Source organism: Denticeps clupeoides, chromosome 13, assembly GCF_900700375.1.
Source record: "Denticeps clupeoides chromosome 13, fDenClu1.1, whole genome shotgun sequence".
Taxonomy (NCBI): domain Eukaryota; kingdom Metazoa; phylum Chordata; class Actinopteri; order Clupeiformes; family Denticipitidae; genus Denticeps; species Denticeps clupeoides.
This window is the reverse complement of record NC_041719.1, coordinates 9,264,842-9,336,930: the sequence shown is the minus strand read 5'-3', so window position 1 is coordinate 9,336,930 and position 72,089 is coordinate 9,264,842. Positions and strand designations below refer to the sequence as shown.

General features: G+C 43.5%; 2 protein-coding genes and 1 non-coding gene across 7 annotated transcripts in view; 1 reads left to right on the top strand and 2 right to left on the bottom strand.

The window, feature by feature from the left end:
* Nucleotides 1-25,302, bottom strand: part of pde4ba (phosphodiesterase 4B, cAMP-specific a) — a 105,647-nt gene extending 80,345 nt beyond the window's left edge. The window contains exons 1-2 of one of the 2 annotated variants that reach the window (XM_029001863.1): nucleotides 24,815-25,302; nucleotides 2,862-2,954 (exon numbers count right to left, since the gene is read on the bottom strand). In XM_029001863.1, the coding sequence (XP_028857696.1) occupies nucleotides 2,862-2,903 (42 nt within the window). In that variant the 5' untranslated portion in view covers nucleotides 2,904-2,954; nucleotides 24,815-25,302. Of the gene's footprint in view, nucleotides 1-2,861; nucleotides 2,955-4,325; nucleotides 4,441-24,814 lie in introns of those variants that run through there. The other variant, XM_029001864.1, reaches the window with a different exon arrangement.
* Nucleotides 25,303-25,568: 266 nt separating this feature from the next.
* On the top strand, nucleotides 25,569-25,732 carry LOC114802751 (U1 spliceosomal RNA). The gene has a single exon (XR_003751776.1). It is a non-coding gene; the product is annotated as a U1 spliceosomal RNA (small nuclear RNA).
* A 14,839-nt stretch (nucleotides 25,733-40,571) lies between these two features.
* On the bottom strand, nucleotides 40,572-71,527 carry lepr (leptin receptor). Of its 4 annotated transcripts, none has more exons than XM_029001599.1 (20): nucleotides 71,409-71,527; nucleotides 61,740-61,884; nucleotides 59,583-59,635; nucleotides 57,250-57,441; nucleotides 56,160-56,277; nucleotides 55,326-55,516; nucleotides 49,742-49,875; nucleotides 49,504-49,648; nucleotides 48,386-48,658; nucleotides 48,201-48,303; nucleotides 47,810-48,012; nucleotides 47,460-47,611; nucleotides 47,143-47,296; nucleotides 46,225-46,307; nucleotides 45,858-46,071; nucleotides 45,044-45,250; nucleotides 44,198-44,281; nucleotides 43,986-44,079; nucleotides 43,309-43,384; nucleotides 40,572-41,989 (listed from the first exon to the last, which is right to left on the bottom strand). In XM_029001599.1, exons 3-20 carry the CDS (start codon nucleotides 59,620-59,622, stop codon nucleotides 41,168-41,170), a joined length of 3,285 nt encoding a protein of 1,094 aa, XP_028857432.1. In that variant the 5' UTR covers nucleotides 59,623-59,635; nucleotides 61,740-61,884; nucleotides 71,409-71,527; the 3' UTR covers nucleotides 40,572-41,167. The 4 variants fall into 4 exon arrangements, with proteins under 4 accessions (XP_028857432.1, XP_028857434.1, XP_028857433.1 ...); XM_029001601.1 differs by having other exon boundaries at nucleotides 44,198-44,227; XM_029001600.1 differs by having other exon boundaries at nucleotides 61,740-61,854; nucleotides 71,409-71,438.
* Nucleotides 71,528-72,089: the final 562 nt, after the last annotated feature.

Genomic DNA, 72,089 nt, shown 5'->3' with positions numbered 1-72,089 from the left:
ACGTAACTGTGAGACAGACAGAAGGAAGGGTGAGCTGCTTTTCCTGGCATTTTGCAGTCTGACATGAGTCAGAAAACACTGACTCGATGAGAGAAAAGCTTGACGGCACAGCTTTGTCACAGACGCGTGTTTCATCTGTCTTTCAGACTATTCAGATACTTCAAACAACGAAACATCATTGAACAAAATTGCAGGCAAATATTCATGCACAAAATGCTTATTCACCAAAGAACATCTGAATCAATGTTCAGCATCTCGTGCCTTCTTATACCGATCACAAGAAGAAAAAAAGCCACCTCAAAGCTGGAGACACACCAACGCACATCTGTGCCGTGTCATGAGGTTTTTATTTTACTGCCAGACACGTGGGCTCTAATGAGCAGCTCTAAAAGACCTGAAAAATGTTAAACAAAGAGCACAGATGTTACCCTCTCCAGGTCAGGATGGCAGGAAAGGTTTAGCTGATAGCAAATAAAATTCATATTGAATGAAACCAGGGTTGTGTCTGAGGCAGGTGACGGAACATTTAAAAATTGAACAACTGTGTGATCGGGGTCCTGTGCATATCCGGTGAGACAGATAAAGGACAGCACACTTGTTCACATACGTCAAGCCATGTTACCTCAATTAAAATAACGCTTCATTTGAATACACTTAAACAGATTTATTGGTTCCAATCCTGCAATTAACGCTTGTGTACAAGCCGTCTCTTTCATCTAGCACCTGCATCTACGGTATAGTTGGCAACAAAAACCAGCACTGAGCAACAGCATAATCACATTTGCACACTAGTGTACTTCAGTGATGAACGCCTTTCTCTAACCATTTAACCATTAACATCTAAAATTATTTACTTGTGGCTCCTTTATTTAAAGAAACAACCAGACTACAGTCAGTCGAACACATCCCACAACCCTCCAAAAGGTATTCTGTGAAAGGCATAAACATTATATTTGGATTGTAAATGGAATTGAGTATCTGTACAGTTCAGTGCTGTGTCAAATGTATAAAGCTGCCCTGTTCGTTTCTGTTCGCCATCAGGTCTTTGACGTTATTTTCCATGTTCACCAACGTCTCGGATGTCTCCCCTGTCCTGTGCTTCACAAATGAAACCCCGGTTTCATGATGTCATGCGATTGCGTGCTTCTTCTTTGTCTTCCTCGTTACCTTTTCTCATCGTCTCCGTTCATCTACCTTATCATGCCAGCATGGTTGTGACACAATTGGGTTCTAGTCAGTCACTCAGGTTCTTACACTTTCCAATTTCCAAAACATCAACTTCAAGAACATCAACATCAACTGTTCACTTGATCCCTAATATATCCACCTCTTGACCGGGGTTTGTTAAAATGGGGTATTTACTTCACCTGTTAGACGAGAATATGTGTGATGAGAAAACAGGTGAGGAGAAAACAGAGAGAAAACAGAGATTTACAGGTACAATTTCACCCAAATTAACGTAAAATGAGCCATGGTAATCATTAGGATGGAAAAAATTAATGGGATCATGACACAATCACTAGATATACATATCTAATACACAATGAAGTACATTAATTCTAAAGGAATATGGTTGTAGTAGCCAAGAGGGTAACACAACCAGGGGTACTGTCCCTGTAACTACTGAATAATAATGTCAGCAAATGCCATAAATGTAAATATAGAAGGTCCACTGATTAGGAACAACTTAATAGAAAGTATAGAATATATGTAGCTTTTTGACATGCTCTTAAGATCAAACATGTATCATGTCTGTCAGATTACCCTGTCTCAATCAATAATTGAGCAGCTTCAAAGTTTTTCTAATATTATATATATATAAAAACTTTTACAAGTTGCCAGTTGTGCCACAGAGCACAGATAACTAAGCTATGTAGCACAGGCATAATAACAAATGCAAGTCTTTTTTCAGGGTAATCATATTTCTGTCCCAGTAAAAGGCTTTTTTGAAAAGTCTCACTGTACAGCACCAACCTGGCTAGTATAAAAACCCCTCAATCAAACTGCACTTTTATTCCATGACCCATGTAAAAATGATACATGTGATCACACACCCCTCACTTAATTTAGTGGTGCACTTTCACAAGGGCTCTTAGTGTTCTGAGTGCCGTGCTCACAACAGGAACGCAATTGTTTTTCTTCTAAAAATCTGTAGTGTTTCTCCATCTGAGCAATATTTCAGAGAGATGTGGGGCGTCAGTCCTCAACAGTAAATAAGCAATAAGACCGGACCGAGTTGTGTTCCATGAGCCCACGCAAACTGTTCAGGACCAGCCTTGAATGCAAATGTTGCAGGCGAGATGACGGACATTATTATTATTATTATTATTATTTAATCCATCCCACACTGATGCAGCTGTGCCCCACTGCTCCATTTACAATTCAATTCAGTCACACACACACACACAAACACAGGTGAACACTGAACTCATAACCCAAAAGATAATCTCTAATCTTGCTGAAATACATAACCACACTCACACACTAACAGACAGCTGATGCAGAGAAATAATATGAAGTCAGCAAGCAGAGGAAGTGCAAACAGAATCAGACAAACATAGTGCTTTACAGAGCTAGGAGATGACAGGAGGGATGTTGGGTAGATAACTGGAAAGGGCTGGAAAAAAAAAAAGATACAGAATCGAGAGAAGAAAGAGGAAGGGAGAAATATGAGAAGTAGGAAGAAGAATTTTTTTCCATGGATGCCCTGTGAGGTCTGTACTCTCTGGTCCCTCCCGCATCGTGGAGCTCTTGCCAAGCTTTGCCTCTTTCCTGCACTTTAAGAAATGTGTTCTTTTATCCTCAGTTATCCAAAATTACCTATTTAGTGTTGAACTGGACACTTGTTTGACATCACTTACGTCATGAGGTGACACCGTCAGCACACTCCGGCTCTTCCTCATCTTCAGCAAAGTCCTCTCGCCTTCCTACACCAGCTACATCTGTTCATGAACCTGCAGAGGTAAAAGACGCACACCAAATGGGCATACATTTAACTCTCCATGTTTGGCAACCAATTTAATCCAAACAACTGTTTGCACCACATATATGGAACGCATATACTTTAAATTCCAGACTATAGACTATATAACATATAGGCATAAGGGAGAAATTAATTGTACATAAATAAGTTGCACTTGTCTATAAACTACAGGTGTCCCGGATGAAACATGAGATATTAATGGAGCAAGATTTTATCACGAAGCGTGAAATGGATGATCTGAAGAATTAAGTGCGAAACAGTTTCATTGGTCCACTGTGACCTCTTCGGTAATTTGTAAAAGCCACAGTTCTCAAAGTGCGTGAAAAAAGTAGCGGCTTATATGTCTGAATCTTTGGTATGTACATACAGTGTGCGAAATTTTGATAGCCTGCTGATTTTTTTTGATGAAGTTTGCCCACTAACAAAGAAATGATCAGTCTATAATTTCTATCATTGGTAGGTTTGTCTGAACAGTGAGAGACAGAACAATAAAAAAATAAAAATCCTAAATAATGCCTTTCAAAACAGTAAAAAAATAATTTGCATTTTCATGGGGCAGTGGTGGCCTAGTAGGAAAGAGAGCGGGAAACAGGCCCGTACTTGGAAGGTTGCAGGTTCGAAACCCAAAACTCCAATGGGCCACTGAGGTTCCACTGAGCAAAGCACTGTCCCCACACACTGCTCCCCGGGCGCCTTTCATGGCTGCCCACTGCTCACCAAGGGTGATGGGGTAAATGCAGAGGACGCATTTCGTTGTGTGCACCATGTGCTGTGCTGCAGTGTTTCACAACGACAATCACTTTCACTTTGTGAGAGCTGGACATATGCTGAAGTCTATTCAGCATAGATCTGTCATTTTCTGTTCTTACTGCCAATAACATAACCCCCAAAACCCATACAATTTACAAAAGTGTTTGTAGAAAAAACAAATAAAGCCAAACTCTACTCATCTTCTTTATTTATACTGAAAAAAATTGATGCATACCTGATTTTCAATTCTAATCAGTTTGGAAAATTACCTTATTTATGCTGCAAGAAGCAATTAAAACTGTGCTTCTCGCTTACATTTAAAGAGTGCACATTCATATTTCATCATAAATGGCTTCCTTTTAGCAAAAAAAACAAGCTGTTAGAAAAAGCAAGCAAACGACATTAATTCACAGCTGGCATTTCAGCGTTTCCCATCATCGCCTTTTAAGGGAAAACTCTCTGTTAGACCTTCGGTTACAACAGTGAAAACCACAGAAATTTCATGCATTAAAAGCTACTCTGCCCAACACTGGTAAATGACTTTTTCTCTTGGGGTCATCGTCTCATCAGCAGCGTGACAAACATCACTCACCCAACCACAATTATTCTCCTAACAAGGCATGGTCAGCAGGTAAGGACGACTAGGCATCAATCCTTTCTAAAGCCTGATGGTTCAGCATTCCAGAGACAAAAGGGAAGAATAGAGACCAGGAAACAGCCACTTCAGTCACACTTTCACGGTATGAGGTTTTATAGCCATGGTTTTCAGGACAGCCTAGACATCATAGGCATTCGGGCAGCCAAAACATGAACATGTGACTCTGTTCTCCTCAATGTGCCTTATTGTGCATTTCTCTTATTTTTTTTCACAGGTACAAATAATGGAGATCCTCTTTTCAGGAATCCTCACGTCCAAGGATGACGCACTACATCCACACACTGAAGCACACACAGGCTAGTGCATGACTGGGTCAAGCACATTATCCAGTCCAGATCCTTCCAGCCCAGCTACAGATCCTGGTATTGTTTAAAAGGTCACAGAAAATCATCACACAGGCAGCATGTGCTGTAACAGACTGATTGAAACAGGTCAGAGACCGATTCCGATCTGGAAAAGGCTTCACTCCTTACCTCCACTTGGAAAACTGGAGAATAAGCTCACCGTCCCGTTTTTTTTAAGCTTATAAAATCACACGTTCTGTTCACACTATAGTCACTGCAATAGTAAAACATAAAAAAAGACTTAATTTATGTATGATTTTTTTTAAAGCTGTCCAGGCCTAGAATTTATATGGCCAATAGTGCTCTGTGTTTTCATTTCTCTTGCTACTTCGAACCAAATTTCCCTTGCGTCTGTCTTAGACGCCGGATCTATAGCAGATGCCTGAAGTGAAAAGCAGAAAAGCAAAACAGTGCAGCGAGGTCCCAGGGGCAGCAGGTTTTAGATGCTGGAAAACCAGATCACAAATACTGTGATTTATCCAACGCCAAATTACCATCCGTGTACCTCCCTGCTCGATCGATAAGTGACCCGGCAGTAATTACATGTTCCCGTTTGCTGCTCTACAGCGCGTCTCATTTGCAATTCTCAGGCTAAAATCACTGTTTACCATCTTTTCTTTTCATCAGTTTCTTCCACACTGTGTACAGATCCAAGAATTGTCCTCACCTCAACTCCAACATCATTTTTCAGTAATGTCCTTTCCTGCCCCGTTCTCAGCTGAGGTCAGCCTGTTTCTTCCAATTCCGCGGCTGAGAGCACAATCAGATAACCGCTGAAAGAAAAGACCTCCAGCCGTCCTCACCTTCCCACAGTGAGTAACTCCTGAAGGTGACCACTCTGACATTGGTATTCTGACCAGAGACGCAGGCCAACAAAGCATCCATTTCACATTACTTCACATTACATAAAAGATTCCATCTATTCATTTTCTAACGCTGGTCAAGTCAAAGTCATTGGCTGAAGCTGAAGCCCATCCCAGAAATTTTTGGCCAGCAGTTATTCACAAGGTGAAAATATAAAAACACACGCACACACACAAAAGACAATCTCTTTGGACTGTAGAAGAAAATATGAGCCAGAAAAACCCCCACAGACAAAGGAAGAACATGCAAACAATATTTCACATTTCCATCGCATGCAGATACTGTTCTTTGTATCACTACTGCATTTGTACATTTAGCAGACTGTTCATTTAGTAAACTAACACAATCCATTTTTTAATTCCAATTGCTTTGGAGCATTTAGTGACCTGCTTTGTAATATTTAAACAATGATAGTTTGGGCTGAATTATATATATTTAGTTTATGTGAATTGCTCAAGCTTTCTAAGTTTAATTGACCACAACTGAATTAATATAATCTTCAAAATTCAATATGGACATTCATAATGCAAGGTGGAGCATGCCATCCATCCAACCTTCCACCTCTGCGTAGTACACAAATGCCAGTGATTAATCCTGGCACGCCCACCCACTGGCTGTAGTTCTCATAGGCACCCACCCACATCTCCAACCGCCAGGTCCCCATACAGGGTTAGAATCAATGGGTGAGAGTGTTCATTTCAAACCTACCCTACTGCTACTGTACCCTACTGCTACTCTAAAACAGAGATGAGGAAAACTGTTCAGTTAGATAAAGATAACAATCCACATCCCACTGTTTTCCAAGTATGCTGGGATGCGTCTACCATGCAGACCCATGGAACTAGTGTATTTACAGGAAAGTCACTAAAGACATTTTTCATTGTTTTATATGTATGAGCACATGTACATGGCCTTCGTCACTGTCACATGCGCAGCAATTCAAACAGCCCATGTTAATCCGTGTCACTGGGAGCATAAAGAACCTCTGCCCTTCATTTACGGAGTGACTCTACGGCCATCCTGCCTGACAGGGGAAAAATGTGCTCCCACTGACAGCGAGCTCATTCTGAGGGCTAGATGACAGAAATAGCACTCGCATCAAAACGACGCCCCCGCCCTCAACCAGCCCATTTAATGGGGGGATTTCTAGGAACCCGCTCAGAATTTATGGCTATAATTTTAAATGTGCATAAATGAGCAGCCACTGGGATTTTGCTCACAATGACAGTCAGCCCTCAGTGCCAACAACATAAAACACAAATGTAGGGTGTACTATTTGTTAAAAATAGCATGGTATCGACATTATGTACATAGTTGACATACTTTATATACTCAGAGAGACAATAGAAAAGAAACACAGCATTGCCCTGTGTAACACAGAGACATTACACATCCTATTACAAACGTATGGGATGTAAATGGTGTATGGTGTATGCAGAGGAGTATTTCACTTAGTATAACGTCACTTCAGAGACTCTCAGCAGCAATCTGAATAGGACATGACCATGGGCCACAAACACTCAGCTCAAAGAAGAAGAGTAGGTGTTCAAAAAACCTTGCAAAATTGACTCATTCTCTCTGAAACGCTAATCCTCTGCAGGCATGTCGCTAATTCTCTGCTTTGTTCGGGTCTTGGTGAATGCTCCCCTGAGCTCGGCGCCAACTTGGTAGCGTGGTAATGGCCGCCTGTGTCCAACACTGACAGTCAAATCGATCTGGAAAAGTGAGACGAGGTCATCATGTTTAATCATTTAAAAAGGGTGGGAAAATACTGTCTGTTTAGGCAATTCGGATTTCTTTTAATTACTTGCCTATAAGACGAGGGATTTCTTTTCCTCTAGTTGGTTCCTAATCTGCTGCCCCAGAGAGCACCGGGTTACATATCAGAGGGATTAGCACGGCTGCAGGATTTTACCAACGAGCAGAGGAGAAAGATGAGGAAGCAAGCAGAGAAGACGCAAGAAGAAGAGTCTGGAGGAGTGAGATGAATGGATTAAAAAATTGAGTTGAGGTTAACCAACGGACAGCGTATCTTTTGAATAGATGAGTCCGTCTCATCTGAAAAATCCAATTACTGCACACCTCAATGGAACACATCTGAATGGGTTGCAATATCCTCGTGCCAGTCAAGAGGAAAGTGCTCATGAAAACTCCTGTGCTGGACACAATCTTCGAAACCTGTACAACCACATGGTGAAACAACTATAACAATCCTAAGGAGCTGGATGTCTGTAGGAATATTACGCATAATCCAAATGTTTCGCGATACAGCACAGGTTCTAAACCTACGGTATCCATGTGCAGTTTCCTCAGCTAGGGAAGTCATAAAATATAACTGTAGTTATCTACTATTTAAATTACACAGCATACTAAAGAACTTGTCTATTTATTTAAATTATATATACTCAGAATCATCTGCACAGTTGATGTCAATACATTAAAAAGGCAATGATCTAAGGCGTACCTTCCATGAAGGTTGGCATGTGATACCACGCTCACCATCTTGATGAACCCAACACACAGAGCACTCAAGCAGCTAATGATCATTTTTCCCCTGGTTTTTATAAGCACTGGCACTGCAACCTCGTGTCTTCCAGAGTCGTGGCACTGTTTCTGCGTTCTAGCACGTACAAGCGAAATTTGCAGACTTGAGTGCACTGTCCTGTTACGAAGGCAGCTTAACATATTTTATCTACATTACTTTCACCAAGCACAAAGGGTACATCCCTTATATCCTCCTCAGCAAGGGCAATCCCAAAACAGTTCAACAGTTTTGGATTAGTCTTGTGTGTGAGGAGTGTGTTCGCAAATCTGTCTCGTTTTGGCACTCGTTTGTTTCAATGTGACTTTTATCATGTACACTTTTAATTTTTAATGTTTAATTTAAATAAATTTCACTACAATGATGTAATCAATCATTTTTTGATCATTGACACATCCCCAGTTGTGAACCAGTTTGTGAACACTTTTTTCACTATTCAAACGGTCTGCATTGACATTAAATGATCAGGAGGTGCCTGAGACCTTGAAACATGACCCTGCTAAGGCCACCCTGTGAGAGGATTACGCAACAATTTTCTTTAGATCCATATGCTCGTGTAAGATTACGCAATGAGAGGATTTCATCATTTGTAAACAGTAAACAGCAAACAGCATCTGGACATGCCTTCTGACTCCCAGCACTTCTGTGTGACTGAAGATGAGTCCCTGTCACCATTGTACCCCAATCATATAGCGGAATGATGAGGTTTTTTTTGTTTTTGCTTTTTTAATCATTGTCTTTCACTCATTTGCACACCTTCACCCTACCTTTTACACATTTTATGTTAAAGACGTAAAAGTGTAATATTTGGTTATGTTTGCAACATTTGCAATACTGTGGTCTGTAGCAGTCGCAAAAAGCATTTCACTGCATATCATACCGTGTATGACTATGTATGTGACAAATAAAATGAATTTGAGTTTTTGCATCTTCAGATTAGCAAAAAATGTGTGGGTCATATGTGTGCTTCACATGATTATAAATTCACCAATTATCATCAGTGTCCTGCCCAGAGGGACAGGTAGGAAAGCGACAGAGTGTGAATGCTCATTCGACCGCGTACAGTTAATTGGCATTATTTCTGCCTAATTGTGCTGTTAAGTCTGGAGGAGGTGTTGATGAGCGCACCGTGTCTCCCGGTACACCACTGCTTTGTTCCTCTCCAAACCATGTCCAAATAATTCTTCATTAACTAACATTAGCACAAACATGCAGCGTGCTGTTGAACTCAAGAGACTTGTCTTCCATGTGCAACTGCAGGCAGTAAAAAAGATCACATTAATATTCAGTGGCTCTGTGCCCTGAAGAACGAGGTAATTTATTCACTATAGACGCTCTGTAAGCACTTGCCTTGACACCAAAGGCTCAATGGTGGGGCATAGTGTTCACCGTCATGAGTGCCTGGCATCAGCTAAAGCGTGATCACACACACAAAAAAGGCACCGATGAGGAGAAAAGGAGAGAAGGAAACTAGGCGAACAATGGAATAAAGAAAAATACAATCCAATTCACATTCCCATTCACCATGAGAAAGTTCCCTCTGCAAATAAAAAAATACAAAGTGTCTGGAGAAACCACAGAAGTGGAGTATGGAAGGAGCAACTGAAATAGAGAGGAATGAGGAAGAGAATAAATGTGAATATAAAAGAAGGGGAGATCCGGAAAATGCACTGAATGAGGATGAGGATGTTGAGGATGTAGCTGAATTGACATGGATTATAAACACGCTACGAGCTTCAGACGACAGCTGCCAGCACAAGAGAGAAATCCGAGGGTCAGATAAGATGTTATTACCTTTTATAAACTATTAATAAGACTCTAAAAGCTATCCCAGATGGCTTTTATTAACTGCGTTAGTTTTGTGCTGACAAATTAACAGTGATTGATAAATCACAAGTGTTAATAACAAACATCATTATATGCGTAGAGATCATTATATGGTCAGTGATGTTGGTCTACAGTCACTATCAGAACCGTATTTATTTATTTAGCTTACATGCAAAGAGATATTGTACAGTATTTTAAAAACAGCTCCAGACTTGTACTTTTATTTGACAAACTTAAAAATGAGTACCCTGCTATTCTCCCATGACAAACAGCAGCTCCAGCAAATCTAAGTGGTCAGCAATGTACAGTGCTTAACTTAAATAAAAAATAGCCAATAAACAGTCATACACAGCATGCTTGTATGAGTGTTAATGAACACGAGGCTTCGATATTTTGTATTTCCAGCAGAACCGCCCAGTGCGCCGTAAAATTTCACTCAATGCTCAAGAGGCAGGGAGCTGCAGCGACACCCTCTCAATAATGACGCTCATTAGTTGATGGCTAAACACAAAAAGGGAAACCCCAATGGCAAAAGGCCTCTCGCCACCCCACTCACACTGATTGGCACTATGATTCATCTGCCACACTCACACAGTCAAGCAGTAAATTGCAAATTCAATACTGAGAGGCTTTTTTCATAATTAGACAGCAACCGTCGTCGGATGCGCTTCAACGCCACAGTGTTCCAGGGGTCATGACATTCAACACGGGCCATCAGGACAAGCCATGTCACCACTCCCCCACAACAGATGGGTCCAGCCATGTACAACAGCTTTCAAATATAGATTTTATAATTCTATGACAAAATTGCATGGGTAACATTATGCTTCCCACTTCATCCTCACAGGGGAGGTGGTAGTTTCCAACAGAAAAGAGAAAACACGAAGTACAGATGAGAGAATGCTCTGGGACTTCCTGTTTGTGCCCAGGGTATTCAATTCTCCAACTGACGTGGTGTTTTTCACAAAACATTCATTTGGCATTTAATTATTCCCATCTCACTTTCCAGTCACATGTTAAGAGCATAAGTGTCAAATCATGACTCATACGGCCACTGCAACGAGAATTCAATTACAAAGGAACCATGTATTCAGCAGATCAATATCCAGAAATCAGGTCATACACATAACCACAAATTCCAGAAGACCACACCTTTTAATGCATTTTATAGTGGATTCAGTTTATTTCTGCATCGTGGAAATTTTAGGGTTCTACATAAGCACCTTGAACAAACTGATACACAATTATTAAGTGACAAATGTTCCATTTAACTACATTTAACTACTACGAGTACAGTGGTACTCAGTAAAATACCAAGCCATTCAGTCCACCCTGCACAGTCCCTTATGGACCCTTATGGACTGTGGGATTTCTTTTTTGCAATTCATTTTAAAATTGATCCAAAAATGTACAGTGATCGCTGTGGAGGTCGCGTCTGCTTCTGCAGTCCCGAAACAGCGGACGCCACCGTTAAGATGTAAGTGCCAATGGGTGAAAGTACTAGCCGTGAGTTAATGTCCAATCACTGTTGTGCCCCACTCACCCTCTCACACTGTTGTAACTGGAGCTGAGCCTGAAGTGATGTGGAGAGAAGGAGTCAAACTGGGAAGAAAAACACACTCACGCAGACACTGGGATTTCCTCACCATTTATTAACTTCCAGTATTCCAGTAACCCCAGTCAGGCTAACAGCTCTGCCGCAACACATCAGCTTGGCATTTCACATCTGTTTCTAACCGCAGCAAAAGAAAATGCATTTCAACAGACCTACTGTGGCCCACGAGAAAATCGCCCGCCCATTGTTTTACTGTCACAGCTCCCGATCCACCGCCCTGCCCGCAGGGGGCGTGGCTTCCCATACCCGCCCTGCCTTGGATAACTCCTAACACTGAACCCTTCTTCGTCTGACTACTCTCCTGGATTCGCCCTTGCTGACCTGACGTTTTGACCTTGACGTTCCGCTCGCCTGCCCCCGATGCCAAAATGGCCGAAATGATTGTGTTTTGTGTGTGTGTGTGTCTTTTCGTTAGTTGCCACAACCACATATTCTACCACATATTGATGCCCACGAATTAAATAAAATATAAAGAAAACTAGAGCAAGCAAACAAAAGCATGCATGCGAGACATTAACGTTTGCATCACGCACTCACATGACAGAATGAGAGAGACACAGAGAGAGAGAGAGAGACAGAGAGAGTGTATGTGTGGATCACTGTGTGTGATCCACAGCATCCTGACTGATTTGCCTCGCAAAATAAGCCAATCAGACTTCAGTGTGGACAGGCTATAACAGGCTTAACTTCTTGTGGAGCTTATGATAACTTCAAAAACTGATAACTGTTATCAGTACAGTAGAGCATCATGAGCATGAACCTGAATCTCACAAGTTGAATTTGAGCAAGCTGAATAATATTATTATATTAATAGTTTTGTTGCTTATTGAAAAGGGTGGTAGTAGCCTAGTGGGTAACACACGCGCCTATGATCCAGAAGACCCAGGTTCAAAAAATACAGTACAGGTCAAAAGTTTGGACACATCTTCTCATTCAATGTGTTTTCTTTATTTACATGATGATTTACATTGGTAGATTCTCACTGAAGGCATCAAAACTATGAATGAACACATGTGGAGTTATGTACTAAACAAAAAGTGGAGACCTGACCTCCACAGTCACCGGACCTGAACCCAATCCAGATGGTTTGGGGTGAGCTGGACCGCAGAGTGAAGGCAAAGGGGCCAACAAGTGCTAAACACCTCTGGGAACTCCTTCAAGACTGTTGGAGAACCATTTCAGGTGACGACCTCTTGAAGCTCATCGAGAGAATGCCAAGAGTTTTCGGAGCAGTAATCAGAGCAAAGGGCGGCTATTTTGAAGAAACTAGAATATAAAACGTGTTTTCACTTACGTCACCTTTTTTAACCCCAAATGTTAAGTACATTTATTTGTGTGTATTGGCAAGGATCTCATGATACGATACATGGGTTATCAAACGGGTTAACCTATGTTTGTGAAGTTGTATTTCTTTTTTTCCTGTATATCATAAATGTTTCACAGAAAGGTTGATTAAATGGGCCTAGTTCTGGAGCCAGTAAGCCACAGGTTTTAAGCTTTGATCTAATGAAAGTGTTAGGTTTGAATAAAAACCTTTTTTTTTTGAGGAATAACAGCAAATTGTTGGTCATTTTAAGAGGCCTTTCATGTTGCATAACACACAATTGATACAGATGTTTAAAAACACAACAGTGTTATTTTGTCCGAGTACTCCGATAGCCCTAAAATATTAGATAATACTCTCTGCCCGCCTGCTCTCCTCCTCCTGCTGCAGCTCCACACACAGTTTTCTGTTGCTACAGACATGTCTGCTCATGCACCCCCCCGGCCCTTCCCCTAAAATTTTCTTTACGCACAGTACTGCCTGGTCTGTTTCCTGCTGCATGTTGCTGAAAGGAAGCCTGGAGAGGTGACACTGGACCAGCACATTTATGCACTGTCACTTTTGTCATTTTGCTCAAGCTCGCACGGTAAATTTTTACATTTTACAGCATTTACCAGACACCCTTATCCAGAGCGACTTACAATCAGTAGTTACAGGGACAGCCCCCCTGGAGCAACTCAGGGTTAGGTGTCTTGCTCAGGGACACAATGGTAGTAAGTGGGATTCGAACCCGGGTCTTCAGGTTCATAGGCGAGTGTGTTACCCACTAGGCTACTACCACCCACCCATGTGAGGCGCTAAATGGAAGCTGAGCAAAGTAAAGTCTGAGTTGTAGAAAAAACTTTGACCAGGAAAAAGCTGTACATATCAGGCTCAGGTCTAACTTTTAGGGCCATTAAAGTGCTAATCGGTGGCTAAATCCACTTATCCAGGCTCTCTGTCTGACTGGCCGACGTCCAGATAATCCTGTACAGTTGCTGCGATCAGAGGCGGGCCATGGCCTTCACAATCTCTGATTGGTGTAGAATACAAAATGTTCCTAATATGTGTCGGTAATATGTGCAACTGCCTTTTTCTTTTCTCATTGAGAAATTAGGTCACAAATTGGTCGCACTCTAGAGCTCACACCAATGGCCAATTCAGAGTCGCCAACTTGCCTGGTGTATAAGTCTTTGAACAGCATGGGGAAACCAGAGAACCCAGAAAAAACCTGTGCCGTGTAAGAGTGAGCATGTAAACTCAGCCCCCGGACATTAAATATAAAGGTCAAATCTCTGTGATCCCCAGATATACACATGAAAGGTCAATTGTCTTGTGTGCGAGGTTGTGGCTTCCTGAATGTTGAACTATGGTAACAGCAGCTTAGAATTATTGTAATTATTGCACACACGCATTCGACATTGCTCAGGAAATCTGCTTCAATGACAATGATCATAGACTGTGTATATTTTAGTGTATAATGCAACTTTTACCCATAGAACGCGTTCTGGATCACATTCGGCAAGACAACTGAAGCAGTGCATTATGGGTTTTTTGCCTATGTGTTACATTGTGCATTGATTGGCTGTAAAGGTATCCGCAGCCAGACAAAAACAGAAATCTGTGCCCTGTCGTGCTAGTGAAACAAAAATGAAGGGGTAAATTATCTTATATTATGGGATTATTGTACATCTGTCAACACTGATTGGTACGACCAGTACAGTATAAGTCAGAACCCAAGAGTATCGTTTTTTGGATATAAATATATCCCAAAAGGAAGTTATGTTGTTTAGGCTAAATTATTCATGGAATGTGATCCACACAGATTGTACACAGGGTTTTATATATATCAGCTCTGTTTATACATTTCCAGTGAACTGTAGAATATTGCAATATGTACAGTATCACAAAATATCATGATATAATCGTATCATGATACACACCAATAGTCTTGTTCATAGAAAGTCTGACCAAACAAAGATTTTGTGAGCCGTATAAGTACGTCTGTTAGACATTCGCAGGATCTCACAGCGAAGCAATTTCTGATCCATTATAAAATCAGCAGGGAAATCACAGCAGAAGGTTTATTGTAAGCTGCATATTGCTGTAAGCAATGTTTCCTTTCATATTGACACTGTGCAGCAATATTCCCGCACGGTGAATGATGCATACGGGACAGCAGTCGCCTCCTAAGTTAATGGGCAGCTTTTGTGCAGTTCATTTATTACATGCATCACATCTAGTGTACATTCTGACTTGTATGATTTAGAATAGAATTGATGGGCTGGATGACATTACCATGACCCTCAATGTTTATTATCTGCCTCACAATTAAAAACTTACACAAAGGCTATTGCACAGGCCAGACATTTTTTTGCTGCTTGTTGAACGGACTGAAATGTCACACAGGGCCACAGAGAGAACTGTTATGGACTCTGCAGACTCCTTTTTTTGGCATTAATGCAGAGCCTTATTTGGAACGAGCAACATTTGCCAATTCTCTAATGTCACTTTCACAAACAGGAAATAAACTAAAATAATTCTCTTAAAGACATAATTCACAGAACTTATCAGAATTAATAAGATACTAATAACAAGCCAACCCTTGACTTGGTATTATCATAAAACCCTTTACTTCAAATACAAAATTCTGGCAAATATGAGTTTGTGACATTAGCAAACAGTCACTACGTCTATATAAAATGCAGTAAACATATAAGACTAATATCTGTTGCTTAGACTGACAAAAGACCTGTGCTGCCCTGCTGATCCCTTAATGACACGAGACTTTTCCAGATTTCATCTAGATGTAATCACTGGCAAATTATTGCCTTTCTTGTCCATAGCCATTGATTCCACTGATTAGCTTCCTAATGAAGCCTGGGAAATTAAACATAATTGATTAGCGCGGTGTGGCCTTTCAGACTCAACAGGCTTGATCCTTTGTTAATAGCCAGGATTAAATCAATCTCTGCCCGTCATTAACAACCAACAGTCTAAATTTTGACATGCAAGACAAATGTGCAATCCGACAAACAGGTCCTCTTACAGTAATAAAAATAGTAAAACCAAAGATTAAAAGTTTTTTTTAAGAAGAAAGAAAGTGAAAGGATTGTCATTGTGATGCACTGCAGCACAGCACACACAACGAAATGTGTCCTCTGCTTTTAACCATCACCCTTGGTGAGCAGCGGGCAGCCATGACAGGCGCCCGGAGAGCAGCACCACTTGGCCCCAGCGGGACATAAATCTACGTACAGCACCCCTGAAAGATGTATCTGTCATACGGATCTGTAACCTCTTCTTGATGCAAGCGGTATCAAATGCACAGGAGACGGTATAAAACTGTCTTTTGATCCGATCCTCCATAAAGTTTTCAGGGAGTCTGCAACTCTCGGCAGGGCCAATCATCAACAATGCATCCTACAGTGACAGACGGCGCAGCACCGTTGTGCATCCTGTTGTCCCACTCCACAGCTCCACGAGCTCCACAAGCTCCACAAGCTCCACAAGCTCTAGTGCTACCGTATTGCGTTTCCTTGTGTTCTTTTTATTTTTGCTCATTTATTCCATTTCCCTGGGATTGGAAGGTGCAAGTAAGGTCCCCTGCCTGGTAGGCCTTTATGCCTTGTCTTATATCTCACATCCCTCACACAGCTGGTAATTTTTTGAGCAGGGAGGACTGATATTTATTCTGTCTCCAAAGGGAGGCACAATAGAACAGAGTGATCCACTGTTCCCTCTTCACGTATTTCCATTACTAATGTCTCGCTGTGTGCATTCAGCAAATCCTAAAACTAAGGCCTCATTCACTCGGATGTCTGAACCAGACGTTTTTCTGCCATTTGTGGTGTCAGGTGAACATGGACCGAGTGTAGGACGTTTTTTTTTTTTTTTGCTCATTGGAGCACATCAAAGCGTCCACACGGGCATTCAGCACCAGCATTCCAACAGTGTCAAATTAACACTACATGCGATGATTTCTTGCTGTCAATTTCCCAACAAACTTTAAATGGTAATAAGCATTAAACTGATAAAGTGATTGCCATTGTGATATACAGCAGCACAGCTGTCTACACAGTGAAATATGTCCTCTGCATTTAACCATCACCCTTAGTGAGCAGTGGGGAGCCATGACAGCCGGGGAGCAGTGTGTGGGGACGGTGCTTTGCTCAGTGGCACCTCAGTGGCACCTTGGCGGATCGGGATTCGAACCGGCAACCTTCTGGTTACGGGGGCGCTTTTAACCGCTAGGCCACCACTGCCCCATAAACATTAAACAGTGTCAACATAGCTACAAAAACATCTAATTCAGAGGGCATTCAAACTATCTCTCCCAACTTTCTCAGCAGGTTTTTTTATGCAAAATAATATTTTTACTATTATTATGCTAAATTGTTTTTCATTTATGGTAATTAGAGCATAACAATATTCTCAAGAGGTTACTACATTCTCAAGAGGTTACTATTTTTCTATACTAGATGACAGAGATTGATATCTAATGTAAAATGCAGGGAAATGCACTAAGATTTACCTTAAGAGATGTAAACCCAAGCAGACAGACATGAAAGGTCTGGTGGCCCATGAGGGACCACAGGTGCACGGTAACACCTGCTGAGACTCGTGTGATCTCTCACCATGACTTCCTATTCACATGTGGACCCACAGCTGAAGCCAGGTGTTGGCGTTGTCTGACAGATTTATGCTTTTCACCCCCATTTCCCTTTTCATCCCACATATCCTGTATTTATCCTTCATGGACTTGCCTCAGCATCGCACTCGCCGGGTTCTCCCCTGTCTCGTTTCTCTCTCTCTCCATCTGCTAGGCTCATTATGAGAAGGCCGGGGCGTTCAGGAGGGGCGAGCCAGTCTGGAGAACAGAGGGCCTGTGGAGCGTTGTTTGTGCAACAGAGAGAAGCCCAAGATAATTACAAAACGACACATCCGAGTGGCTGAACACAGTAGAACGGTGCCAGATTTCGCTGACCTCTGGACAAGGAAGGTGGACGCGCGCGCCGTGAATCATGCCCCTCTGAAAGAAGACTCCGCTATCTTCTCCCATCTCTCTCTTCCTCCCTCACCACGGGCTGCAGACCTGGTTGGTAATTTGCTCCTTTTGTCCTTCCTAAATGTAGAGGCACTACTTCTGCTGCTCTGCCTCTTGTATTCACGTTTTGATTACCTTGCCTGCATTAAAATGGAGGTAGCAGCGTCACTGGCATTCCAAATAAGCTTAATTGCCAATGTGCTTTAACAAAAGTAGTTCATTTTTTGGTCCTATTTCAGAGTGAAAACCCCACAGCAGATCATTACGAAGTGGTGTGAAAAAAACTCCACGTTAAGTGACAGGTTTATGACGGTTTGATGGGTATGTAATGCAGTGAACTCGGTGCATGACTTTAATTAGTTGCAGCTATTTAGCTCCAGTCACTGAAACACAAGCCTGTCAGGCAACACGGCACACAGCAGCTGGCCGCTCGGAACTGAAAGCATGGAGAGCAGCCGCTCTCGCAGCCTGGGCTCTGCAGGCACTTGAATAACAGACAAAGGCGTCCTTTGGTGGACTTTCAAGGCCAACGCCGATGCAACGACTCCCTGTCAATACAATGACCAGCGGGCTCATGCATTTTTAACGCACGGGCCTGCTTTCTGACAGCAAGCCACAGACCTTCAGTGTCATTCACCGCATAGATATAAAATGCAAAGATTCAAGAGTCTCACTCAGCTATTTAGCTACACTGACAAATGTGTAAACATGTCCACGTCCATTTCCTGAGAGTTGAACCCATCCCTTCAGAAAAACACCATATGTTTCAAGCAGTTTTTCTGCCTCTGCATCTCTCAGCTCCAACTGAGCAGTCAGCCCAATTGCAGCAGATCTACGAGCCTAATTAAGTGCAAACTTTACAAAAAGTGGAACATATAGCACATAGATCACAGTGTAGCCATCCCGTCACATTATCATTCATCGAGCGACACAGCACGGCTCGGCAAGGCTCGGCAGGACTAAGACTTTAATGAATTCCCCTTAAAAAAAAAAAATGTTTTAAATCGCTTTCGGTCTTCATAGCACCGACTCACATAATCATTCCACAACTCATTATTTAAACTAGATGGCGGGGATGGCCAGAAAAAAAGTGGCCAGACTTCCGGCCAGAGCACAAGACGTACCACAGCATCCAGACACCCTGGGGAGGAAGCAGACGACCTCTCCTCACACGTCCATCCCTCGCTCCGCTCTCCGTAGGCTCGCGCCGAGCCGGTTGGCCTCGTTTTCACACGGTCCCCACGCACCGAGCAGAGGCGCCGCCATCCTCTCGCCATAAAAACAAATTAGTGCTTCTATTTATAAAAAAAAACCCTCAGTTGAGCTTAACTCACTGTGCACAGGAGCACTAAACAAATACAAATTAGCGTAGAATTTAAGTCCAAGCAAGTACGAACAGTTGAATCCTGCCTCGGTCCGTTTCGGTTTTTGGTTTCATTTCTGTTTGTTTAGATGGAATAAAACAATTGCACAAAAGCAAGTTGTCATTATGCGACGACGTGCAGTTGATATGTAATTTAACGGGATAATACTGACTTGGCGTTTTGATTGCATGTGTCAAATCCTTTTTCGATTATGAATGGCACCTTGCAGCTGAGCGAATGGCAGAGAGGAACCAGATGAATTTCACAAAATCACATTCGTTTGGATATCCAGTTTGTAGACAATGTGGATGCAGAGCAGCGGCACGAGGAGGAATCACATTAAAACACGTTCTCCCATCTCTGAGGGTACCATTGCAGACACACACTGACCCTGATCTGACCCCATACGGAAGCACACACGCCAACTGTCGCCGCCCCCCGACAGCTTCTGGAGAGGTGCATGGTCTTATTAAATGATTTTATTAATTATATTCATTATATTATCATGATAAAAATGGCACGATATTTTCATGTTAATTTTAAATGTAACTACTGATTGTACGTTGCTCTGGATAGGGGCGTCTGCTAAATGCCATAAATGGAGACACGCAGCTGACAGGCATCCCAAGCCTCCTTTACTAACATTTGATGATTAAGTAATTGTTCTTTTTGAGCACTAAACACCTAAGTGTGTTGAGGAACTGGATGGTCAGGTCGATAGAGATGTCTTGGTCAGGATTATTTCTTGGCCCGACATGAACACTGCACATGCATCGTGGGTGAGAGGAAGAATTTCAAAAATGATTTTCGACTGCAAAGACATGAGTACAACCTGGCTTCCCTAAAAACTGAGGACAACAGAGCAACCCCTGGAACCTCTGTCACGAGTTCCCGCCTGGCTCCTCTCCTGCGATGCAGGTCACCTGTGTCTCCTTTCGGGGGTGTCGGTGCGAGTGTGATCACATCCAGGCACCCAGGCACCCTGCTTCTGTCAGGATCCGGTCCGAAATGGGGGTTACTCCGGTCCGGGTCAGGATCAGGATCCGGACCGGAGTTTCATTGTTGTCCTGTGTAATGTTCCCTAATCGTTTTCATTTACAGCATTTATCAGACGCCCTTATCCAGAGCGACTTACAATCAGTATTACAGGGACAGTCTCCCTGGAGCAATTTAGGGTTAAGTGTCTTGCTCAGGGACACAGTGGTGGTTAGTGGGATTCGAACCCAGGTCTTCTGGTTCATAGGCGAGTGTGTTACCCACTAGGCTACTACCACCCTGACACAGGTTTTCACCTGTGTTAATTGTATAAAGCTGCCCTGTTCGTTTCTGTCCGCTGTCAGGTCTTTGAAGTTATGTTCCGTGTTCACCAGTGTCTACGTCTCGGATGTCTCCCCTGTCTTGTGCTTCACAAATTAAACCCCGGTTTCGTGATGTCAGGTGAAAGCGTCCTTCATTCCTCGTCACTCCACGTCCTCCTCTCCGTTCACCTGCCGCGTCATGCCCGCATGGACGTGACAGCTTCTCATTTACTAGCACATTTACTCATCCCCCCTTAAACTGACTTTTATCAGGCATTTAATAAATTATTAACTGTCATGCAACAATTGAGATTAACTATTTGGTTTATTTTTATTATTATTTCATATCAATAAAGTTATAGGTTATATTTGTGTTTGCCGATGGGGAAAAAACTGCCTGGTTATTCCCATGTTACACTGAATGTGTGAGTGTGTGAAAGTGTCATTGGGCCATCAGGTGCCGAGGATGTGAGGTCACTCAAGGAGTCCTGATGACCTCAGCTGCAGCCCATGAAGCATGATTAAAAACAGTTCAAAGCACCCAGTGGGTGCTGCATGCATTAATGTGGACTCACCCTTACGTTCATGTATGTTGGTTTTCGTTTCTGTCAAGTAACACGCCTGTGGGTCAGTTTAAGTTTTTTTTTTGTTTCCTTTTGTCCATGGCACCTGGTTTATGTTGTCCTAAATAAATCCATTTATCCAATATGTCACGTTCCTGCGCGTCCTCAGTCATGACAGAATGCCGTTGCTAGATTTCTCTCCATCGAATTTTCAGTAAATTTGGGCATCAGGAAGCTGCTGTCAATATGTGGGACCCCGCACATACTGACACATCGCTATATTTGACTGACCCCATGTAAGTGGACGCCAAGGCCAAACATTAAAACAAATTCGTCCCCAGTGACGTTCTTCAAAAGGAAATTTTCCCTGTGCGTGGAACAACGACAGTATACCAGCGTTTTGAGAAAAACTGCCAATTCCGTCCACTATCAATTTGATCACATTTGTTTCCATCTTTATTCCCTTTTAAATCAGGTTTTACTTTTCACTGTGTTCTGAGGGCATAGAAAATGTATTTAAATATAATTAATATATAATTAATCTTAAACAACAGTGTTTTAAAAGAGTTTTTTCCTATAATCTTTAATACAAGGGAACAGGATGTTCCAAATGCATAAAAAATCATCACATCACACTTGCTCTCTCTTTAGGGCACAAGGTGGTTGTCGAGTTTCATGACAGGGGAAAACTGTCAGAAATCAAACTGCTATCCCATCAGACCCCTGGGATTGTGACTTACGCAAAATCTGTCAATTCCTTAACAAGCAAAGACCACGAGTGAGGAGACTGTGGTGCAAATTGCGAAAATTCAGATCTTCCATAATCATGTAACCCTGCAAAGACATGCTCATGGATTTATTAATCCGTCCAAAATCTGACAGACTGACATAACAATCAATGGAGGATCAGGGGGGGACTGTCCCACATATGCCCAAGCTGAGCCTGAATGAACCTGCACACTGGAAGGACTGGATGTATAAACTGTTTTATATCATGACAATGTTACCGCTGCTGCGTTCCTGGAAAAACAATCCTCAACTCACAGCTTAAAGCTTAAGAAAAACGGACGGCTATGACGAAGATAACGGTACGAAGCCACAAAAGGGAACATACAGTCAGGCTAGTTCCTAAGAAAGATTAAAAAAATGCAACAATTTCCTGCACAATGCAAACTAAGGAACTTACATCTCGTAAAACAAATAAACCAGGAACTATTTCAGGTCCAGCTCAAACACAACAATAATCTAGTCAAATGTGAAAATGTGACACACACATTCACACGACATATGCTTTTGCATGACCTGTATCTCAAAATCTCCTCACTCTACCCGGCAAACAGCACTGCGGCGATCAGATTAAACACCATGACCTGATTACAATGCTTACTTTCAAGCTGTAAAACATTTTATACCATCAGTTTCATACATGCCTGCAACAGGCCATGTGAGGACATAAAATCAATTCATTGCACGAAAGCATAAATTTACCTGAGCGCACCACAAATGGTGCCACGCACAGATCCAACCGGTTACAGTCGCACGACAAGCTGCCGTTGCTTGCAACTCGCTGCATCATTAGTAATCAGATAGTTTTGCTTCTTTGCATATGCCTTAGGCCATACAACAATATGAACAGGGCATGAGATACGATCAGTGACGGCAGCACAACAGTGCCAGCTCACTCCTGTGCATTATTATCACCGGTTTGTGTTTTTCTGAGAATACTTGCTTTTGTTTCCCGCAACTTAAATATTCACGATCTTAGTGAAGTGATTGTCATTGTGAAACACTGCAGCACAGCACACTTTTAACCATCACCCTTGGTGAGCAGTGGCGCAGCCATGACAGGCGATTACGGGTCCGTGTCCTATCCGGCGCTCAAACTGACTCACCATATCACTGGCTGAAAAATTTCTGCTTATTTAATATTACCAGATGACAACTAATCATTGCATTATGGCATGAGGTGGGTGGACTGGTTTTGGTTTAAAAAGTTGCAAAAATGCATTCACTCTTCTTCAGAACTAGATGCATTTTTTTTTTTTTTCACTTAACACAGGAAATAAGAAGCTACGGTGTGTCTGATGATGACTGAGAGCTGGCTGATGAGGTCTCGGCCCCGACTCGCCGAACAGACAGCCCATTTCCAAAGACAAGCAAGCGGGGACAGAACCGGGGACATACACTGAGCTGCCAGCAAGCGCTTGGGAGCGTGCTGGAGAACCCGGGCCGATTCATCAAGCAATGCCACCAGAGGCCAGCGCCCCTCCTCCCCGCTTTTCCAGGCGCTGACTGATGACCCGAGAGACGGCGGCACCACGGCTCGATAATGAGGAGGGCAGCCGGCGGCTCGCACACAAACATGCACACGTGGTCTTCTCACTCACGCTGGGTGGTGTTCGTAAGTCCTTCATGGACCATAACATTTTACTGCTAACAGGTCAGCAGGCCGGGATGACAAATGTTCACAGAGATGATAATCAATTAGCTCAACTGCGTACACCCATCTTCATCAACTAAAACCCAATTGCCGGTTCTACAGCAGACGGGATCAAGCGACGGCACATTCTGATTTCAGCGCGGCATCTCGTTACGCTTCTCACCATCCGCTCTTGTACGATCGCCCGTACCGGCAAAATGAATTATGACAGATCGCTCCCATTATCTGACAACCGTGATGGAGCGCAATCTCGCAGCACAGATCTCTCGGTGCCCATGCTTGAGGCCCATCAGTAAACGTCTGGCAGTTGGCAGTAAACATTCATGTGGCATTTTCTGGGCAGACAGTATAAAATCGTGTTTCGTTTGCAAACAACTTCGGCTGTGTCTGGATCCCAATCACGGACGTTCTGTTATATAAATATAGATATATTTACATTTCTCATTAAAGATTAAGTGGAAAATGGGCACATCTCAACATGATGATTTGTTGGGGGCAGAAATGGAGCGACAATCACGGAGTGACAGATGGAGTCATTTGCAGAGAAGTCCAACATCCCGCCAGAAATCAGACTTCATCCCACTTGGGGGGGGGTCAAAAACACTTCTCAGCCAATCACATCTCAGCATTCATTTGGTGTGAGTAGCACAGCCAAAAAAAATATATATATATATATATATATTTTTTTTTTAAAAATTGTAGTTTAGACACCATTTTGCCATATGATTGAAAAGTACGTAAAACATAAAGAACACGTTTCTTTTTGTTCTTAGGCGCCACGGCCTTCGTGACGTAAACAAAACCCTCACGTGACCACCGCGCTGTCACCGGTCCGAGGGACAATATTACCGTAAACCAAAAGTGTATATGAAAAATTCATATATATATATATATATATATATACACACACACACACACACACACACACACACACACACACGATAAACGCACACACGAGGAGACCTTTCGCGAAAATCTCCGTTGCGTCGTTTCACGTTCATCACGTCACTACAGCGCTCCGCCACATGGACCTCGTTACTTTATCCAAGGTGACAATTATTGTATAACACATACGATGGCGTGAGTACGATTAGCGACGCAAGTTGCCGTCAAGGCTGCTGCACGCACGGCGCGTCGGTAAAAAAAAAAAAAAAGAAGCGAAGTTGAAGAACACCGAACCGAAGCGAACCGCGGAGATGCAGCGCGGCGCCTTTACCTCAGAAACGGGCTCCACTTTCCTGTCGGGCGACAGCGTCCGCCGGCCGGGCTCCTTTGTGCCCGACGCACCTCGTGTTAGCCCAGTTGCTCGGCTGGACGATGAAACATGGTGCGCGCGCGCGCGTGTGTGTGTGTGTGTGTGTGTGTGGTGTGTGTGTGTGTGTGTGTGAGTGACTCCCTGTCCGGCTCCCTGTAGGGCGATGAAGGCGGAGACCTCCTCCTCCTCCTCCTCTGTAACCTCCTCGTACGCGCTCGGCGCACCGGCTTTTGCGCGGCCGTCCTCCCGACTGAAAGTTTCCCTTTTTTTGGTCACCCGCCACCAGATGAACTCGGTAACCGCGGCGAGGAACGCGTCCGTCCGTCCGTCCGTCCGTCAGTCCGAGGCGCCTTCAACACATCTGGGCTGAGCGCGTGCGCGGTGCAGCGGTCTTCTGGATAAAGTTTTATTCCCGCGTCGCTCGTTAACCTGGATTCAAATGGCTTCAGTCTGCGACACGACGGATCGTATACATGACGCCTTCCCGTTTCTTAAACAACTTATGTCGCGGCGTCACTGCTTCAGTTGGGCAACATGATGTGGCAATAAAAAGTCATCTGATGTCCTGAATATACTGGCTGTCCCTGCGTTTTCTCTCTTGATGGCGACACCAGCCTCTACCACCATATGGACAACGATTATGAGAATAAAATACATTTCCTCATTCAATCATTATTTCAGAGCACGGTATCTCCCTGGTATCTCCCTCCCCACGGTATCTCCCTGGCAGGGGAGATACCGTGATCAAGAAGGCGGTTCACCCAGGGCGAGGCTCAGCCATTGCACTTCGGCTGTGCTGACCCCTGCGAATTCCCCAAATGTGGGAATCTCGACTGCATAATTTCTGGTAGTGGGGGACTGCGTTCGCGCTCTCCCCTGATTTTTTTTTTTTTATGCTGTGACCCCCCTCCCCCACTTCGGACAATCAGATCACCTTTCTTTGTTTCTCACCCCCAAGTACTCCCCCCTCATCAACCGTGTGAAGCCATCAGTGAGGACCATCAAAGTGTGGCCAGCGGGGGCTGACATCACACTCCAGGACAGGTTCCAACACACAGACTGGAGTATGTTTGCTTCACAGGCCACCTGTGGCTCTCACACGGACATCGACATCTACACCTCCTCTGTTCTGAACTACATTAACACCACCATAGACACGGTTACTACTCAGAAACAGATCACCACATACCCAAATCAGAAGCCTTGGATGAACAAGGAGGTGCGTCTCCTGCTGAAGGCACGCAACAATGCCTTCAGATCGGGTGATGCACAGGCCTACGGCATTTCCAGGGCGAACCTGAAGAGGGGCATCAAAAAGGCCAAGCACTGCTACAAACTAAAGCTAGAGGAATACTTCTCCAATGCTGATCCTCGACGCTTGTGGCAGGGCATTCAGGCCATTACAGACTACAAACCCAGCAACTCAGCCCCCACAACCACAAATGTCCTCTTTCTGAATGAGCTCAACGACTTTTATGCTCGCTTTGAAAGAGACAACAAGCAACCTGCTGTCAAGATCCCCTCATCTACCGACCACTCGCCCATCATACTCACCTCCTCAGATGTTTGCACTGCACTGAGTCGGATAAACGCGCGCAGGGCTGCTGGACCAGACGGCATCCCGGGGCGCGTTCTTAGAGCATGTGCAGAGCAGCTCGCTGGCGTATTCACGGACATTTTTAACATGTCTCTCGCCCAAGCAGCTGTTCCAACATGCCTCAAATCCACCTCCATTGTACCAGTGCCGAAACATTCTAGCCCAACATGCCTGAATGACTACCGCCCTGTAGCACTCACACCCATAATCATGAAGTGCTTCGAGCGGTTAGTCCTGGCACATCTGAGGGACTTCCTCCCACCAACTCTGGACCCACACCAGTTTGCGTACCGTAGCAATAGGAGCACAGAGGATGCAGTCTCCATAGCGCTGCACTCTGTACTCACACACCTGGACAAGCAAAACACATATGCACGGATGCTGTTTGTTGATTTCAGCTCAGCATTTAACACTGTCATCCCCTCTAAGCTAATCTCTAAACTTAGAGCCCTGGACATCAACACCTCACTTTGCAACTGGATTATGGACTTTCTGACCAGCAGACCACAGCATGTAAGGTCAGGCCACATCCGCTCCACTACTGTCACGCTCAACACTGGTGTACCACAGGGCTGTGTGCTGAGCCCCTTCCTCTACTCCCTCTTCACCCATGACTGCCGACCTATGTATGGATCAAACTCCGTTATTAAGTTTGCAGATGACACCACGGTGATAGGTCTCATCGACAACAACGATGAGACTGCCTACAGGGAGGAGGTCCAGCATCTGGCCACTTGGTGCACAGAAAATAACCTTCTTTTAAACACCACCAAGACCAAGGAGCTCATTGTGGACTTCAGGAGGGAGAGAAGAGGCTCGCATGGTCCCATCCACATCAATGGGATGACTGTGCAGCCTGTTACATCCTTCAAGTTCCTGGGGACCCACATCTCAGAGGACCTGTCCTGGAGCATTAACACCTCCAGCCTGGTCAAGAAGGCTCACCAGCGCCTCTTCTTCTTGAGAACATTAAAAAAGAACCAGCTACCCACTACCATCCTGTTGAACTTTTACCGCTCTACAATAGAGAGCATCCTTACCAGCTGTCTCACAGTGTGGTATGGAAGCTGCACTGTTGCTGAGCGTAAGGCGATGCAGCGGGTGGTGAAAACTGCCCAGCGCATCACAGGGACTCCACTTCCATCCATTGAGGAAATCCAGAGGAAGCACTGTCTGCGTCGAGCTCGCAGTATTCTTAAGGACTCCTCCCACCCGGCCCACGAACTGTTCTCTCTCCTGCCTTCAGGCAGACGGTTCAGGCTACCACGGACAAGAACCAGCAGACTTAGGAACAGCTTTTTTCCCAGAGCTGTTTCCTTGCTGAACTCCTCTGCCCCCCCCATACACTCTTGATAATCACTGCACTGCACATATCACTTTGTACTGCACATATCACTTTGTACTGCACATATCACTTTATGTATATATATATAACTTAACTTATTTGAACTGTATCCTGCACTTGCTGCTTATTGCACTTCTGGTTAGACCTAAATTACATTTCGTTGCCCTGTACTTGTACATGTGTAATGACAATAAAGTTGAATCTAATCTAATCATCTAATTATGTATTTTTTGTTAGTTTGTCTAATTTGAAGGGAACTGAGGAGAACTATGAATGCGTACATGAGTGCCTGGACATTTACAGACTGTCTTCATGTTTCACCCAGGTTCTCCAGATTTTCTGCCATCCAAAGGCTTGAATTGGCAACTCTGAATTGTGCATAGTTGTGTGTGAAAGTGAATTGATCGTCTTCTGCAGCACAGCACACAGTAACACAACGAAATGTGTCCTCTGCTTTTAACCATCTCCCTTGGTGAGCAGTGAGCAGCCATGACAGGCGCCCAGGGAGCAGTGTGTGGGGACGGTGCTTTGCTCAGTGGCTCCTCAGTGGCACCTTGGCGGATCGCGAATCCCTTCTGATTACGGGTCCATGTCCCTACCTGCTAGGCCACCACTGCCCCAGCGATGTGTGTGTGTGTGTGTGTGTGTGTGTGTGTGTGTGCATGCTGTGCCCAAGAGCTGTGACCCTGAGCAATACTAAGCAGTCATGGAAAGTCGTAAAATGATGTCCACATGTGTCCAATAGAATAACTGGTAAATTGTCTGGTTTCATTGACTGTTTATTGATTGACAACATATGGAGCATCAGACATGGTCATTTTAATTTACACATATGTATTGTCAGGTCCACAAATATTGGGACATCGACACAATTCTAATCATTTTGGTTCTATACACCATGACAAAGAATTTGAAATGAAGAAAAGATGTGCTTTAACCAAAAGGGACCAAACGTAACCGGAGAAATGAACAAATGATGCTTCTATCATATGCTTAGTTTCCTTTCAAATCCATTCTGGTAGTGTATAGAGCCAAAGGTTTAGAATTGTTTTGATGTCCTAATATTTATGGATCTGACTGTATGTAACACTGTCCTTCAAGCTGAAGGTGATGAGTTTGGACCCATTAAAGTGTGGATGCTTGTTGACTAAACTGAGAGCACAGACAGGCAGGATACTCTCTTTACGTTCCAAAAAAAAGTCTTGCTGTCAGTATTTTGCTTCTCATTTTTATTCATGAGAAGAGGACAATGATTCACGACACTACATCCTGCTTTTAGCACCATGTATTGTTGCCACTTGTATTATCCCTCCACAAATGACCGAGGAAGGAAATGCAAAACTGAGAAAGAAAACCCAGGGCTTTGCATGAGGTTCCATTTGGTTAATGCTTCTTCTGGTACTGCAGTTCAGTGGACGTGGAAAATGTTGGTGCCACGAACAAATGTTGTTCCATCAGTACGTTCAGATGTGCACGTTGTGGTCGTTGTTCTGAAAGATTCAGTTTGGGATTCCAAACCATTTTTCCCCACGCCATGCTTAAGAAGGATATTATAGCCTTGCATGCTTACCCATATTTTTTTTTGTATGCTGTGAGGCTAAATATTTTCTGGGCAATGGATTCAGATGTACATGATTATAAAATGTCATGATGTTTTCATGCCAGACAAATTGATTTCATCTTTATATATTAAATGATTACACAATTTGATATAAAAAAAGTATCAGCTGTTTAGTAATTCTCAGTTTGAACCCATGACCAATGACAGGGCAGTGACCTTAATGTGTGCTTTTTCTCAAAAACACCTTTTGTGGAAATGATGTCCCTTCTTACGACAATCCTAATCTTTCTTGACAGAAGAATTAAAATTACATGCTTTCATGGGAGGTTTGGGTCATATCATAAGTGACATGACCCTTAGCAGAAAAAAAGGCTCGGGTTCAAACAGGGATTTACTGCTTAAGTACAATGGCAGTGATTAGGAAGTCTGACCATTTGGTGATCGATATGACATGGTGAACCAACCACTGCAAATGTTTTATTACTTGAGAAACTAATGCCATTGACTACTAATTTATTATGCAGTAACTATGTGGTAATAGTGGAGGCTTTGTAAAGTGAAGTGATTGTCACATGTGATACACAGCAGCACAGCACACGGTGCACACAGTGAAATTTGTCCTCTGCATTTATCCCATCACCCTGAGTGAACAGTGGGCAGCCATGACAGGTGCCCGGGGAGCAGCGTGTGGAGATGGTGCTTTGCTCAGGGGCACCTCAGTGGCACCTTGGCGGATCGGGATTTCGAACCTGCAACCTTCTGATTACGGGGCCGCTTCCTTAACCGCTAGGCCATTACTGCCCCATGGGGTAGCTCAACAGTTAATGAAGCGGCCCCATAATCAGAAGGTTGCTTGCAGGGTTCGAATCCTGATCCATCAAGGTGCCACTGAGGTGCCACTGAGCAAAGCACCATCTCCACACGCTGCTCCCCGGGCGCCTGTCATGGCTGCCCACTGCTCACCAAGTTGATGCATGGTTAAAAGTAGAGGACACATTTCGTTGTGTCACCGTGTGGTGTGTTGCAGTGTATCACAATAACAATCACTTTACTTTCACTTCCTCTTTAAATACAAGGAGAGGGATTTTGACTCACTGTTAGATCAAGGGCTTAAATCAAGTTAAAATTGTGCAATGAAACATTTTTATTGATGGATATATTTTATATAGCATAACAAAAAAACAGTTTGAGCGTAGTTGAGCGTAATGTTGTATTATATTGATTGCCTGGAGAAGCTGTGAAGATGGTAACTGTGACAGTAGATGCACACAATCAGCCACTTTCATGTATGTTATAGATGTCTCACCTGCCACCTTTCTGTCTGTGAGCTTCACACCTTCTGCTGGGAATCATTAATTTAACAATGAGAACATCTACAGGACCTGTCAAAACAAGAGTTTTTTTTTAAGTTGTTGCCTGGCAACAATTGGACAATTTGAAATATGCATAGGCATGACCACTGACACCTTTAGCCTCGTTACTCTAGGCAAACTCATCCCAACCTGTCTACAGAGATACAAACTGCCTGTCAGAGTGTGCATGATACAGCAGCTCTAAGGACTACAGAGGCAAAGGTTACCAAATAAACTGGGTAACCACCCACCGGGACACTAGTCCCCGGGGGCACAATTAAAAAAGTTTGCAACACCATGAAATTCCTCTCATTATCATCTCTAGATTGGCTTCCGTGGAGCCTCCCAGTAAGACAGGGACCCACCTCAGGGCTGGTGTTGCCTGTGAATCATGGCAGCATTCAAATATCACTTGGCAAAAGTGATGTTAGTTGACTAATGCGAGAGGCACGCGGAGCTCAGTGCAAACAGAAGTGCTGTTTCTTCGCCCACACTGTTTGAGGATAAATGCTGTACCAACCGACCAAGGAGGCTGACCTGCCGATGTGAGTCACGTCATGAGCAGAACCAATCAGCTATAGGCAGGGTAACCAGATACAAACTGATTGCAACCTGAAGCACTCATCTGATATTGGGCAATCACCTGAACTTTGTCGTCTATTTTACCGATCATAAAACATGACTGTCATCCATCAGCCCACACCGTACCAAAAGAACATGTTCTTTTCATGGCATGCTTTTTGGGCAGCCTTGTGCAAAGTTTATTTGTAAAAGATTCACTTTTGTGGAGAGGGGTAAAGGATGTAAAAAAAAAATTATTTGCTTGCCAGTCAAACAAACTTTACATGCACCTCATTGTGTATAATGCAGAGACCCACAACACTTTACATGGCACTGTATCGTTGTGCTAGTATGTCTTGTGGGTCCTGTTAGATGTCCTATATGTCTGTATAAATGGTAAAAAATTAATTATGCTTGGTTCAAAGTACTTGAACTTGAACTTGAACATCCATACATTACCAGTCAATAGTTTTTTTTCAGTGTCGCCTCTTTTTCTCCTTCATGACCGCTTTGTTCATTATTGTTCATCAACAAAAGCTGCTTCATGTTGCATACTTTAACAAGATTTTGACTTGGTGAACATTTTATTAGTTGGGTTAAATTGTTTTACAATAGTCCCATTTTAAAGCATCAACCTAACACTCAATGTCCTATCCCCTTTAAATGGTGTGTATTTCAGATGGGATGAGGCATGGGAAAATGCGAGAATTGTAAATAAAAGTAATTTAACTACATATTTTACAAATGTTTCATTTATCCCCCTCTAAGTGTCACAAGTTTAATGCTAACCATTCCCCTCAATGCCCCAATTGCAAACCAGGGATCGGCAGTCTCAGTCACTGCATGTGGTCTTATTAAAAAAGTACAGTTGTTTTGCCATATGATGGGAAGAGATGAATAAAAACTATTAATAAAAAATATTATTTTTCTGAGAAATGTTGAGTATGGAACGTCACTTACAACCTTTTATTTGTTTTTTTGTTTGCTATTGTTGTGCTAATATTTAATCTGAGAGTCATATATTTGTCTGTCCTTGTGTCAGTTAGTGAACAGACATATGTTTATAGAATTGTACATATGGATTGAAGTTCTTCCATTAAGATTCTGATCCTCACAGTGTTCCACAGGGGCCAGAACTTGGTCCTTGCCTTCTTATTGTGTGTATATTGCTAATATTTTGGTTGAGTGTATGTGTGTGGGGGTGTGTGTGTGTATAGAGCTGTATATGCTATCACTTAACCAAAATATTAGCAAAAATGGTCTTTGTTTTGTTATGTGGATATGATAAACTGGATGTGCTAAACTGTTGTTGGTTCTTCCAAAAACATTTTAGATGTTTTAAAAATCTCTCACCACAATTTTTCAACTGTCATGCTAAGCGGGATGAGGCATGAGGCACAGAGCCACAACGTTTCAAACAAGTGATTTATGTAAGGTAGAATAAATAATGCTCAACATAACATCAGGTCAAACACCAACCAACAACTGAGTGAGGGAGGACTGGGCAACATATTATCAACACAAAGGCACAACACACATGCAGAATCACATCAAACAGCACCTTGGCATCATATCAACCTCCAAAATATTGTTTTCTCTATCAATCACTTTAAATTGTTGATTCTAAAACACTGATCAAAGCACTCATCATGTCACATTTAACTCAATCTCAAAATATCAAACAGCCTTCGATGTTTAAAAAAGCAGCCAGAATCTGTGCACAGCACACCCATCCTTGATGCACTATAGCTGTTGATTCTTTTTAAAATTAAAATATTGTCTGTCAATAAACAAAGACTTAACGCATAGAGAACTAATCAGCCCATGTAGTCCTTCAACAACCCTAAGAAATTCTAGTAGAAACTTCTATCGGATCCCTCCTGGTTTCCTATTATAATTATATAGATAATATACCATGTACCACAAGATGTGCCACCATGTAATGGTTACATGGGTTTTTCAGAGTTATGTGCAGTAACCGGTTCAAACCTGTTGCTTTTACATTCACATGGGGAATAGCACAGCAAGTACCACTCCCTAAAACAATTATGAATTAATAACTTGAAATAAATCACGAAAGCCCTCAAAACTTTGAACCTCCTTGTTTGTATTTAAATAGGTGTCCTACATCTAAAAATTCCTGGACAGGTTTCATCATCCCTGTTAAGCCGCAACCTCTTCATGGCCAGACAGCTGGCAGTTGCAGCACAGTGGGCAGCCCATGTTGAGAGACATCCCTTCACTCCTGGCCCATGTACTGAGCTCTGTGTGTGTGTGTGTGTGTGTGTGTGTGTGTGTGTGTGTGTGTGTGTGTGTGTGTGTGCGTGTGTGTGTGTGTGTGTGTGTGTGTGTGTGTGTCTGAGAGATATCCCCCAGCCTCTCCAGCTATCATCTCTTCCATTTCTAAATTTAGTGGCAGAAACAATGAAACAGAAATGCATGCAGACCTGCCAAACACAAAGACAATGCCAAAGAAACCAATGATGGGTGTTAAGCTGCCATGGCCTTCATATTCAAATCATAATCAAATATGCTCTAGCAAGCTGCTCTCACTTCCTTATCCTGCACCCAAGGTTCCATGAGCCACGTGACAGCCAGTAGGACAAGAATCGCTGTTTTCCCCACCCAGCTCTGAAGTGCCAGTGATGTCATTATCATTCTCCACTTATTGCCATGCTTGGAGCAGCCCAGCTAGCCTTTTGGGGTTATTAGCAAGTCCACAGCCAGACATCCTTATTAAATAATGAATGTGTTTCTTTGGCAGGCCTTGGTGGTGGACTCGAGGCGAGTCTGAATACAAAGTGGTGCCTTCCCCAGAGTTATGGCCGTGTGCTCTCAAACCACTTTAAGAGGTATTTTATTTTGACATCTCTCCCCATAAAATCAAATTTAACACTAAAACAAACATGTCATCTGATCCATAACAATGTGACACTCTAGATAGATTATGCACAGCTATCCCATTAGGATGCAGTGAGCCAGCCTACCTCAGTGACAAAGCAGAGGAAAACTGATTACTCCAAGAAAGAATCGAGTCATTTATCTTTAAATACACCAAACAGAGATGGCTCAGTATTTCCATAGTGGCTTTATTTAGCTTGTACCCATCACAAGGATGACACCATATAAAGAATGGGCTATGCCATTTTTTTCTTTTCCCCATCAAAGGGGAGAACTTCAAAGCTCTGTGTTCTTATCTGAAATCTCTATCAGCAGATCACAGAGCACAAGTCTATTTAAGGCCCCTGGTACAGTTGAGCACGTTTATGTAATACAAGACTCCACTCACTTCCTCCCAGTACATTTAACTGGTAATTAACAAATCACAGTTTTGCAAGGACTACAGTAAATGTAAACAGGTGTCTGTGCCTGCACGAATACTTCAAGTAGAGAAATCTAAAATATTCATTTTTGATTGAAAGGTGTATGACAATGATTTGTATTTCAATCAATGTGCTGATTACCACAGTTTAAGCAGGAGAGCCATGAGCACACAGGGGTGCAGGAGCATTGAAATAATTTCAAGCCAACAAGGACAAAGAAAATCAGGACTATTTATCAAAACTAAGACTGCAGAGAGAGTCAGATAAAAACCAGGACACAGATGTGACACCATACATGTTCAACAAATTGTCCCCAGACAAACACACACACACCTGTTGACCACTGTGTTTCTTTACTTTATCCTCTCTTATGTGATACACATCACACTGTGCACAAATCAAAATCACTGCATTTAACCAAAAACCATTTAGTGAGCAGTGGGCAGCCATGAAAGGCGCCCTGGGAGCAGTTTGAGGGAACGGTTCCTTGCTCAATGGGACCCCAGTGGCACCTTGATGGTTCAGGATTTAATCCCACAACCTTTTGGTGATGAGTTTGCTTCGTTACCTGCTAGGCCGCCCCACCACGGCTGCTCTGTCTCCTCCCTGTTTTTTTTTTTTCAAACACATGTCGTGTTTTGAACAAATCCTGCCAGAGTTGTGCGAATCATAAGCCTTGTGGGGATAATTACTGTGAGGGCCTTCTCTATTTCAGATAATCACTAGTCACCTCAGCAACTGTCACTAATGAAGAGACTTCCCATGGTGATGGACTTGTAATAAGAAAGCCTGCTCCCTGAAATACACAATAATGCCAAGACCTGGCCAGAGATCAGCCACAATCTAGGACATCTAGGGCAGTGCAAGACCAAAACCACAACAAGTCATAGTTTTTCATCACTACAGGTCAGACATGCAAGTCATATGATGATTACTTTGGCATAGTTTTTAGAGATCTGTGGCCAGTTTTTTTCATCAGTCCACATAGATGGCAGATACAGACTTGATAAATGGCCAGAAGGAACATGGGGTCAACTTGAGTCATTTTTATATACTAGCATAAGATAGTCTTATTCTAATAGAAAAGAAATCTTCATCAGGCAAACACTTGTGTCTAAGTCTGTCCTGGAAGAGTTCCAGCATCTAAGCATTTATTGCTTTTGCACTAAATCAGAAGCAACCAAAACCAGAAAGACATCCAGGCCTCAAACTAACCAGGTCAGTATTAATTTAATGAGCCCTAGATAAACTTGATGACGTCTCTCCAGATTACCCCAAATCAGACGTGTCAGTAAACCATTTTTTAGGCTACATCAAACCGGAAAGATGCTTAATTCTTTAATAAAGGATGATGATGGAAGATTAGGACCAGCCCATCTGTCACCACAGCTCCAAAGTTCCCACACAGAAACACAACCCCTACCAATCGCGCCAGTAGCCAGGGGGCTGGAGAGCAGCCAGTATGACCTGTGACCTTGATGTGGGATATGAAAGGTTGTTGTGAACACACAAATTGTGAGAAAATAAGTCTTTTCAAGGTATTTATTTGAGACGATAGCCATTTTAAAAAGTGCAGCTCAAACGAATTTTAAAATTATGAATAGATTTTGTACATTTCGATCAATAGCAGTCAATCACTTATTCAGTCAATATTCAATCATGGCTTTCACATTTTGATTGCTATTTTTCAATCATTATTCAGTCATGACTATAGCAGTATGTGCACCCTGGATTTTGTGCCTAAACACAAATTGTCTTGCATAAATTAGTGGTATTTCTGGTATTTCTACATAAATTTGTGTTATTTCTGTACCAATTACATTCAAATGTGTATAATGAATATTGGATGGTGGCACTGATTTACGAATACTTAGTCTTATATCCAAAATATAACAATTACTATGCCAGGCCCTGGAGATGCATGTGCGTTTCTTGGGGCCAGTCCCAAGCCTGGGTAAATGGGGAGTGTTGCGACCAGAAGGGCATCTGGCATATGATCCGCCGTGGCTACCCCTAACGGGATAAGTGAAAGGAAGGCTTAGGAATTGTAACTATACCTCCTCACATTCAGCTATACTTAACCTGTAAGATTACGTAATTTTCCAGTTACTGTTCCAGTAACTGTGTAGAGGTAAAATTCTCAACTCTTTATCTGGGTGACAACCAGGTCAAAGAAGAGAATGTAGATGTCACGAATACGGACTTACGGGGGATGGAAGCGCAGAGGTCTGACATGCTGGGAACGAGTTTTATTATTAAACAAACAATAAACACAAATAAAGAATGGCGCGGTGGCCGAAAACAATTTTACTTAATGAAAGAATGTAAACTTGCCCGTAGGCGTGTGGCAATTGCCAGAAGTCAAAAATACACCTTTAACATAAACAGGTCAAGTTCGTACACAGAGTTCACGAAAATGCCGGAGATTTCGAAGGGGCGGAAATATCCGGCATTTATGCATCGTCAGGATTGGCCACCGGTGTTGAGCACAGCTGCAGTCAATCCTGACAGTAGATGGAGAATAACACATCTGTATCATGGCTGGGTGCAGCTGGGTTCTGTAAAAGGAAGAGACTGCAGCAGAACAACAATGCTGCATTGATGTGGACTCACCCTTACTTTGTGTTTGGTGTTGCTCCTGAAGACACACGCCTGTAAGGAACTCATTCATTTGTGTTTCTTTAGCCCTTTTTGGCCCACTTGTCAAGTTTATGTTATAATAATTCCCTTTTATCATTATTATGCCTCCCTTGTGCGCCTTCTTTCCCCTTCGACCCTGAGATGTGACAACCTGTGAGACTCCAATGCATAATAGTCAAGTCTGCTGAAGAATTTATGGTTCATGGTAAAGTACTCCCATCTCATGCATTATGCAGGAAAATTTCTCTTTTTCATGCTGTCCTCTTCAAATATTGAACACCTGAGCTTAAAACTGTTGACAGATATAAGATAGTGGTGTTTACCAGCAATCTAAGGACTCCATTGCCTTCCTTTATCATGACTATAAAAGCATTGCTGTACCAGTGACCTTGCAAACTTTGATTGTCTCTCTGTACACTACATTTAATCAATTTTGTCTAACACCGTGGTCAGATGCCAGCCTTGTCTATGCCTCATGTCTGTGTCCAAAACAAGCCAGGACCCCCCAACCCCAGTTCCTTACTGCATACACACATTAAAGGAATAAAATGATTAATTACCCACTTTCATTAGCAAAACAATGAACAGAAGATGTTTTTGTTTTTGTAGGTTGAGTCTATTTTAAGGTTCTTAAAGGTTATGCCTGATCCAATCTGAGCTGACTGTTGTGCTGTGTGGTGAATTTAAATAAATGACAGTCACACAGTCAGTGTTCCATTTTCTTATACAGCCATGACCCTGTAAGCTCCAGCATTTTTTTTTTTGCACATTCTACGAGCGGCAGACTAAGAGGGAAAGGTTATGTGTGGGTTTAAAATATAACCCTCCATTTCACCTCATGCCTAAAATGCATCACCTGATGACGGTGGCCAAGATTTGCAAATAAAATGAATGCTTCGTGTAGCAAAACAAATGTACAAAAAGCTCTGGTTGTTTACTTATGGCCGTGGCCCATACGGCAGGGACAGGGCTGGGTCATTGGCTGGACACGTTCCCAATCTAATTCAAGGCTGCTTCAGCAGCACCATGCCTCACCCGGGGCCTCTGGTTCTAGGGGGCTTAGGCTCTTAAAACTGCAACGATGAAACCCATTAGAGAGTGGAGGAGCACTTAGCTGCACTTAACTTGCCAGCGTAGGCCCAACGCAGTTTCATCCTCTGCCGGCTCAGCGCACAGCGCACAGCCTCCTCTACCTGTATGAGTGACTCACGTTTCTGTTTAGCCTCACGCTCGCTCAATGATCTTCTTAATGCGTTGAGATGGCTCCTCATAGTCTAGGATAGTCACCATGGCTGGTGATATGCAGGCCTGTGTCAGTGTGCAGAGCAGACCATTTAGAGGAACAAAGGAAGACAAATTAGAGCAGAGAGTGTTTAAAAGAAAAGGAAAAAAATGTGGAAGGAATTCATGAAAAATGTTTCATATCCGTGTCGAAGTGGAATATAAAGCCCGCCTGAGAGGTGAGTAGGCGTGATTAAACGCTCCGCTTTTCCACAGATTTGTCCTCTCAAAACCTTCATAGGTAAAGCCCTTCAAGCTGTGGCCTAAAATGCAATTCAGCCATGGTACAAAAATGTAATCATAAAGAAATCACATCAATAAAAATAATTTTAAAAAATTCAATTAGAAACCCCCCCCCCCACACTCTCTCCACAGTGCACAGCCTGGCCCAGCCCAGTATAAAAGAAGCTACCTTTATTCCGAGGCTGCAATTATACCGAAATTTTAAAGTCCAGGGACTCCAGCGTGACATGCGAGCTCTAATGCGGAAATACAAATTAGCCCCCCGAGTTAATGTTATAAAATTGTGTAAAGGTTTGGCTTAGCCTACATGAAAGGGTGAGTAGTGAGAGAAAGGTCGTCTCTCACGATTCTCCTGGCCTGCTTACGTCCAGTCTTGTCTTACGTCCAATCACATGAACTGAAAAGCGGGAGGCATTGTTAACCCCTCTGCTGTGATCGGTCGATGACAGTCACATGGCACAGATGCCTTGTGCCGTGATGGGAGTGCACGTCAAACCTTTACAGATAAATGAAGCCCTGGATCTTACAAAACCGTTGAAGTGCAAATCCTGTCCATTTGTCAGTGTTTGGTTCCACAGGGATTAATGAATTTTCCTGTTTTACAGTTTCACAAGAGCAGAAAGGGTTTTAACCATTAACTCCACCATTAAAGGTGTAAGGTATGGTTTAACACACGTTTCATGCTGCTGCCTTACCCGCCAGAGACCAACCCGATCCACACGGTCCCCATTGCCTGCATGCATTTTTAACTGGACAGGCGGACATCCACCCCACAGCAAAGCTGATGAGTCAGGAAGAATGCGAGAGAGAACCTTGTTAAAACTGCCTGGCCTGTTTTAGTCAGCGTCATTATATTATTATGCCTGTAGGAGAATGTATATCACTGGGGTGGAAGTGCAAAGAGACACATGACTGCATACAGAAGGGCCATTCAAACTGATGACCGCGAGAGTCAAGCACTGCTCACTTTCAAGCCTTTTGGGCCTCTGTGAATCAGAATAAAGCATTATTAAGAAGCTATTACAGTAAAAGAACTAATGAGCTGAAAACTACATATGGATTTGGATGTGTGGCTCAAAAGAGTACCCAGGACGAAACCCTCAGGTGTAACCAGAAAATCTCATTATGAAATATTCCCCCCATAAATCTATAGCATTTTATGATATACATTCTTTTGTCCACAAATTCAGAAAAAGTAGTCTTGTTTGTATTGTTCATGATGAATCGTTGCAGGAAGACATTAATAATTGGTCGGGAGCGCCCTCTGCAGGCCATCACAGAAGTAGACGTACAATTTATATGATCTAGGAGTCACATCCAGTCACACCTTTTCAGCAGTGAGTACCAACGAAATAGCAAATAAATGAAACCTCTCAGTGACAGCAGAGGACTTACCTAGTAATTCATCACCAAAATAAGAAATTATAAAAGGAACATGCTTCACAGTGTATAGAATCCTGAAATGGAGCCTCTTAAAGCTCTCATAATGACTTGCCATGCACAAAATGTTTCAGAATTCAGGTGCCATAACAACCTGGTTTGTGAGCCTGAAATATATTCCTCTCTTTGTATGTATTCCCGGTGCACTTCATGATGCATTCTGAACATTGTGGTTCATGTCTTTTGTTTCATCAAGGCTGTCTACATAAGAAAAGTGAATCACCGCATTTCAGATATCCAAAGAAACATTCCGTAGAAGTACTGACAGACCCCTACCCCCAACTTAGGCATTCTGTGACTTGCTAATGGAATCAGCTATTATTGCAAAAAAATTATTCTTGTTGCTCAAATAAACTGACAAGAAACATTCAACAATTATCTTGGTCTCTGTTTTTTATATATATATTACACATTCTTCCACCGTACACAAATGTAAATTCACACAGCCTTCTTTACAAAAAAAATATATCACGCAGTGAAAATTAATGGGATGTGTTTTTGCTGTTGTTTTTGTTATATATTAAACCTTTTGAAGATTGTGCACATACAACAAAAATAGACGTTCGTGTAAGCTTAAAATGCAGTTTTCCAGCGCCAGTCACGCACTTCGAGATCTTGTGATCATCGACCATACACCAGTGCCTTGCTTCTGGGAGCAGAATCCATCTTTTATTCCTCTCTGAATTGCTGTGACTATTCATCCTCATCCTTCAGCCTGACTCAAGGTGCAAAGATATGACAGGCATCATGATAACCCTGTCAAATTTACATTCAGATCCATGAAGTTACAGGCAGATGGCACAGGAGTCTCATTGTCACGAATATTCACATTGTCAGCTGATCTGGGGCCAGCGTTTTGTGGCGAGGTCATCCCCGTAGCTTGCCGAACTGATCTAAAACCAGTTGCTAAGGGCCGTAGTGTGACCAGAGCACAGTCCTTTCTGTTTCCTTCTAAGCTGCAGTACCACATATCACAGTGTGAGGGCGCTGTCTCCTGCCCTACCTCTGAGAGGATTGGAGGAAGCAGCCTTGAACTGAGGCAGGTAGGGTGGCACGGCCCTCTGTGAGGCAGAGCTTGAGGTGCTGTTCCTTGAACTGTGTCGTGCCGACAGAGGGTTGTGCTCTTCAGGTGGTTCAACGCGTGTCTGCGCCTCTTTTCTAGAGTTCAGATCTTGCTCGTCCCCACTGCTCTCTTTGCCTTCATCATAATCACCATCGTCAGCGTCTCTGTGTTCTTCTTCCACCTCATCTTCATCCTCCTCATCCTGAGACCCCATGCCCAGATAGTAAAGATCCTTCACCAGCCCTCTGCTCTCAAGAGCTTCATCATCATGCTCTGATGTCTCAGAGAACTCGGCCATGGAGTTATAGGAGCGATGGGTGTCAAGCTCTCTGGAGGAAGGGGTGAAGTTTTCCAGCTCCCACAGACCTCCAGTGAAGGAGCCGGAGATATCGGAGAAGTTGCCCTCATCACTGGAGCTGCTCTGGTTCTCCTCTTGCTTGTGGGACAGTCTGGCTTTGTCAGACTGCAGCACTGTGGTGTACATTACTGACGACTGGCCAGATGACTCTTGGGTCTTTGTTGAAGTTTCGACAGTAAGAGCTTCATCGCTCTCTATAAGTTGAGTGAGCTTCAGGTTCCTTGGAATTCTCTCGTTTTCTTTCTCTTTTTCTGGCACTGGTGGCCCGGACTTGGTTATGATCTCAGCTTCTGAGATTATCTCAGAGACCAGCAGCAAAGGACAAGAGGTGAGGCCATCTGGGTGTCTGAACAGGCTCTCAATGTTCTCCACCTGTATGGTGAAAACATTAAAGACTCATAAGTGGCTAATTCTAGGATCATTCCCTCCCCCTGCTTCACACGTGAAACCTTCATGAATGAGCAGATCTTCACAGTGCAAACAGACATCTAGTTCTACCCACCGAACAAGAGACAGAAAGGAAGTATAACTTTGACCTTTTATTAATCCCCTTCTCTGCCCTACTGTATCGTTGAAATGAAGGGGCCGAGCTCAGTGCCACATGATTCCTGGAGTAGAGCCATTAAGTCTTTCGCTAAAGGTCATGAGTTGAGAGGGTCAGTCCAACACTTCCTTTCCCACTGCCCAAAATAAACCCTCATTTGATACACACATCCAGGCACCTAAATGAAGCCTTTAAAAAGTGCTCGTCAATGGCTGTTCCTCATTATGAGGAAATTGCACATGATGGAATAATGGTTGTGAAGTTACCCAGGCTTCCATAACAATGGGCTGCAGCTTTATGAAAAGCATGAGGTGTGGTTTTTCCCCACATGACTTGCTACAGAGCACACATTCTATCCAAGATCAAATATGACTTATAACACTCATTTTACTCAAGTAAAGACGTTAGCTACTTAGCAACACGATGCAATTGCCTGATGAGTAATTGAACCTTTCAGTATGAGCGGTAAACACATAATTTCAATATAGATCTAATTTCCAGCCGTAACTAAGATTTCTTTCCTGGTACAGTAGGAAAAGAAATGTACATTTACATAATTTTGCAGAAACTTATTCTGAATGACTTAAACAAGTGCTTTAAAATATAAAATACAAAAGAGCCCCTTTTAGATATTAAAAGGCAATAAATATATATAGAATATGCCAGAATATGGTCAATATTAAATTTACATCAAGTCCCTCTGAAGCAGTGTTCAAAGCTTACTGGTACTGATTTTAGTGACAGACATGTGAGAAGTGTTTGCGAGTGTCACACCAAGTATGTCTTCTGGACATCAAAATAAATACATGTAAATAAACAAGAAAGGACTGCTGGCTAGTTACACATGCTGGCTGTCACCCAGAAGATGAAGGATGATGATGCATCAGGAAGAAACTTTTAAATTGGAGAAGCAAATATATGTGCAAGGTCCAGTCTCCTTCCTTCCCCCTCTGTTTTCCTCCGTTCTCAATGTCCCACAATGTCCCACAAAACGTATCTCCGCTCAAGGAATCTTGAGAATCAACCAATATTTAATAAAAGGCTTGAAGGTACTCTACCTGCAGATTAGGTAGAGTGTACTGGATAAATTTTATTATTATGCTATTAATATGATGTATAAAAAAAATTAAGCACAAGTATATCTCACCCTTCTAAGGTCTATGCCTTGAGCCCAGGAGCAGTTGTTGGGGTTTGGTACATCTTTCCACACCAGCTTTTTCATCCTGAAACAGAGGAGCAGAACATCATGAACATCTATTCTACATAATAGATGCATTTATAATAGATAATATCTACATAACATTTACATATATGATTAGCCTAGTATCTGTAAGCATGTATAATTGGCAAATGTATGTATTGTCATGTATTAGCCCGAGCAGACCTCTGCCACCAGAGGCCAACACCCGACACAGGAGTATTTTAGTATTCTGGGCCTCTTGCTTTTTTGGATAATAAATTATAAATCATATCTCGCCATCTGATCATATCAATGTTATTTCAAACAAACTGTCTATGTGACCCAGGTATCAATATTTTTTTCTGCTCCACATTATTCAACCTCCTGTGAGAAGCACTGTTTGTTGAGTAATAGCTAACTCTTGTCAGATTAAATATATTTATAATTATGTGTTAAATAAATAGAAATTTTAATGTGTAAATCACAACAATTAATGTGTAAATCACAAGATGCGGGTTTGAAAAAGTCCCTGGTCATTTAGAAATGTTTTTTAATCAGTCAAATGTTGTCCTTGCACTGCTGTATGGAGGAAAGGCTGGTACTCCAGACATCTTGCAACCTGGAAACAAACAGAGGCTTCTTACTGATTTTGGGAGATTATGAGAGTGACAAACAGGACCACAGACAGAAAGGCTATAATCATCAGGAGCATGTAGGCCGCAGGGTCATCTCTTGTGACTGGAAGGTAGAAGAGAAAATCCAATCATTAGGCTCAATCTTTGGCAAAAATGACCACAATCTACCCCAATCATCTCCATCAAAAAAATCAAATGTAATCCTTTAAAAAAGGACTTACCAGTGCAGTGAACTGGCTCACCTTCTCCATCTACAAGCACAGTGTAGAGAGAAAATTGATATTTCCCCGAATCTGAGAAATGACCTGAACAAAGAGCACAAGAGTAACAATGTCTATTATACTACTGTGCTGTTGTGCTGAACAGAGGGGAGGAAGAAGAGGTCAAAGAAGAAAACATAGTTAGTCAACACTAATAAACTTTATATATGATAATTTACTTTTTTTTAGCTAGTTAGAATGCAAATAAATCATTATGCACAGATGTATGTCTTAATATAGGAATATGAATTCATAAATTCTCACACACTACGCCTCTGCTGCAACACATGCACTGCCTTCAAGGTGGTGCTTGGGTGGTTCTAGCCTAGTGGGTAACACACTCGCCTATGAACCAGAAGACCCAGGTTCAAACCCCACTTACTACCATTGTGTCCCTGAGCAAGACAAGTGTCTCCAGGGGGGGACTGTCCCTATAACTACTGATTGTAAGTCGCTCTGGATAAGGGCGTCTGATAAATGCTGTAAATGTAAATGCTTATCACTGAAGGAGCATCAGATCATTTCTTGTCCTTCTCATCTTGAGCCTCCTCTCATCAACAGATGACCAAGATCTACATCCAGACTTTTAAGTTGTGACTCCCCAGCAGAGTCTCTTCAAGGATTAAGGACATTTAACTTCTCCATTTCCAAAAACATTAACTAATGTTAATTCTGTTAATGTTAATTCTTCATACAGGTATGAATTATCAGATATGAACTACAAAGTACTCGTGTATGTTGCTCTGGATTAGAGCATCTGTGCAATGCCATATATGCAAATGTAAAGGGAATGGGGGCCAAACATACCATGTAGTTGGGCAGTCCGATCAAAAGCCTGCACTCTGACCCACTTCGGTCTTGACATGGCCACTCCTCCTAGCTCCCCATCCAGGCTCTCCTCTGACCACTCAATTACAAAGGACAGAGGAGCTGGGCTATCAGACAGCAGGGTCCAGGATAAAGCCACACAGGTACTGTTCACCACCAGAGCACTGAACGCACGTACACAACGGCCTGGAAAGTAAACAGCAGACAGTCATTTAAAAAACACCAGCGACACCTTTTAAAATTTTCAGATGACATATTTCAGAAACAAATCTAATTATTTAAAAAGCCAAGCTGGTCCTACTTAGCTGAGAAATAAGAGTTTTGTGACAGCTAATAGGTCCGCTGTTACATTAGAACAACAAATTGCTTCCGTCAAAGCAATTACACACTAATAATGAAAATACAAATAAGTGAGTGTTAAAAAAAAAAAGAGCAGCAGAGCTTTATCAACCTCCCTCATGGTCACAGCTATTTATGCAGTCTGCATTAAAATGCCGCAAAGTCAATTAGATTCATTGCTTCGGTAGAAATATGCATGACGGTGCCCTTTCTGATGCGTCTTTTAATGCCATCGCCTGAGTCTGATACATGATCTCACAATGTTATAATTAAAGGACATCTTGACCTTCAGCGAGTGGCTAAACGTTCAGCAAACACTGATTTAATTTAATCTGCGAAAAAGCCCTGGCCTTTAGCATGACGTATTACATTTAAAAACGGAACACGTAGAATAATAAATGGGACCCCGTGCAACAGGCTGTCTACACCACCAAGTTATTATTTTGATACTCACACTTTGAGGGCTTGGTTAACGTCATGTTGATATTCTTGTGTGAAAATCCCATGGCATTCCGGGACATAACAGTGACCGTATGGTCTTCCTGTCCCCACTGGAACACGTAAGAAGCCACCTGATCGGTTTCATTTGACCAAGCAGCCCCGCCAGAAGCCTGGTGCTGAATTCTAAATCCTTCTGCACAGTTTGGTGGATCTTCTGGTGGTAGAGGCTAAACGAGAGAATGCACACAAATCTTTTCTCTGTTTATTCTGGAACAAAGGATCTCTCAAACTGGTTGCCATGGAAATTGGTAACTATTCACAAATTAGAAAGAAATGGAGTGCATTCCAGCATTAATTTCACTTGAAAGAAACGTACATACCTTAAAGAGCAGGGTGACATTGGTTTGATTCCTTAAGGGATCTTCATGGAGCACTCGCCAGAAATCTGGTCCACTGTCAGGAGCTGCAGGTAACACAGCAGGCAGTCATGAGAGTTACATGGCTGCATTGCTGTACTGAGTCATTAGACACTCATGGTCAAGTATCACATACTTGATAGAAGAAATACAGCATTTTAAAAAATATTTAAATTAATTAAAATTTAAAGAACTGCTTTTTTTCTAAGACATATTCAAAATTGCTACATTGAACATGAAATCATTAAGATTTTGGAAATGCTTTCCACTGATCAACCACAACATTAAAACCACAAAAGGCTAAAGCATATAACATTGATTTACAAGGTGAGTGAAAAGTATTTTTTGAAAGTCTTCGGTTCTGAGTGACTTAGATAAGGGACAGTTTATGACTGGATCGAAATAATAGCAGCGCTTAAAATATGCACTGGTTAGTGCCTACCAAAAATGAAGGCTTGATTGCTGTAGACTACATAAACCCCTTCTTATAACCTCATCTAATAGGATCACACTTTAAAAAAACCTCTGGAAACCTTGTTCAGGAATGGTTTTGGAATGAGTTCACTTGACTTCCAGATTCCCCAGATCTCAGTGCCTGTTTAATGTGCTGGAAAAAATAAGTCAGATTTGTCCCCAACTTGACAACTTACATAACATAAAGGATCTGCTTGTACAGCCCTGGTGCCAGATACCACTGGTCTTGTGGAACCAATGTCTCAATGGATTCTGGGAGCACAAGGGGGACCTACACAATATTAGGCAGGTGGTTTTAACATTGAGGCTGACTGGCATGTAGATTGCTCACATCTATTATCAAATGTACACATGCAGAGACACTTTCCCACAGTCACTTTCCTAATAATGGTAGGTAAAGAGCTTCACCTTTGCTGTTAGAAATGGTAGAATAATGCACGTCGCTCCAGTCGCTCCAGTAACCTGAGCCATTATGCCTTACACAGCGTACCTCAACCTTATATACTGCACATGGCTCTGTGATAACAACCTCAGCCCATGGCTCCAGCATGGGTCCAAGCCTCTGCAGGAACGAAATACACACAAATATTCTTTATGGTAATATGAACAGAAATCAAATCCACCACCACTCCAGTCAGTCAGTCATGTCAGTGTGCATTCCACTAAAATACCTGAAAATTCCGGAACCAAGAACCAAATTTCAACTTGTGCTCTGGCAAGCCTACCTGCCAAGGTGTGCTGGATCTCTCCAGGGCAGCAGCGTAGCGCACCTCATACTGCAGTGCATAGGCAGGCAGGTCAGGGCGGCTCCACTCCAGCCTCAGGCTGCCGTTGGGCCTTGTGACTGCCAGCACATCTGTGGGTGGGAATGGCTTCACTGGAAAAAAAAAAAGTTTCTTTAAGACTACAGTCATTCACAATCAGATGTTGCAATTGGCATCAAGTCCATTTATGTGGAATCTGAGCAAGAAAAAAAATGTCTTAAAGCTTCATCTTATTGTTACCAAGCATTGCCCTGGAACAGGGAGTAGCTTGCAAAGCTAAGACACCACATCTGATATGTGGCAACACTCACCCACATCAATGGGTGTTATGTATACAGGAAGTGAACACACTTCTCCCTGCCCTCCAACCACTTCCAGCCACAGTTCGTAGCAGGAGATCAGCCGGACTATACGCAAGGTACATTTTCTCATCTGCTCCACTCGATCACACTCCACTTCGGGTATTGCACCTTTTAGCTCCTTGGACATACTCTCGCACGGACCATCAAAACGCCTGGTCACGTGAAAAACACAAAGCCACAGAGGTATTAGGAAGGAAATGCAGTACAATGCCTTACGTTATTGTGAACATAATACCTTGGTTATACTAAAGGTCTTTGGCTTTACATTAAAACTTAATCGATTGAACTCAATTCATGTTGTACTGTTTATTTAGTTGCTGTGAGACAAAAAGTTGTGTACCTGTACAAGAATCTGACATCCCAAGAGCTCTTGTTCCACTTGCAGGTCATTGTATTAGTGGAGTCAACAGTTGTCTGACATGTAATGCCTGCGTTGAACCCTCCTGTAAGTAAAAGACGTCCAGAAGTAAATTAAAGTGGCTGTGAAGGGCAGCACAGTTCAGTACAGTGCAGTTTCACACCCACCTCTGGTGAAGACTTTTGCATAGGTGAGGCTGCAGTGGTCCTTCTCTCCTTGGTCACAGCAGAGGAGCATATCAAACCCCGGCCTCTCGGCCCTCCAGCTGACGGCGCTCGCGCTCTCACTCATGACCGTGTACCGGCTCTCTGGGATCGGCTCCTGGCCATTCAGCCACCAGCGGATGCTGGTGGCATTCCGGCGCGCGTTGTGCATTGTGCAGCGAATGGTCACCTCTTCTCCAGGGTTGGTGAATACCACCTGAGGCTCGTAGCTGTAAACTAGAGCACAAGAAGAAGGGGATAACATCTAGATCTAGTTTTTTTACTTTTGTCCCTCAGGCTTGAGGCCGTCGTTCCAGCCATAGTTACCATGGCAACTGGGCCCAGCAGAACACAGAAATATTACCTGCATCCTGAGAGGACATTGGGCAATGAATACATTTTTGAAAAACATTAAGTGTTGTGTCAGTTTTCTCTGAAATCTGAGAATAAAGTGGGGGAACATTTTCAGTCTACAAAAACAACAATGGTCTGAATGTGCAGGACGTTATATTCACATTTACGTATTTCGGAGACCATTTTTTTTCCCATAGCACATCAACAAAATTAAAGTGTACCTCACAAGCGAAGATTTGGGATTATTATTAAAATGGGATTATTATTACTGCTTTCACAGAGAGTAATATCTCATGGTCATACACAGTCATAGAAGACTTGTCAACAAACAGAGAACACAGACAGCAGAATAACGCCTACTTCAAAAACACACATACTGGCCAAAGGACTTAGGATGATTAACTAATTGCTCTGTATATATCACCTAAATATTTTGCATATTTTATTCCTGCTGTAATCTGTGCAGGCAGAATAGATTGTGCAATGTAGTACCTCTAACCCTTCATGGTCAGAGGTATGAACGTGTTGACTAAAGCCAGTTTGTTTGAGCATTTAAATAAGAATTGTGGCCTATTTTGGGTGGTGGGAGAAAACCCGAGAACCCTGAGGACACCCAAGCTACCACGCCCCATTTGGTAGACACTCTTATGTAGTGCGACTTACCTAAACTCCCTTAAAACATCAAACTGATTACTACCCCTACCCTGCCATAAAACAAGGGGACTTACCATCTGGACACAGGTAAAATGGCTGACTCCAATTACTCCAGTGATCCAGGAACAGCAGGTTCTGGCTACGCACCTGAACCGTGTACACAGTGTTAAGGGAAAGGTCACTCAGAGACGCCCAGGTCTCATTAATTTCCCGTAAATGCTGAAAATAAGGGGGAAAAAAAGTGACATTTCAACACAAAAGTACAGGTTAAGAAAAACAATAATACATTAATCATGCACAAAAAGCTATTACCTTCCATCCACGCAGTTTGCTGCTGGAGTAGCGTACTTGGTAATGGAGTGGCTCACTACTAGCCATGGGAGCTTGCCATTTCAGTATCCCCTCATTCTCTACTGTGGTGATGTACTTCACACCAACTGGAGGGTCTGCAAAGAAGCAATTGAACAATATAAATGCCTTTATGAACTATCCACAAGCAAAGAATTAAGCAATCAGTGTGCCTTAAATTGCAACCTATCATAATTGAACCTGTTATTTAGATTGAAACAAATATGATCCGTATTTTCTGACTGATTCATCACTTATGCTTTGATTTGAAAAATGCACTGACTGATAGTGTGTTCTAATAAACCTTATCACTTTATCTGAAACTATGTGTAATGGTTATCCTGGCTATAGTAGCTTTCAATGACTGAGTATACATTTAAGTTACATAAACCCAGTAATATAATCCCTACAAATTTCTTATATTCTATTCTAAACTTGCAAATGCAATTACTCATTGTAATTTTCTTGATTTTGGTGCAACCTGTCACAAACATTCGCTTACATATTGTCTTACATATTGTCCGCAAACTTAGAAGAGCAAGAGCACCAGCCCCCATCATGCACACATTCTACCGAGGAACCATCGAGAGCATCCTGTCTAGCTGCATCACTGTGTGGTTTGGAGCCTGCAATGCGTCCTGCCAAAAAACTCTCCAACGCACAGTAAGAGCAGCTGAGAGAATCATCGGTGTCCCTCTCCCCTCCCTCCAAGACATCTACAGTACACGCCTCACCAAGAAAGCCCTCGGCATAGCAGCTGATCCCACCCACCCAATGCAAACCTTCTTCAGCCTGCTGCCATCAGGGAGGAGACTGCGGAGTCTCCAGGCCAGGACCAGCAGACTGAAGGACAGCTTCACCCATCAGGCGGTCAGGAAACTCAACTCCCTCCCGGCTCTGCCCCCACTCCCCTCTTCTGCTCCACAAACTTTCTGAACCCTAACACACACAAACTGACCATGCACTCTGTGCAGCTCTGGTCTGCCATCTACCTCACTTTCACTTCGTCACTTTAAACTTAAAACTCTGTTGCACTATTGGTTTTTGCACTCTCCTGATGTTGCACTCTCCACCATGTGCCCTTATTTGTATATGGTGTTTTTAAAATTGTATATTGTGCCTTTCTTTTTAAATTGTATTTATACTCTGTATTCGTTACTGTTACTGTTTTTGTATTTAATGTTACTTTTATGGGTCAGAGAGTAACGTAATTTCAATTCTCTGCATGTCCTGTACATGTGGCAGAATTGACAATAAAGTTGACTTGACTTGACTTGACTTGAAGTGTATCTGTAGGGCCAGACCTTCCCTGAGTGCTTTCTGCACATTCTGTGAAAATTTATCTCACAAAGGGTAGCAGATACCCTCAGATGGTGCAACTTCCCCACAGGAAGCTGCTCTTTATATAGATATCTAAACTTTACAGCCACACGATAAACCAGGGAAAAAACTGATGAAAGTGCTCAGGGTAAAGGGGGAAAAATGCTCAGATGATTCATTCTGAACGTCTCTGCATCAGAAGGACTGATAAAAGGAGCACCAATGCAATATACAATTTTCACTTGATTTATCCCAAATTAGCAGCACAGTAGCCCTCACTGTTGTATTTTATTACCATTACATGGCTCTTACAATAACAATCATATTCTTTTACTGACAAGTTAGGCCTTATCAGGGCTCTTAGTTTTGTAACTCAAAATCTATAGAAACCGAATGAGAATTTCTGGTGTCTTCCTCTTGTATGTCGCTTTGGATAAAAGTGTCTGCTAAGTAAAGTAAAGTAAATAAGGTTTGTGTCCAATTATAAAATGCACAGAGAAGAATGTTTGGATGCTTTCAGATAAATAAAAGGAAATACAAATAATAAATGGTGTTGGCGATTGATTGAACATGAGAAACATATATTATGTATTGTACAGTGAAGTTTTTTTTAGTATTCAAGACTGAATATTGTCAGGATTGCCTGCAGCTGGGCTCCACACCGGAAGCCAATCCTGACGCCCCATAAATGCCGGAAGTTTCTGCCCGTTCGGGGTCGCTGGCATTTTCGTGAACTCTCTGCACGAACTTGACCTGATTTAGTTTTATGTGTTTTGAGTTCTGGCAATCGCCACACGCCTACGGGTTTGTTTCAGTTCCTTATTTAAGTTAAATCGTTTTCGGCCACCGCGCCAGTCTTTATTTGTGTTTCTTTATTGTTTATTTGTTAATAAAAACCCCTTCCCAACATGTCAAACCTCTGCGCTTCCTTCCCTCGTAAGTCCGTAGTCGTGACAGAATGCCAGCGACCCACCCAAAAGCGCAGAGGTGGAAAGCAGAGGAGAAGAAACGCCGCGAAGGACTCAGCCCGGCGCGGCGAACGCGGACGCCAGGGGAGAGACGCGGCGCCCGTTCTGGTGGAGCGTTTTCTCCCCGAGAAGCCGTGGTACGCGGCGCCGCGTGATGACGTCACCCCCGGGAAACTCCGCGAAACCCGGAAGCGACAACGTCGGCGGGTGAGTGGGCGGAGCGATGACGTTTGCGTCGGCAGCAGCGAGGAAGTGACGTGGGCAGCGAGCGCAGAAGATGCGACCCCCACGATCTTCGCCATGTCGAGTCAAGAACTCTGCGCTCTGCTGGCAAGGCTCCCCGTGGACTGGGACGACACGGACGACGACGAGAGCACGGGAGACGAGAGTTGGGCTCCGCCCATCGCGCCAGTCTGCGATCGTCGCAAGGTCCGTGGGGACCCACGTCACTTCCAGGGGGGTGAGAAGCAGCAACAACGGCGCCGTTCCTCCAGCGAGGAGGTGGGCAGCCTCCAGCCCGAATGGCCAGAGTACTGCCCATGGGAGCTTATCGCGCCATGGGTCCAGGATGTCCGCAGGGTGGACGACCCTCGGAGTCACCGGTGGGAGGACACGGATGACGAAAGCGATGATGACGTGGATTTTCGGTGGGCGGTCGGTGCCGGGATGGCTCCGCCCAGCGTGCGTGTCCGAGATCATCGCAGCGTCCGTGAGGACCCATGTGACTTCCGGGGGTACGAGGTTGACACGGACGACGACCAGGATGACTCCGTTTGGGCAGTCGGTGCCGGGATGGCTCCGCCCATTGCGCCCATCCAGGATCGTCACGAGGTCCGTGGAGACCCACGTCCCTCCCAGCAGTGTGAGGAAAGCTGGTGGAAGAGGGCGACGGCAGGTCGCCAGCCAGCAACTGCGCTGCCGGGACTGCCTCGCAGGGAATCCTCCATTCCTGCTCCAGTCGCCGACCCGCCTTCCCTCTGCCCGGACGTTCCCCAGCGAAATGGCAGCGCAGCACCAGCGTCCACACCTGCTGGAGAAGACGTCCACCCCCCTCCACACCACACACCTACCACCATCTCCAGCGACGTGCCCAGCCCCGTGTGGGACAGCCCAATTGTCCCGGGACCCTTCAGTGGGGCAGCAGACACAGACGAGATCACTACCATCCTCACGTGTCTGACTGGATCAGCATGGGGCTGGAGCACAACCCTCTGGCAGCAGGGAGAGACAGACAGGAGTTTTCGGGACTTCCAACAGAGACTGAGGGCGGAGTTTGATCGGCCTGAGCCAGGGATCGAACTCTGCCCCTCCACCACATCCAGTGCCAGTCAGGATCCGGGGCAAGAAGACCCAGCACTGGTGGGCGACGAGAAGGTCGCTCCTCCCGAGATCCTGGCTGTGCCCCCTGAGGAGGTCCCGGAGAGCCCAGAGAGGGAGCCAGACGACCCTCTCTTCTGTCTGTCTCTGTCTGTGTGTGTCTGTGTGGCACATGTGTCCGTATGTCGCCCCCACTTCCCCTCTTTGTGTCCACCAGATGGCGACCCAGCCGCGGAGCCGAACCCCAGGGAGGAGGTTCCTGACCCGAATGTGCTGGTCCAAGGCGAGGTGGACAAGCCCCAAGGTACCCCTAAGTCCAGCCGGGGGGGGTGCTCCCCCAAAGAATTTTTTGGGGGGGTGCAGTTCGGGTTGGGGACTCCTCCTGAGGGGAGGGGAGGTGGGGAAGCGATGGAGCTGGGTCCTCCGGTAGCCAGTGAGGAGGGCGGGCCAGGCATGGGCCTGCGTCTGCCTCCAGAGGGGTGGAGCGCCATAGAGCCCCCGGGTAGGCATGAGGACCCAGCTGGGACAGGCATGAAGAGGGCCTGCTTGTCCCAACGGACGCAGAAGGGGCTAGCCGGATGGTCTGGCAATGCCCCCCCCCTTGGCACCAGGGCCGTGCAGCGAGAGGGGCTGCATAGTCCCAGAAGGCACCAGCCTGGGGTGCCTGGAACAGTCGCCGGAGGCTCTGGGACAATCTCCCTGCGCGGTGCAGGGGGTGACACAAGACGTGTCAGAAGGGGACATGTGGAGACAGGGCCCACACGTACCCAGATGGATCGGCCCTGATTATTGTGTGCAGGTACGGGAGTCCGGGGCCGCCATGCGGGACCACGCCGGGGAGCCAGGCCGAGGGTCCGGGGCCGCCATGCGGGACCACGCAGGGAGCCAGGCCGAGGCCGAGGGTACCGGGGGCCGCCATGCGGGACGCCCGCCCGGGGAGCCAGGCCGAGGGTCCGGGGCCCGCCAAGCGGGACCACGCCGGGGAGCCAGGCCGAGGGTCCGGGGCCGCCAAGGCGGGACGCACGCCGGTGGCAGCCAGGCATCGAGGCACGGGGCCGCCAGCGGGACCCACGCCGGGGAGCCAGCCCGAGGCAACCGGGGCCGGCCACGCTGCCTTGACCAACGCTCCGGGGAGCCAGCCCGAGGCACCGGGGCCGGCCACGCCTGACCACGCCGGGGAGCCAGCCCGAGGGACCGGGGCCGCCACGCCTGAACCACGGGGGCCGGGGGGAGCCAGCCCCGAGGGACCGGGGGCCGCCACGCCTGACCACTCCGGGGAGCCAGCCCGAGGGACCGGGTCCTCCAAGGGGAGGATACAGCAGGGCAGGAGCCCTGTGGTTGCCGCCGTCCGCCCCGCCCGCCTCCCACTGATGGTACTGTTGGGGCTCCGAGGACGTAGCCCTTGGAGGGGGGGCTCTGTCAGGATTGCCTGCAGCTGGGCTCCACACCGGAACTCAATCCTGACGCCCCATAAATGCCGGAAGTTTCTGCCCGTTCGGGGTCGCTGGCATTTTCGTGAACTCTCTGCACGAACTTGACCTGATTTAGTTTTATGTGTTTTGAGTTCTGGCAATCGCCACACGCCTACGGGTTTGTTTCAGTTCATTATTTACGTTAAACTGTTTTCGGCCACCGCGCCATTGTTTCTTTGTATTTCGTTATTGTTTGTTATAATAAAACCCCCTTCCCAACATGTCAGACCTCTGCGCTTCCTTCCCCCGTAAGTCCGTAGACGTGACAAATATAGAGTAAAAAGATGAAAGATATATTTCAGAAAAACAAGTATGCTATTTTGAGAGGGTTGGCACAATGTAAATGGTCATTTACCAAAGCCATGTGTTAGGTGAAAGTAACACTGGAGTGCAGGAATAAGGAGGAGCATGCAATTACCACACAGAGAGTGGCCAAGCGGTTGCAAATATGTAAGTCTGATAAACACTAACTTAGTTGGCGTGTGTTGATGAACATCCTCTGAGACTGTGCTGATCTTCCGCCACTGGTCACATTCACAACCACCGATACATTGGCGTCTCCACCTCTCAGTCCAGTTGAACATGTTTGGCCATCTTCCTTGCACAAGTGCCCATAATCCCAATCTGACCAACCTTCATGTGCCTGTGGGTCCATCACACTCCTGACAGAGAAAGAGAAAATACAAATACTTAGATGTGATATGGATGATGAATGGTGTTGTGGCCTAAAAACAGAGAAATGATATAACCTATGACATGGCCTGTGGCAACAACAGGCTGTGTACAGCTGTTTCAGTGAATGTGAAGAAGTGCATTCAGTCAAATAATGTAAGAGCTCTGAGGTTGTGACGCCCAGCAGCTCATCAACTCATCGGCGTAGGACAAGCGGGTAGCAGAGATCTGCAGCTGACGCACACCACAGCACCAGATGGGACAGTCTTCAGCACGAGGCGTGCCCATTCTACTTATGTTCTCCTAATAAACTCTGTTTCTTTTCCCAACCCTCGGTGTCATTCCATTTCCCCTTCGGTGATGACAGAGGTAATGGAACAGCCCTTTCTGAACTGGAAACTGTGCATGATGTAAATTAATAAATTCTTTTTTAGCCAGTATTACACTGTGCCCTCACTAATAATGAAGCTGATTGTCTACTGTTATTAAAATGTACATATGTACAGTTTATTTGAAAAAACAATTTCTCAAATCCGTGATCGTATGCAAGCTTGTATGTCAGTATGCTGCACTGGTTAGTCACAGGATAGGTGGAGGAGGAACGTTCTTTAGAAACAGACACTCGATACTCACGCCCACCACTGCAAGCTGACTGTGATGGTCATGTCTGCCGGTGTGCTCCTTGTCTTACGGTTACAAATTAGATTTGTCTGCCTCTCATCAAGCCAGCACAGGATGTTCAAACAGACGACTGGAAGAGGGGGATTCAATTAACACGTTAGTTTTGAGGGCTACAGCAATTAGCTCAAAAGCAGCTAAAGCAGTGGCACTTTAGAGTCATCACAGAGCTGGCTATTAACCTGCTTTTAGGTATGCACAAACCTATAAAAATAATAAAATGTATTCATGTGAAGATTGGACCTGCTGCATATTTTTAAACCCCTTTTTTGGATTTTTTGGAAGCAGTAACTACTGATAGAGACAGGGAACAAATTACAGATTAAAAACCTGAAAATCCGAGTAGAAAGGAGGGGTGATTTGGGCCCACTTGTCCCCTCATTGCAAATCAATTCAAAGTGACTTATTGGGCAAAGGGATGATGATTAACAAGACGTGAGCATGGCTCAGGACCTCCAGAAACCAGATCTATTGGATCCCTTCAATAGAGGAACAAAGTTTAGAGAATCACTGTTAAGCTGTTCTTATTTACCATAGAATGTTTTTTTTTAATATGCCTTTAGGCTATTGTTTTAGATTTTATTGAATTTTGGAGCTACGAAAATGGCAGCATCAATAGCAGCTGTCTACTGATAACAGCATGGTTTAATTATTTCTCTCCTGGCTATCGCTGAAAGAGACAGAGGCATGTAATGAGGACTGACTAACATGCTTAATTGCCTTCCTTTATCGATCAGGAGGAATAAATCTTTGCTCGCAGACTTACAATCCTACAATCACCCTACAATCCACCAGGTCCATTCAATCCACCATTTAGCAATCCACCAGGTCCATTCAAAGACAGAGATTCATGGACATACACAGGTCCACAGCATTTAGTAATGTTCAGGAGCAAAGCACATTGTTTATTCCCATATTGTCTAGTTTTGCATATTAAAACAAGAATGTTGTGTGCTTAAGTGGAAACCTATGAATGAAACTCAATTTCCTTGAAATATGTTTCATGAATTCAAGCAAAGTGGAACAGAATGGAACAGTGTGTTACCAGAGCTGTCCTTATGTGTGCTGACAGGCTCTAAAGAGCTTCTATGGCATTTGATGTGGTACGAATCCAGGTCACTGCTCCCCAAGCCGCTTCCGAGGCCGACCGAGGTCAGATCACAGCAAAGCTCCGCTGCCCACGGCGCGTCTTCATACTGGATGGGAGTCTCAGCTGAAGTGCCCAGAGAAGCCACACCTGAGGACGGTTTCACAATGCAGATTTCATTGTTCCTGGTCTTGGCATGTTGCAGTAAAAAAAAAATTAAAAAAAATACTGCTAGTCATATAAGGGCTATACATCAGGATGATGGACGGAAGCATTGCACAACGGCGACCTCAGATAAAAAGTGCAACTGAGCCATCCTACTTTCAAGGCAAACAGTAACTAAATGAATAAACTTTTGAAAGTTCCACTAAGGAACACACAGAGGAATTTGGTTTGACAGACAGCAGACCTGGTAAAAATCATGCCTCGTATAACTGGAAAAAGGAACACAACTGTCTGCTTATCCTCTGGGGGATCAGGGTAAGTAAGTGGTCATGAAACGTCTGGTGCAATGGAAGGATTTTTGAATCATCTCTGAATACAGTTATCCACCTGAAATGTCTGGAAACATGATGTGCTCCCATGGTGAGCTGCACACAGCAGCATATAAATCAGTTTGAGAACTATTATTTATATTTGGACATTTTCAATACACTAAAAAAAAGTGACCTATAGAACCTACACAATAAAATTGAGGTAAAAATTTGCACACATTTTGTTTAGCTAATTTATATGCAATATTTTTTGTAAATAGTATTTTACATTTGAAGTTAGGAAATACTCAACCAAATAGGGTAAAAATCTAACCCTTATCGACATATTATTAAACAGTAATATTTTTAACTAAATAATTTTAAATAGTACCATATTTACAAAGTTAAGAAATACCTAAACAAATTAGGTAAAATTGAACAAATTCTTATCAGTACATTGTGAAACTAATAACTCATAGGAATTGAATAGATTTTATTTTGTACACATTTGTTAAACCTAATTAGTAACATTTAGTTATAACTAATCTGTTTAATTTATTAGCCCCCAACTATTCAGGGAGTGTTAAGAATTACCCTGAAACCAATTTTCAACTGCAGCTGATAATAACTAATCAATAAAAATATAATACAATGAGGTTCAATTTAGGAAATTGCATATTTCAAGTATAGCCATATAATGGTGAGATAGACCAAAGTGCCCCAAATTAACACAGCAACCAAATGCACAGTGAGAGTGCATTTCATATTTTCCATTTTGTTCATCTAGCAGCAAAAAGTGAAGGTGAAAGTGAAGTGATTGTGATACACTGCAGCACAGCACACGGTGCACACAACAAAATGTGTCCTCTGCTTTTAACCCATCACCCTTGGTGAGCAGTGGCCAGCCATGACAGGTGCCCAGGGCGCAGTGTGTGGGGACGGTGCTTTGCTCTGTGGCACCTTGGCGGATCGGTATTCAAACTCGGCAACCTTCTGATTATTGGGCCGCTTCCTTTACCACTAGGCCACCACGGCCTTACAGATGAGGCCTAACATGTATCCTTCAGGGCAATGGGAGACAAAAAGGTGCTACTAGTTCAAAGTGTGTCAAGTTTATAAGGCAGAGCATCCAAAGTGCACATTTAGGAGAAGCTTATTCCACCATGGTTGAATATGATGGCCTTGTTGTAGGGTGTAACATTCCATGGGTTTCCATCGGGTCTCCCCACTCACTGTCTGTCTCTCACCATATTTGTTCTCCACAGAGGTGTTTCCTTTATATCAATAAAGAGTCAATAATGTGTTAAGACGTACGCTTGGCAGCTAGTGGGCTTCTAATTATATTTTATGCACGCACTCGGAGGCAGGCCGCCTTCACCTCTCCCTAACCTGCCAGAGCGTATCCCCCGAGGCATACTCCCACAGAGGATGATTCATCCAGACCAGCTCCCACTAGCCAGGCAAGCTTGAAGAAGTGATGTGATAAAGTTGCTGGGGGACAATATGCTGACGTGCTTCATACTGGCACACAAGCAAACATAATTCTGTGCAAGGTGGCGGGATTCAAAGGCTTCTCTCGCAAAGGCTGGGTGGTTTAATGGCAAACAGGTTTGATTAGTTGGAGCATTACAGGGATGGGCGATGACAGAAATGACCTGTAATTAACAAACCTTTTAATTACATGAGAACAGAACTGATATGAAGCCATAGGGAGGTGGCCAATTAATTCATACCATTCTGACAGAGTGTGCTGAGGACAGGCTAGGAAAAAATGAAACGACTACAGTGGAAGAGTAGATTAAGCAGCAATCGACTTACCATGAGCGGTGATAATAAACGGAATGAGGACCGTCAGCATCGTGGAGCACGTCCTGCAGATGAGACAAACAGAGAGCCCGTTAAATGATTCAACATTTCGTCAGTGACTGGCCTCAGTAAAAAGCAAAGACGTATTTTTACAAACTATGTCTTTTCAAGCTGTTCAGCCAGAAGATATGCTGTCATCTCAAACACGCAATTAAAAACACACTACCCTCAGGATTTCACAATTTCTGGGGGGATTTTGACAGATTTTGACGATCACAATAATGAGAAAAACTGGAGAGAATTAAAAAAGTTCTGTGAAGTTCATCGGACAACGACCTCATTACCATGTATTTGGTTAAAAGGATCGTTATTGGGTTCTAGGACATTGCAATGGTTACATAATACATAGTACATAATACATGGACATAATACATAAATATAGTGTATTATATGCAAATATTTATAGCATACATATTATATATAATGTATGTAGCATATACACACAATATCTGTTTTTTATTTAAATTGAAATGCATTTCATAATGAGACAAAATATTGTTGCGTGAGCTTTTCTTGAAAAAATGAAATACACATTTCAGAATTTCCAAGTATCTGGTACATACACCTTTTGTAGCATTTTGTAGCATTGGACCTCCTGTAAGAAACTAATTATTTGGGCAAAAAGAGACAAGCAATCAAAAAGTGTGTGACACTGCATACATTCCCCTCTGCACGTTAAGCAGAAGATGGGAGTGCAATTTCATTCATGCCTTATTCATGAATAAGTGAACAAAAAAAGAAAAAAAAAACTCCCAGTTCTTCATTGCAACAAGTGGGCAGTTTCAGGCTTTTGAACAAGCTTCCCCAGAAGAGCGTAATGGCACGCTGCAGTGTTTTTCACCACACGGTTCACAGAAGTTTAGATACACTTTGTCAGAATCATCTATCATTTGTTTTCCTCTGAAACAGGCTCTAATTTAGCATATTTATGAAGGCATATCAGAGTCAGGTGAGAGATTTCTCATTCAGATTTTCATTTGCTCCTGCCCTTCAGTATTCATTTCAACTTCACTTTGCCAGTCTCCATCGTGCGCTGGGACGGTTCCTCCGTACAATGGGCAAGACCAGAAAAAGACCACAAATCAAATATGTCACACACCACTAAACCATATGCATTACTCGCTGCAAAATAAAACCATGACCTGAATCTGAATAATTATGAGGAGCGACATGTGGGCAAGTGTCCATTCACACGAATGGGGCAGTTTCCAGGAAGGCCCTTACTAGCACAAAAAACACAGGCCTCATATTCAAACATGATCGCATATCAAAACAAGAACACCGGGGCTGCCGATGGTGTCAACAACATACGCTCCGATTACGTAATAGTTACAATAGCGATAATAGTAGTGGATAGTGGAAAGAGAACTCATTCATACTAAATTCATTAATACATGAATGTGTTCAAGTGGAGTATGGAACGGTTAAGGTTAGAAAATTTTTTGTTTCATTTTTCCATTCCGGTCAATAAAGTCTCTCTGCCAATCAGCAGGAAACACACTATAATAATATATATGAATATATAATGACAATATTATGTCCATTCTCAGTTAACTGAATGGGCATAATAACTGAGACATTTTTGCCTGGAATCAGGCCCGACAGCCAATCAAGGGTCATAATCATGTTCTAATCCAGCATCCTGGGCAGCCTGGCCAGGTTGAAGGTCTCCATCAAGAGGTCTTCTGCTCCTCTGCATGAAGGCCATTTCACATTTCATGCTGATGTATGCTAAATTAGCTCTACAACATGTGCATGTACATATACAGTGTGTGTATGTATATGAATAATTGAATACGAAAACATATCATTATTTAAACAATTATCAATAAAAAAAATCATAATTAAACATTATCAATAAAATGCTGCAGTAACATATTGTACTTGTGTATATATTACCATTAATAACTGAATTTTACTCAGAATGCTAGGTTCAGATGTATATGTAAAAAAAAAATAAAAATCGGTGGGGAATGAAATTTCTTATTCTGCGGTCAGCATGCGGATAAGCAGAGCAACCATCATTCCCCGGCAATTCAGTAATAAAACACACACACACACACACACACACACACACAGAGAAAAAGTGAAGAGCGGGCTGCGTCTTACTTCGTCCGAGTTTCCGTCGTTTGACCGGGAACAGCCCGCGTGCCGCCCGCGGAGCCGCTGGAGACGAGCCGGGGCGTGAAGGGGCGGGGCCAGAGCCGTCGTCGTCACCGGCGCCCTACAGCAAATGGAGGTGGGCGGGGCCTGTCTGACTCAATGCGTGAAAAATACAATACAAAATAAATAAACGAGCCCACGCCAGATTATTTTATGTGGCTCTGTGATCGTTGTCCTGATTTATGGGGAGTGATTGCTTCTTCTTGCTAAATGGAATCATTCTGCTGGAATAACACTTTCTTCATGTTGTCCCAGGATAAACATGGTGGGAGTAGCCTAATGGGAACACGAAGTCTCAGGTTCCAACCCCACTCACTACCATTGTGTCCCAAGACACTTGAGAGTCTCTGGGGGCAATGACCCTGTAAATACTGAGAGATAAGGGCATCTGCTAAATGCCAAAAATGTAAATGTAATGCAACTAAGTCTGACATTCGCTAAATGTTCCACCAAAATCAAGTCTGTGTCTTAAGGGTCTTTTCAAAGCCATAGACCCCATAGTTAGAAGTGGTGGCATAGCGGGAAAGGAAACAGTCCCGTAATTGGAATGTGTCACTGAGGTGCCACTGAGCAAAGCGCCGTCCCCACACACTGCTCCCCGGGCCCCTTTCATGGCTGCCCACTGCTCACCAAGGGTGATGCAGAGTTAAATTCAGAGGACACAGTTTGTGCACCGTGTGCCATGCTTGCTGTGTATCACAATGACATTCACTTCACTTTCACTTTTTAAACAAATCCCTTCATAGTCCATGTCTTTAGTCCCTGCAATTTGAGTAGTCAGCAAAAAAACAATTATCATTTCAGAAGAAATGGTGTTGATTTGTTCATGAAAACAGTCCAGTATGTGTGGGAGTAAGACTGGTGTCATGCCAAGTGGGTCAATGGACGAAGCACAGAAGCATGATATCTTGAAAACAGTGGTGTTTTAATGACACCAAATAAAAATTGGCACGATGGCCCCACACAAAACAATGCTAAACAGAATACTCAAGTTAATGTGAGGTTAAACGACAGGTGGGAAAACTATGGCCTGTGGGCCACATCCAGCCCATTGAAGATTGGTATAGAAAAGCCAAAATAAAGTCATAATTATGACGGCCTGCATTTCAACTCACCCTGTAATGCCTGGCGCTCCACCAGGAGGCGCATCATGCGCAGATAGAGGTGAACATTTTTACACTGACTTGCGCTGTAAATGAGCGGTCAGGTGATGCAAAAATGAGGAGGTGTGGAGTTGAAAAGGGCTCTAGTCTCTGGCGATTATGTTTTGGTTGCACCGGCAACGAAATACATATCTGGGGTGAGGGACCAAGAGGTTAATAAGTGCAAAAACGACATATTCTTGACAATGTAAAAGAGATGTGTGCATACGCACAATCGAATGATGTGGCGAGCTTTTTGTACAAGCTGGTAGCCGAAGTCAACAGTACAACGTTTTTACGTACTTACTAGCAAGAATGTGGCTGCTCTTATTCTCTGGCGTCATGGCAGAATGGAGACGGTGCCTAACCACCTATGTAACACACATCTCAACATGCAACATGCAACTATTTCATTTCCTTTTCTTTCTTAGGTTAGCAAGCCTTTCTCCGAAGTTAAGGCTGATAAGCAAACAGTTCCCACTAAAAGTCAATGTAAATATTAACACTGTAATGGCTTTTTATGTTTATGTCTGATATGTATGCATCTGGTGCCGTCCCAGCCAGTATGACAAATTTGAAAAGTCAATGTGGCCCTGTGAGCTTAAAAGTTTGCCCACTCCTGGGTCAAACCATTAATGCAGGACACATGGGGGTTGGGAGAGTCTGATATTTAAGGGCGATTAGGACCCAGCACACATGTGAATGGGTGGCATCTGGCTAGCCCAGGGCCAACTAGGCACCACAGCTGTTACTAAATACTACACCAAATTTAATGACAGACTATTTCCAGATGGATTCATACTTCATCATGTGAAACAAAGTAATTACAGGAATTACTGAAACAATGATTAATAATTGCAATTTTGCCTTTGCATATTCAGGGTCAGGTATTGTTTGTGGAAGTGCAGTTGTAGAAGCTGAACACGTGTGACTGGGCTACCCATCTTGCTAACTGATTTAAGTTGAGAACAGGCTGCTGTGCCAACATCTCACAGTTCCCTATGTACTGCCAGCCGGGAACAAACAGGCTCCTCTTTATTCTGTTCAAGTCCATCGCCATAGAAACAAACTTGAACCACTGACAGATCAAAGTGGGACTGAAATGTCTTCTTGCCCTTTTTATATTCTCATCAACTGCTGAAGGTCGAACACAAAAGTCTGATTTCTGGGTCTCTTTGATAACGCCATGTGGTTTTGTAGGTACTTATGATTCAAAACAGCAAACATCACTGATGTGGATCAAGCTTATATCTTCTTTGAACGTTGTTCTTTGTCTGCAAACAAATTATTTGCACCCCAAGAACAAGTACACGAATGACCAGGCTAAATAGTTGGCATTTTGTGAGATAGCATTGTGGCAAGGCTGCTATTGAAGGGTGCCGCAAGGTTCTATCAAATTATGGACGAGTTTCTCTCGTCCAAGTTCAACAGCTCGTCCCATTGCATTCTCAGAAAGTTTGGAAATTTGGCGTTATTTCAATCATTCACAGCAATAAACTTCGACAATGACTACAGACATTTCACTGTTCTAAGTTATCTGGTGAAAAAAAATACAAGCAGTAATTTCAGCTGCATTGAGCAGAACTTGAGCAGACCTGAATGTCAAGGTTGCCTGGGTGGGTTTGAGAAACTCTATGCTGTTATTATACAATATGACAGACAAACTGTAGTATTTTTTAAAGCACCAGGTCTTCTACGTTCCTCAGATTCAAATGAAAGCTACTAAATGTCCAACATTCGTTAGCATCGTCCGATGCTTCACTTGGTAGAGTGGTCTGAAAAGCTGAGACGGGCGTAGTTTCACAAAGGCCCCCTGACCTACTTTCCCTTTTCACTTTTTCTCTCCCTGACAGTGTGGGATGAGCCAAGTAGGACCAGACAAAAAAAGACCCTTAAAAGAACAGCACAGCTTGAGTCCAAAAGTTAAATGCTTTCGCTTAACACAGCTGCATTAGCACTGACTGATGTTTTACTAGAGCTTTTTCTGAACAAAACTGAAGGGGGGGGGGGGGGGGGGGACATGAGGAAATGGGCAGCGCTGATCTATTTACATAGTTGGAGTATCAGTCACACCCCTGAACTTCAGTCGCAAGGTCCAGTTTTAAGATTCACTCCAGGGATTAAGGGAACGGTGGATACTGCTGAGCTACGCATGGTGACCAGCCGTTACCTGTTACCATTGCTTATGCTGTACATGGGTATGAAGGCAAAAGAAAATGATACATTTTGGTCGCTCCAGGAGGATTTGTGATCTTTGCAATGCTGGAATAATCTTGGAATAAAACCAACGCTGCTGGGCTGAGGAATTAGGGTGCAGCTTCATTTCCGGATGAACCGCTACTTCATAGTTCAGAAAACAAAAGGTTGCCTTTAAATTATAGTGCATCCAGCATCTCGCCTCTGCACGTGCGAGAGGTGAGAGTGGGGTGAGAGCACATGGTGGACACGGGGACGAGAGCGTGATGACATCACCGTGCACCATCATGGTGCCAGAATGAGGCGATGACATCAGCCCACCCACTATGTCATGCTCTTGAGGGAATGACTAATGAAATATGCAGGGAGGATTTCCTCATCTCTCGGTCACAGCAGCTCTCCCCGTACGCAAAGTGGGAAGTCCTCTGTAAATAAGTTTTTTTTGTTGTCCACAAGCAAATTTCATATGAGCACATAAGGTTTTTTTTTCCCCAGGAAAAGACATGGCACACAAAGCACTTTATGACAGTGCGAAGAGAATTACAGGTTTATTGTCCTTGACAGATGCAAGTTTTCCCCTGTTTGCCTCTGTCCCCGTTATGCATTTATCTTCCCTCGCTGCCAAATTTACAGCCTCTCTAATGAAAAAGAGGTTTAACAGTTTCCTCTCCCTCTACTCACACAGATCGGGGGGAATGGAGAATAGCCCAGGCAGCAAGACTCCTCGCTTACTTCCCTTTGTTTGTCGCAGCAACATGACGTGAGAGTATTGTGAAAGGTCAGCAAGTAGATTTAGCCCTTTAATTTTGGAACTGAAGCGATGCGTTTAAGACAGTGGCCTGACATCTATGGCCCTGACTCAGACACGCTTAACATTAACCCCACACATGCTGGCCTGTGTGTGTGTGTGTGTGTGTGTGTGTGTGTGTATACACTACCAGTCACAAGTTAGAACACACCTACTCTGTGGAGATTATGGAGACTGAGATGGAGGTCAGGGTAAAGCAATGCAAGAAACATATCTAGAATTTTTTGTTTGATGAATCAGAGTCACCTTTTTTAACCTTCATGACTGCTATTGTCCTCATCAAAATCATGAGATGTTCAATAACATAACTGAATTATAAGAAAGTGTTCAGCATAAACCTTCAGGACTGTTTAAAACCATCCCCGTTTTCTAAATTAAGGTGGCCGAGTGAAATGCTGCAATCACAGCAAAAGCTCCCTGCTTTAGAAAAACTTATTTTATTTTGTTTTGTTTATTATATAATCTCACGTGTTCTTTCATAGTCCCGCATCCTCAGTTTTGTTCTAAAATGTAGAAATGCAAGACCCATAAATGAGTAGGTGTGTCCAAACCTTTTAGTGTATACATATGAATAATTAAAATAGGAATCATACGTTATTAAACAAAAACAAAATGTTATAACACGGAACACACAGCTGAAGGTGTCCATTTTGACCATTTTCAAATTAAAAAAATGGCGACTTTATTTTATGAAAAATTCAAAATTCTGTTCACTGTATTTTGTTTTTGCTCTCCTGTAAAATTGGCAAAAGGTCTCACTACTCGATAATGCGATTCAAATATTGCTCTAAATTTATTATAATATGCCGAGTGATATTGTAACTACTTTCAATTAGAAGGGGGATGATATACTAAAGTTTTAAAGTTTTCCTGATTTGTAGTCCTGAATAAAGCTGAGTAAAGTTTCTGGTTAATATTGTCTTGTCTTTACATGTTTGTGGAAGGTCTGTGCACCAGACTTCCTGCCCCTGCTTTTAGTGGCTCTCTGCCACATTCTTCTGCAGCAGTACTGTACTGTATGAACAACCCCGCCCATGCCTGAGGCCTCATTGCTACATAACTTGGTCTGTTGAAATATTATTAAGGCTTTGATGAAAGAGATATATATACACACACACACACACACACACACACACACAAACATGTATATCTTATGACATCAGCTTCATTGTCCAGCAAGTGGTTCAGGATATGTTTCAGGTAAACACACCAAAATTAACCATACACACAATCTAAAAAGTGTTTTTTTTTCAGCCCAGACCTTATTCTCCAGACCTTATGTTCTGCCCTGATGTAGCCATTGTAGGAATTTAAGGGGGTGCAGCCACGTACTGTGATGAAATGTATGTTGTAGAACCTGTTGTAACTGTTTCCAACTGAATTAATGTACTTTATTAGCAAAATGTCTTCAACAGTTTGTGCAGGAGGAGTGGTGAAACAGACACACAAAGCCTCAGGCTGTTGTGTGGCATGGAAACATTTCCTGTCCTCTGTGCCCGAGTCCCTGTCTCGCCTCAGCAAGGTTTAAGGGGAAACTTGGTGTCAGTTGGGCAGGTCTGTTTCAGCCAGTGCATTATTGCTGAAGCTTATCATCGTTGCATCACAGTCACCTTTACCAGCTGACTCAGAACTTTTACTTTTAAAAAGACGCTTCATGGGAATGTGCACTCCAGACCAACCAGGTGGTGTGGCGTGAAGAATCTGTCAAGCCTGACGCCAGAATCAGTGAGTCCCACTGCCCGTTGATAAGGCTTAATCAGCAGTCATCGCTGATGATGGCAATCTCTTAGGCCCAATACCACTGCTTAAGGTCTTAAAGGCCAGAATGTTCACTGAAGACTGAGACATTTGGCAGCACATAATACTCAGCAATGAGCGTGTGCAGTGTGTCACGTGACTCCAGTCATGTGACTGTCACGAACGCGGAAACCGGGTGACGTTTGGCATTTAATCAGCGCCGGGCAGGTGCTCAGCGCTCAGTCATTGTATCGATTTTACTGCCTATTGGACTTGGCTTCTGATCTCATCTCAACTCCAAATAAGCATGAACCCCATTCCCCTGTACACCTCCGCTCATAGCTCATATAGCGCGGAACGGGGATGTTATGTTTGCTATTTGCGAATAACTACGCGGACTCTCGACACGCGGTCTGCTTCTTTTCTCTTTTATTTCCGTATACCCAGAATCCCTTACAGCAACACCCACAACCTGGAACACACACAAAACGCACACTGCCCATGTGCATATGTAACAGGGGACACTGGTGGCGTTTGGCAAAAAGGCGAATACTCATCTACTCATGTGCACCTTACCGCACTTGGGTTTACGGGATCTGGCGACATTCGCTCTCACACTCTACTCTGTGATTCCTGCCTGACACAGTGGATAAATTGCATGTACATATAGTCTATTTGACAAAGTGCCAGGATTGGTGAGGAACAGTTAGGGGTTTGCATCTGCACACAGAAGCGGCTGCCAAGCTGACAGAATTAAACAGTTATTAGGCTTCGGCACAATTCAAACTCGTCCAATCCCATAAACAGCAATAAACAAGGCCCCAGAACCTGGGAGCACATTACTGTTTCAATCAGAGCCTCGAAGAATAAAACGATTCACGCGGTGGAAACAACACCCCAGACAATATCCAGAAAGCAGGTGACACAGCGGCAGCTTTTTGTGAATGGAGCTGTGTTGGTTAAATCAGCCAGCTACATCATTCACACTGAGTGTCTGAGGGAGCTTAATGTGTGAGTCAATATAATGGCTCTAAAGCACAAAAACCTGAACATTCCTCATTTGGTACGTTTTTGTGCAGAATGTTTACGGCCGCATGCTCGAACCAAGCGTCTTTAAACGTCCATAAAACATTGTTTATGCATTTCTGAGTGACAGACAAATTAACGGGAGGTAACACTCAAAAGAAAACCACAACCAGACGCTGCGGCTTTCGCCTAGAAGTACGTTGTGTGATTCACAGTCCCTAATTGAGCATTAGAATAAATCAGCATGTGTCTTCCTGGAACTGGGGGCCAACTGTTGGCCTCAGTGGCTTTGCAGTCCATCAACAAAAGCATGGCAGCCACATCTCCCCACTAATGGCCCCTGCTGTTGTCCAAAAGTCATTAATGTTAATGTGATCGAGGTGAATAAAGGGCTTAACACAATGGGAACCACTAGAGCAGGTGTACGGTAGATATGGAGGTCGGGTCTGAGTTACCGGTGTCAGCAGCTCTTCAGCAAACCACAAACCTGTCAGTGTCCCTTTAAGGCAAACTAACTTTATAGGGGCAGTGTGGCTACCCGATTTGGACCAGAAACCCATTTACATTTACAGAATTTATCATACCCCCTTTGAGTGGTAGTAGCCTAGTGGGAAACACACTCGTCTATGAACCAGAAGATCCAGGTTCAAATCACACTTACTACCATTGTGTCCCTGAGCAAGACACTTAACCCTGAGTTGCTCCAGGGAGACTGTCCCTGTAACTACTGATTGTAAGTCGCGCTGGATAAAGGCGTCTGATAAATGCCGTAAATGTAAATGAACCTGGGTCTTCTGGTTCATAGGTGAGTGTGTTACCCACTAGGCTACTACTAAACTCAGTTTGGACTGCACATGCACATGGTTTAGGAGTAGCATAAGGTTTAGTCCGCAGTCCAAATTGAGTTACTGGTTCAAGTCGGTCAGTGACATGCAGTGTTTCGAGAAATGCACTCAACAGATGACTATTTTAAGGTGCAGGTATTCATTTATTTGGTTTGTGGCCTCGACACTGACCCATGGTGGTAAGGAGTACACACTACAGATTACAGCGCACAGTACAGTTGCAATTATATCAGTACAAACTCTGCATGGATATGCATACGTAGCTCACAGCAAGTATATTTCTGGCTTTAGCAGCAAAAAAAGGCTTTGTTGATATCAACCTCCACGTTCTTGGCCGCTAGTTTTGATGATGCATGAGAGCTTCATCAGATTTTGAATTTAACGAAAAAAATCGAGAAATACTTGGTTCCAGTGTATCATGTAACTTTAACATATCCATTCTTAGCTTTAATTTGTGCATTAAAGTAATTTCAGTATAAAATATCTAATTTTGAACTCGCCATTGCAGTCTTCCCTGTGCGTCTGTGCATGTGTTTGTTTAAACATCCACCCACCTCTGCCTCTGGTTGGCTGTTGCCATGAAATTTAAGTCAACCTTTAATTCAACTGTTTGTCTCACCCTTCCACTCGCCCCTCTCTTAAAACAGTAATTGGTTATATTACCCATTACTGAAAAATGACTTCTTTTTTCAGTAACGGCGTTATTCCCATCACTGCTTGCAATGTTTGCGGCCACGATTCGACTGCTCAGCTTCTGCACAGTGTGCAACACGTTTCATTTCGTCTCATGTTCAGTCACGGTCTTCTTTGAGCAGCCTGTTGTTTCTGGAGGAGCCTATTTGGGGGCTGCTAAGGAGCATGAACGCTTTGACTCTGTGTCTCATTAGAACACATGACAACGAGGACGTGCTCCGGGAAGACAGAGTCGAGAGCTTTAATCAGTAACCAAGCAAACAGGTGACATAACTCAGGCTTCATTAGAGCCCGATCTGGTCCACGTGTAATGAGCCTAATTTAACTCGCCAGAATAAGACACGGAGAGAACCTTTCGTCGCTTAAAAAATACATTTCAGTATTAGGTTATACATGTCAGCAAACAACTACCAGCAGCTCATCAAATTTGGATTGCGGGATGCTGTTTACATTACATCTGGCTTGCAGATCACAGAGATTCTCCCGCAACATAAACTCATGAGATATTTAGAGATGAAGGCATGCTTCCAGCGCCATGAATTCCACTGGGACCTTTTCAGATCACACGGAACTGAGTTTCATACTCTGATAAAGTGTGATAAAGTGTGTGTGTGTGTGTGTGTGTAGTGTGTCAAATGTTAATCAAATATTGAATTTCCTTATTTCCATGAAACAATGACATTACGTGTCTAGAGAAAGCAACTGTGTTATCCTACTGTTCTCTGAGCAGCAATACAATATTGTTCTCTATTTGTATACTTTGGTTTGAAGGATATCATTTATTAGTCTACAGAGCTGGGAGAGACCAACCTTCAGATAGCACATCTTTAGATATCAACAGTTTCTCACATATCAAATGAAATAGACAATTTCACATTTTAATCACTTGTATTTGTGTGTCTTACACTTTTAGATAGTTACTGTTGGGAAGATTAAAAATCTTTAATCTAAATTCACTACTGCATAAAGCTTTTGCACAGCACACACACACACACACATTCTTTTTTAAATGTTCTTTTTCTCCGCAGACACACAATGAAGATTTAGCTGACTTGCTGAATGCCACGTCAGACATTTTTTTCCGCTATAACTCTTGTTGTTGGCTAATAACAACATTAAATCACCAAATGCATGCTGTGACGCTTTTAGACTGTGTATGCAGACTGACCTGTTGCTGGTCTGTGAGGTTATCTGTGCGGATCTTCCGCAGAGGGTCCGATCAGCGATGAGTTGCAGATCAGAAGTGGGTGCTTGGCTCTGGAGGATGGGACACTGAGGGTCTTCATCTGCTTACCACTGGGTCTCTGGGCAAACAGGTTGCTATTCTGAGCTTGCTGGCCCGGAATACACACCAATCATTAACCACACTTTCTGAGCGATGGGATACTTGGAGGGGATGTGTGTGTGTGTGTGAGTTTGGAGGTTTGCCCATACCCCCCCTTACTAATGTAAATACCGAGTGGTTTTAAATGCCTTTAAAATTCTTTACATTTGTAAAGTCCTCCAAAAATGTGCTGAGTCATTGAAACACGGATCTCTGTAATGAGTCCAACAAGAAACATCTGTTGAAGTTGACTCAGATCTGATCTTGGTGGATTGAGACCCCCCTGTAGAGTTTTGTTCCAGCCATAATCTAAACAAGGTGATTGTTTCATTTTTTCTCCCCAGGGCATCATCTAGTTGAATTAGGTGTGTGATATCACAAAGTTCCCACAGACGACCACCCTCCTAAAATACAAGGAGCTCATTCTCACTTCCTGCGTCCTGCTGCCAAGTGTGCATTTTTCTTCATGCTGAGGAAACATTTCATAACACATGAGCCCACAGCAGGACCCATGGTGGCTAAGAA

What these genes read in the sequence shown, in the direction of transcription:
- lepr (XM_029001599.1), bottom strand. Translation starts at nt 59,622, where the DNA reads ATGCTGACGGTCCTCATTCCGTTTATTATCACCGCTCATG. An exon ending in ATTTTACCTGTGTCCAGATG is followed by an intron (nt 48,659 to 49,503) that starts GTAAGTCCCCTT and finishes CTTGTGCTCTAG; the next exon opens with TTTACAGCTACGAGCCTCAG. An exon ending in TCGGACTGCCCAACTACATG is followed by an intron (nt 44,282 to 45,043) that starts GTATGTTTGGCC and finishes CTCTTTGTTCAG; the next exon opens with GTCATTTCTCAGATTCGGGG.